This window comes from Carassius carassius, chromosome 34, assembly GCF_963082965.1.
Source record: "Carassius carassius chromosome 34, fCarCar2.1, whole genome shotgun sequence".
Classification (NCBI taxonomy): domain Eukaryota; kingdom Metazoa; phylum Chordata; class Actinopteri; order Cypriniformes; family Cyprinidae; genus Carassius; species Carassius carassius.
In genome coordinates this window covers 15758676-15830764 of record NC_081788.1, presented here as the reverse complement: position 1 = coordinate 15830764, position 72089 = coordinate 15758676, and the positions used below count along the sequence as shown (strand labels likewise).

At 40.1% G+C, this 72089-nt stretch overlaps 3 protein-coding genes and 1 long non-coding RNA gene across 5 annotated transcripts in view; 3 read left to right on the top strand and 1 right to left on the bottom strand.

The window, feature by feature from the left end:
• Positions 1–11142: 11142 nt before the first annotated feature.
• Positions 11143–12220, bottom strand: LOC132115171 (melanocortin receptor 3-like). Its single transcript, XM_059523566.1, has one exon. It carries the CDS (start codon positions 12144–12146, stop codon positions 11163–11165), a length of 984 nt encoding a protein of 327 aa, XP_059379549.1. The 5' UTR covers positions 12147–12220; the 3' UTR covers positions 11143–11162.
• Positions 12221–30771: 18551 nt separating this feature from the next.
• Positions 30772–47921, top strand: LOC132115170 (uncharacterized). Its single transcript, XR_009425429.1, has 4 exons — positions 30772–30806; positions 38839–38931; positions 45919–46016; positions 47778–47921. It is a non-coding gene; the product is annotated as an uncharacterized LOC132115170 (long non-coding RNA).
• Positions 47922–51112: 3191 nt separating this feature from the next.
• Positions 51113–52302, top strand: LOC132115168 (osteoclast stimulatory transmembrane protein-like). Its single transcript, XM_059523565.1, has 2 exons — positions 51113–51417; positions 51904–52302. Exons 1-2 carry the CDS (start codon positions 51304–51306, stop codon positions 52279–52281), a joined length of 492 nt encoding a protein of 163 aa, XP_059379548.1. The 5' UTR covers positions 51113–51303; the 3' UTR covers positions 52282–52302.
• Positions 52303–60035: 7733 nt separating this feature from the next.
• LOC132114490 (serine-rich coiled-coil domain-containing protein 1-like) overlaps positions 60036–72089 on the top strand; it is a 92392-nt gene continuing 80338 nt past the window's right edge. For both annotated transcript variants that reach the window (XM_059522631.1, XM_059522632.1), the window contains exons 1-3: positions 60036–60238; positions 62151–63308; positions 70446–70630. In XM_059522631.1, coding sequence (XP_059378614.1) covers positions 62177–63308; positions 70446–70630 — 1317 coding nt within the window. In that variant the 5' untranslated portion in view covers positions 60036–60238; positions 62151–62176. The remainder of the gene's footprint in view (positions 60239–62150; positions 63309–70445; positions 70631–72089) is intronic.

Genomic DNA, 72089 nt, shown 5'->3' with positions numbered 1-72089 from the left:
CGATCAGCGCCATATTTTTAAATCGGTCTCGGAGGCAGAGGACTTCATTCGGTCATTGCGTACCACAGCTTAAACGCCGTAGACAGGTAGGGACTTGTTAACAGGACTTAATTCCCGTGTTTTATTAAGCAAAGGTAAAGTTTTAAGTGTTCGAATTTATGTGACAACAATCCTTAGTGACTCATTGTCCATTTCATTATATGTATGCGAGTAGCCTAGTTAAGTTTACGAATAACTGGACATGAGTCAAACGTTATGCCTATGTTCTATAAGGGTGGAAGTACGATTTTAAGAATGTTAGTGGTCCAGATTTGTTCAGTATTTGGTAGCGACCCCAGGGGGGGTGAATAATGTTACAGAGCTTGCAAAATGTTGCTCCATGTTATGGATCAAACGTGTTTCATAACCAAAGTTGGTGATTGGGGGGTATTTTCATGCTTTCCGTTTGGGGGAAAGCATGGGGGGTGGGGGTGGAAGTGGGAGGTTGTTGAGGAACCACACTTTTTCTTTTTCTCTCTTTTCTTTCTTTTTTTTCCCTTTTTTTATTTTTTTCCCTTTCATTGTATGCTCGGACACAGCTATGTCAACATGGTAACACGAGAGTAAATGATCAGTAAGTCAGAGATAAAAATCTGTAGCTGGAATGTAAGAGGACTAAATAATTTGGTAAAACTTAAACAAGTATTAGGTCAAATGAAAGAAATGGGATCAAGTATAATTTTTCTACAGGAAACTCATTTAATAAAAGAAGATACTAGCAGGGTCACGAAGAGATGGCCAGGTCAGGTCTTTGAAGCCTCTTTTGCCTCTCGAGCTAGAGGAGTCATGATCCTCATTCACAAATCTGTTCCATTTCAGTTAAAAGAGCAACATATAGATCCGTTAGGGAGGTACATAGTTCTTAATGGTACGATCTTGACAACACAAATTAATCTAATAAGTATATACGCTCCTAATATAGACGACCCTTCTTTTTACCAGAATTTCTTTCTTACAATATCATCATATCCCGGACATTATGTAGTTGGAGGAGATTTTAATTGTGTATTAAACCCAGTGCACGATCGCTCTTCAGGAATAGATAATACCCATCAACAGTCTAAAAAAATTATCATTAAGTATATAACTGATCTGAATTTAGTAGAGATCTGGAGGTATCTTAGCCCTAGCAAAAAAGAATATTCGTGCTTCTCAAACACACACAAAACATACTCTAGAATAGATTATTTTTTAATCTCTAACAGCCTAGTTTCAAAAGTAGGTAAATGCTGGTACGACAGTATATTACTATCTGATCACGCCCCTATTACATTTACACTCCAAATGGACAATCTTGTATTTTCCCCTCCCAGATTTCGATTTCAAGCAAGATGGCTTCTGGACCCTGATTTTGTTAAATTCATGGATAACAAAATAGACCTATATTTTCTATTTAATACAAATCAGACAAGTGCTTCAGTCAAATGGGAGGCCTTCAAAGCCTATATTAGGGGGGAGGTATTAAGTTATACAAGATATAGATCCAAAACATATCAGACACAATTAGAAAATCTGGAAAAACAAATCAAGGTATTAGAGCAACACCTCTTTAGCAACAATGACCCTGTAAAGCGAAAATAACTTCTTGTACTAAAAGCCCAATATAATGAATTAACCAGTAGTAAAATAGCTAAGTATTTAATGTGGCTAAAACAATCATATTATGATCAGGGAGAAAAACCGGGGAAGTTGCTTGCATGGAGAATTAAAAAAAATACAAACAGATAGAGCCATCAATTCAATAATTTTAGAGAATGGGGCGAATATTGTAGATCCGTTGGAAATAAATAATAATTTTAAATTGTATTTTGAAAATCTGTACAAATCTGAATTTACCAACGATTTAAAAAGGCAAGACAGCTTTCTGGATAAACTTAAGTTTCCTAAAGTATCAGAGGGGACAAGAAGTGAACTAGAGAGAAATCTAAGCATAGAAGAGCTCTCAGAGGCATTACAGGGCATGGGTAGTGGAAAAGCCCCTGGACCTGATGGCCTCCCAATGGAAATTTATAAAACGTTTGCAGGGAAACTTTTACCGCACTTGCTTGAAATGTTCAATGAATCATTTGAAAAAGGAATATTACCCCCATCATTGAGATCAGCACTAATTACCCTTATATTAAAGCCAGGTAAACCCGCCAATGAAAAATCATCTTATAGGCCCATATCTTTAATGTCATGCGATACAAAAATTCTCTGTAAGGCCCTAGCTAAGAGAATTGAAACATTTATACCGAACCTTATTATGAATGATCAAAATGGATTTGTGCCTGGAAGACAAGCCTTCCATAACATACGTAGAGTCCTAAATATACTATATAAAAAACAAAATGCCAAGGACCATGCGGTCCTATCATTGGACGCGGAAAAAGCCTTTGACAGGATTGAATGGGGATACCTTTTTGAGGTGCTTAAGAGATTTGGGCTGGGTGATGGGTATATTAAATGGATTAGGCTACTTTATAATGATCCACTGGCAGAAATAATAACAAATAACCAAATTTCAAAACCCTTTCATTTAAGTAGAGGTACACGACAAGGGTGTCCACTGTCCCCTCTGTTATTTTTATTTGCAGTAGAACCCCTTGCATTGGCAATCCGGAGTAGTCCTGAAATAAAAGGCATAACAATAGGTGAGAGGGAACATCGCTTATCTTTGTTTGCAGATGATATTGTGGTGTTTCTTACAAATCTAGACCCTTCTATTCAAGCACTCAATAATATACTAAACTGTATTTGGAGAGTTTTCAGGTTACAAAGTTAATAATAATAAAAGTGCCTTGCTATTATTGAATGGGGATGAAAGGAGAAACTGTCTGACTTCCAGGCAATTCACCAGCTCCCCTGAAGGTTTTACATATTTAGGAATTAAGATAACCCCAAATATAAAATAAATTATTCCAATTAATTATGACCCATTAATAAAGAAAGTTATGGACTCACTTGAGAGATGGAATGCTTTGCCAATTTCTACTATTGGACGTATAAGTATCTTAAAAATGTAAATTCTACCAAAATTTTTATACCTTTTCCAGTCGATTCCACTTCCCCTTCCAGCTACCTTCTTTGCTATACTCAAGAAAACATTCACAAGGTTTATATGGAATAACAAACATCCTCGGTTACGTCTGTCCTTACTCTATCTACCATACGAACGGGGAGGGCTTAAAGTACCAAATATAAAACTCTACTATTGGGCTGCTCAGCTTTGCTCTGCTATGTACTACTTCGTAGATACAGACACTCCAGCGTGGATAGATATAGAAAAAAATGGAATAATAATTCCATTACAGATGTATCGTTACTCATCTTCAATTAAAATGCTCAAAAAAACTATGCATAATCCTTTTCTTAGGAATACAATTTCTGTATGGTATGAAGCTCACAAGTTTTTAGATGAAGCAATTACATTGTCAGGTTTGTCACCAATTTGGGGTAATACAAATTTTGTGCCGGGGAGAAGTGATAAGGGATTTAAAAACTGGATGTATAAAGGAATAAGTCAAGTAAAAGATTTATACGAGGAAGGTATAATGTTGTCATTCCAACAACTGATGAGAAAATACGATATTCCTCAGAAACATTTTTTCAAATATTTACAAATAAGAAGTTTTATACACTCTGAAATAAAAAATTATTTAGAACCCCCTTTGTCAATTATAGAAAATCACACGTTAAAACATTTAAGGGACAAGGGCAATCTGTCATTCTTTTATAATATACTTTTAGAGGGATCAAAAGAGAGTTCGCTGTCTTATTTAACAGCATGGAAGAATGATCTTCAGGAAGACATTTCTAAAGAAGAATGGATGGAATCTTGTTTATTTGCCCAAAATCACAGCATCAATACTAGGTATAAATTACTGCAATATAAATGGCTTATGCGGACCTACATTACCCCAGTAAAACTACATAAATTTAATCCAAATATTCTAGATAGTTGTCTAAAATGCAAACAAGAAATTGGTACCCTTTATCATTGTATATGGGAGTGTAATGAGATTCAAGGATTTTGGAAGGAGATTGTCTTTATGATTGGTAAACTGGTTGAAGAAAATGTTCCTCTTGCACCTAAATTTTGTTTGTTTCATATATACCCAGTAAATTTTGAGGTGAATGCAAGAAAGTGAAAACTAATTGATTTCAGTTTGCTTCAGGCCAAGCGTGCTATTGCTTTAAAATGGAAGGAGACCCAAGGACCCTCCTGTAGTCAGTGGTTTAAAGAAATGACCTGCAACCTTGCATTGGAAAAACTGACTTATGTCGTTAAAGGGAAACTAAAAGACTTTTACAAAATTTGGGCTCCCTTTTTGCACTACTGTAACCAAGTTGATCAGACAACATGGGATGACTGAAATAGCAAAGTAAACTACACAATGTAAAGCTGTGAACTGTGATACCGAAATGTGTATATATATATATATATATATATATATATATATATATATATATATATATATATATATATATATATATATATATATATATATATATATATATATATATATATTTTTATTTTTTATTTTTTATGGTTTAGTTTTGTTCTAGATGTCCTGTAATGTGTTTCTTGTTATTGTCTTTATTTATTATTTATTATTATTATTTTTTTTTTTTGTATTTTTTTTTTTTTTGTAATTTTTTTTTTGTCTTTGTTTATATTGTTTTAATGTACAAACAAAAGCCAATAAACATTTTTTTGAAAAAAAAAAGATTTAACATTTAGATTTAGATTTAGATTTAACATTTAGATTTAACATTTACATTTAGATTTAACATTTAGATTTAAATTTAGATTTAACATTTAGATTTATATTTAACATTTGGATTTTATATTTATATTTAGATTTAGATTTAACATTTAGATTTAACATTTAGATTTAGCATTTAGATTTAACATTTAACATTTAGGTTTAACATTTAGGTTTAACATTTAATATTAATATTTAACTATTTAAACATACAGTATGGGATTTTTGGCCACCAGGGGTCACTCAATCAAAATAACAACAAAAGACGTACTTTGATGATGTTGGGAAAGAGCGTGGGCTCATGGGAGTTGTTGTTCATTGGAACACGCGCTCTGTCATACACGGGTTTCTTGTATACAAACAATACCTGATGCGCACGCATCCAGGAGGCAGAAAACCACTATCTGTTATGCCGAGTTCAGTAAGACAACATTGTAATTAACGTAGATTTCGCATTGGTTGTAATTTCTTGTTGACTCAATAATAAATTGCAATTTCAGAGTTGGATCTGTTTGTTTGTGTTTCATATTAATATAACATTATGTAAAACATCCAACTGTTTACAAATCAAAATCCGGACATACTGTGAACATCTGACACACAGCACTGGCTCGGTTAGTACAATTGACCACGCAACAACTCCTTGGCATTTTGATTAGCGACAACACCACCACTATGCTACTAGCCTAAACCCTTTACTCTGGTACGAAGAGCGCGGGTCTTTTGCCTCCTGGTTGCGTGCGCAAGCAGTGATGACGTCGCCGAGAAGTACATGTATTCCGCACTCATTCTAACTTAGTATTTTGACAATCACGTCTTTTCGAACGGAGAGATATATGAATTATCAGACCCCTATCAAATCAATATTCCATCTAGCTAGTAGTAATATATGTTAAAAAAAACACGATCACCTTTCGTTTATAATTATAATTACGTTTATACTATGATATCGAACAAGATAGTGAACTGCATTTGAAGCTACTTTATCCAGCTAGATATAGAACAAATGTGGTTTTACATTATACTATACATGAGAGCTAGTCCGTCTGCGTTTTACACAAGACATCATCGTTTCACAAAATATACGGATAGATACAGTTAACTGAATGGATGCATACCTGTTTATTAGAATGCAAGCGAGTTCGGCATCTCTCTGTAGTTTCAGCTTGTCACGAAGCTCTCTTCATCTTGGAAGTGCAGCTCCAATATTTACCCGTGTCTTGTTTCTTCTCTTGTCCCAAAACCTTCTCGGGTCATTTATTTCAGCTGTACGTTTGCGCTTCACAGAACGTGCAGGCAAAGCATAATCATGATCCATAACTAAGTTATTGATTGAGGTATAAATACTAATATAAACCATATAAATATAAAATATAATAGTCTCGATCAAGGCTAGCTACTACATTTTCTATAGTGATTTCTGCTATTTTTAAAGCAGAAAAATTACATATTGTGCCTTTAAAATATCTCTAAGTTGACAAATATTGTTGTAAATGTGCTAAAAAGTGACCATAAAAAATTCATACCGTTTTTTTTTTTTAATTTTTTGAAGCTAAATGTGACAAAATGTTGCTGTTATTTTCAGCATGACCCGCTTTACAAACGGCGCCCCATAAATGCCTTTTATGTGTTTAGTTGTTTCATTTATTTTAATGTGGAGGAAATGTTATTTTCTGTATCACTTGCTTCACTGTACTAAAGAGTTCTTTGGACTGTCTCTGAGTGCTTCAGTTTGTTTCAGTGTGCCTGAGTTTTCCATTAGCTGAGTGATGACATCTATTTAATGTGTGAGAGAAGTGTGAGATGAGAAATTCTATTTTATATCTAGCTTCTTAGAAAATAATTTGTATTCAATACTAGAAAGGCATCTAGGGGACATGATACCTGAAATGGACACATATGTTGAATTTGCATTATGATTGGTTGAGATAGAAGCATCCTGATTTGATCAGGATATAAATACTGGTTAAGAGTGTCATTCTGGGTCGTACTCTGCAGCTAGCATGACTGTATGGCTGTTGAAATTTTCTTGCAAGAAAATAAATATTCAAAAGACATTTTTACTCATACCTATATTCGGAAAGGCAAATTTTCCATGGAATTTGACAATGAAGAAGCTGTGATATCAAGTTTGCAATGCTAGAACTGATGTGTGTGTGTGTGTACACCTGTTCTGACGATTTGTGCTACCCGCTCAGATTGATAGCGAAAAATGCTTTATTTTTCTTTATTGAAGCACTTATTTGTGTGGTTTGAGGCTTTTTTTATGTCCATACCTACCCCTACCTTAAACCTACCCATCCACACCTATCCCTACCCTATAAACTTACCCTTAAAACAATGCAAATATATTTTTGGTAGCACAATCCAATAGGTAGCATGTTTCATTGGTACACAAACCACACAAATAGGGTGCATGAACATTTGGATTATCAGCGGTACTAAGAGTTAGACGTCAGTCAAAACATTGTATTTTTATTTGTGTACCTTCATAATAACAGTGAAACATCATACTTTTGTAAAATAAAGAAAACAAACAAAAGTTGCTTGTCATCTTGGTCTCCATGAACTTCTTCCTGAAATGAAGAAAAACTCTAGCAGTAGCCATACTGGCTACTTCTCACACAGACTTGAGAAACATATTTATGGAAATTTTTTGGTGCCTGCTTTTGAGTGTTTATGTTTTGCTTAGGCCTTTTCACTTTAAATGCATATGTCACTTTGGAACATAAACATAGCATGTTTCAGAAGATTGTAGTCCTGAAAAATAGATAGGTAGGATATAGCAAATTATTTAGCAGACCTCCCCGGCTTTGGGTCGTGGCCCCAGTTTGAAGCCCCTGTAGGACTACGTTGTTGGTTTTAATATGAACAATTCGCCATGGATGTGGATCGGAGGGGGAAAATTTACCTTTGTGATCTTTACACAATTTAAAAGAACGTCATCTGAAACAGCTTTCCATTTTCTTTTGACATCATCAAAATAACTAGTAAATATTTTTTTCCAGAACACATCAGGATTTCCTGGTTTTTACTTGGTTTTCCTATTGATGTGCTCTTTACAGTTCTTTACAGTTCTCATACAGATCCCACCTTCTTGTACTGTTCAATTGGTCGATTATGTACAATGCCTGCATGCTATTGGTCAAACTACTTTTCAGTCATTACCTTTAGTAGTATGAAAACAAGAGAAAAACAAAGCCAAAAAGAAGATGTTGTCACATAAAGCTGTCTAGATATAGTTTTTAGCAAAACCACATTCATGCTGGCTTCATTCAGGGCAGACCTGTCTTTTCCTCCCACAAATACTGTTGTTTCTTAAAAATAATTGTAAAAATATTTTGAAAATTTCCACTGACCTCTTGAGTGCTGAATGAACTCACATTCTTGTCTGGATAGCTTACCCAAAAATGAAAATTGTCATAATTTACTCACCTTTAGTTCGTTCTAATATGACTTTATTTTGCAGAGCACAATAAACCAAACAACTCTGAGTGACACATGGTGGGCTGATGGTTTTCCAGGAACTATGTTAAGTGAGTGATCTCATTGAGATATTTTTCCTGAAGTTTTAAACAAACTTTATTTTTTTCGTTAAGCTGCAGGTGGCCCCAAAGCAAACAGTAATGACTCATTCATATGCATTCTCCGATATTTCTTTCCTGGTGAGAAGCTCTCAGATCACTGCCATTGGATTCCTGCCAACTCTAATGTACTCAGTAACATTGCTGATGTGTGTAGGTACCCAATGACCTTCCCCCTGCCATCCAGTGCAGGTGTGTTTTACGTTAACGGCACAGAATATGCAGAACAAATAGTCCGGAGTTTGGTGCCATTATTGACCCCTGTGATAATCAGTCATATATTTGCTTCAGGGTTTGCATCATAGCATAAAGGAGGCAGGTTACACATGCTAAACCCCAAGACATCATGTGAATCCCTGGATTCAGCCCGTTCTCCCTTCAGGAATACAATTAAGGTCCAGAAAGGGTGAAGGCAAGATCATTAACGTCACAAGCTACTGGCCTCATTGATAAGTGATAAACATTCCTGTCCTACACTTTCTTGTTTTCCCCTCCAGCTTTAGCAGCAATAACAAGCAATTGCAGGATCTGATAAAAGTATCTGCCAAATGAAAGTTCAGATCCAGTTCTTTATATTTATTTGGTATTTCTAAATACATATGCTTCAAGGGATCTATAACAGTCTAAATTATGGTATGTGTCATTCATAAATTTCACATGATATTATAGTGTAGTTCTTTCTAAAATATACCTGGCGAGGGAAACAGACCTATAACTGCTTGGACAATTCTTCTCATGTTATAGTTAATTTTTGAGCAGCACAGATGTGTTCATTCAGGACATTATATAGAGTTCTTCTGACATACTAAGACTCACATCAAAGTTATTTAATTATTTATTATATTATTATTATTTTTTTGGAGCGGGTGCAACATAAAAATTTGTAAATGTAAGAATTTTCTATGATAAAAGTACTCTGAAATAATAATATACAAATATTGACATTTACAGTATAGCTTATATAGGAAGATAAACACCTAAATATTGCTTGCAATGACTGAGGATAGCCTTGATTTTCTTTTTCTTTTCTTTGTTCACCTTACAGTTCAAATTAAATGCCGATATGATAACAGAACTTTGCATTAAAAGCATTTGTGGTGAGAATGAGAAGGAAGAGAATTTGAATCTGATCTAAAAAAATCACACCGATCCACACACGCACACTTTTTATGGAGGCACAAACTGGCATTCATATATCCCACATGAAGAAACAGAGATCACGTGCCGTAATTAAGCTAAACCCTTTTATTTGACAAGTTTTTTTGCAGATACAAGTGAAGTGCTAAAGCTGATGTGCTAAAAGTGGTCATGCAAGAGTGCAAGCACAGTCCTGATAACATTGCAGTGCGACTCAATATAGGTCAGCTTTAATAAGCAGAATATCAAACTTAAACCATTATAGAAAAGCTAAACTCTGGTGCTATGTAACTGAATAAGAGGGATAATTAGTCAGAGCCAACATATAGTGCTCTGACACACAGTGAGGTTGTGCTTTGGGCGACCTGAGTTCAAATTCTGGTTTGTGGTCTTTCTGATCTTGACCAAGACACTTCCTTTCCACTTCTGAATAAAAGGCAAAAAAAAAAAAAAAACGGCCATTTTAGGAGGGACATTTGGTGTTTGAAATGACATGTTTAGTTAGGTATTGTTGTCTTAAGTCTGACAAAAAATAAATGGGGAGAATCCAGTTACATTACACTCCTGAAAGGCAAATTTAGAGAAATTTGAGACTTGGACAGCTAAATGTTCAACACATGCTGACTGCAGCAGTTGGGTTGAGTTTGACGGCATTTTGTTGCTAACTGGAGACAGTCCAAGTTGATTCTGATTCTGACAACTGTGAAAAACCACAAAGTTAATGACACCTCAAAAAGAAGGAGAGACGCTTAGCAAGTGCGCTGATGTTTTTGATGTCAGCAAGCGTCTTTCACCACAGACTGTTAGTAAGATTCCACTTCAGCAGCTTTGAACACGGGCATCTAACACACCAAAATGGCGTGAACACTGTCACAGATACCTAAAATATATTATATACACGTTTTGCACAAAATTGAGATAATCCAAAGAGCTTATGCTTAAACAACCCAATTAACTGTTTCATGTTTCATGATAGTTTGATTGGCACAAAAACATACAATTTTTAGAGAAATAGTAAGCATAAACATCCACCCTTGAACTATAACCATCAGTGGGGCATAAGCAGATTGTACGACAAACGCACAAATGAGATCATACAAATTTACCACCAATTCACCTAAATGTAAAGCAGTTACAAAGTACCAAGAGATTGTCTAGACTTCACTGAAAAAATACAGTCAAATTATCAACATCACTTATTTACTCATTTGAGTTTTCACTTAGAAATAATGCAGAATTTAAATTATTTCATATTAATGTTAATCATAGGGTATTTTTTATTTTATTCTGTTGAATCCTAAAACTATCCATTCATTTCAAGATTTAAATAAGAGGTTAAATCCTAGATTTTCAGTATAGCTTCAGACTGTCAGACTTAATTGCACTCGATTAACACATAATTGGTCTGCTCTTTCAGCAAGCGATTCAGTCTATCCTTCATTTCTCTGATTTTCTTGCAGCACCTGAGCTTTCCAAATCATTCTTAGTGCTCGACAAATTTATAGTCCAATTTTTCTGAATTCCACATGTCTGCTTTTGACCGTATCCCCCTCTCTTGATATGTGATATCATTATGAGCACCACACTTTGGCATCTAACATCAAGGTAAACTTCTTGTTTGCACACTCAGTCTTCTTTCAGACCAGACATTCATCTAAAGTGGAGGCTGACAGCCAAAACAGCAGAGTATCTCCTTAAAGGTCTTCCTCATTTCCAGACTGCGGCAGGCGTAGATTAGGGGGTCAATTACAGAGTTGCACATAATGAGGACCAGGTACATGGTAAAATGAGACATGTAGCAGAGGCAGAGCGGATGGTGCGGACAGGACACCAGCAGAATGAGGTGGAGGAAAAACGGCGCCCAGCAACACACAAACACGCCGAGGAGGATGGAGATGGTCACAGCTCCCTTCATGCAGCTGCGCTGACGCGGGGCCGGGTTGCCAGCTGCAGCTGCTGCTGGAGGTAATGCTGCGATCCTCTGGACGTGAAGTCTGGCGAGAAGAAACATGTGTACGTAGAGAGTGGCCATGAGCACCAACATGGCAAAGAACATTGTGATTAGACAAACAATCACCGTCTTGCTCTCTGAGTACACTATGAAGACGATTCCACAAACCACGCACACCAACCAGATCCCAGCAATGGCCACCAATGCTCTGCGTACGGTCACTATGCTGTGGTAGCGTAAGGCGTAGAAGATCGTGACGTAGCGGTCAACAGCAATCGCCAAGAGATTGCAGATTGATGCCACGAGAGAAATGCAGATCATTGAATCAAACACATTGTCCATTAAACGCACAAAATGGTCACTGGCCACCAAAAGTCGACTGTTTAGTACAGCAATGACAATGGTCTCCAAAGAGTTCGATACACTCACCAACATGTCCGCAGCAGCCAGGCTGCACAGAAAAAAATACATCGGAGAGTGAAGGTTCTTGTTTTTGACCACGGCCAAGATGACAAGGATGTTCTCCAGAAGACTCACAATACCCAAAGTGAGAAAAACCTCCGCCTGGATCTGAACCTGCTCGCACAGCGCTCCTGCTGAAGGATCAACTGTGCTGCCATTAGGAGGCAAAGACGTGCTGTTTGCAGGTTTCTGCCCTTTAAGAAACTGCAGGTATGAGTCGTTCATCGGGAATTGTGAAGATAAAGAGATGGGGAAGAACAGACAGCAGACAAGGGATGGAAATTACAGAGGAAACGAAAAAAAATCTAAAGCAGAAAAAAATTATAAAGAGTAAAAAAACTGATTCAGATGATGGACTGAATAACAATAAAGGAATGGAAAGCTACAGGTGTAGTCAATAAATCAGGTATTGCAGTTCTCCCGATGTTGGCTTCAGAAATGCTCTGCTGCTCCTCTGTTTGTTGGATATGCTTCTGTAGAGATGCTCTGTGATTCAGAGGCTCGGAGCAAACAGACTCTCTCGCAGCCACTGGCTGTACGTCAGCAGATGCAGCCTCCGCCTGCTCTGTGTGCTTGCTCAAGATTTTAAATGAAAAATGTGAATATGTACAGACACACACATTCATAGTGCAGGGCAACAGGCGTTTCCTTTCTGTGATCCAAATTAATAAGTCATTTTTTCCTCCCAAAGCTATCTGTTACACTAAGATTTTTATTGTTTAGATTTTATATTAACCTTCTAATGCACATACACTATGGTGCATAGATGTGTCATCTTTGTCATTTTTTTGGTTAAATATGACAACATACATTCAAAAATGGATAACAAAAGCTGTGAAGCACTCTGTCTGAAAAGCATTTAACACTTCTTTTTACTTGACACAGCATATAAAACATGTGGTGTTCATGTGTGAATCACCTTGTAAGGGACGAATACATCCACCTAGAGCATGTTTAAGTAAAACATGCTACAAAGTGATTTAAGGACTGACATTGTTTTAATTTGACATGCAATTTCAAAAACAAGGTGTATGGCCAAGCAACATTAAATACACCAGTTCAGTGCATGTTAACACAGTGCTGTTAATCACAAAAACTTTTTCGGTGTGAACCAAACTTAAATCATGTTTACAATGTGAAATATTATACCCAAAAAATTCAATTTGTTAAAAATTTACTCAGCCTCAGGCCATCCAATTTGTGTTTGTGTGTGTGTGTGTTTGTGTGTTTTATCATCAGAACATCGTCAATGGATCCTCTGCAGTAAATGTCTGCCATTAAAATGAGAGTTCAAATAGCTGATAAAAATGTCACACCCAGGGGCTGGCTATGCTTTAACTAAGCCACACCCCTTCTCAACTTCCACCTCGAGGAGGTCCCCAAACCCGACCCAATGGCCAAGCAACACGAGAACAAGTAAGTGATAAAACAATCTTTATTTAAATATTTAAAAATAGCTTAGGGAATAGGGAAAGGGCAATTAAAACTAAACTCTGACTCGGCCCTCCAGATGGGCTATGGCCGGGAAGAGGTCAGGGAGCAAGGGGGCCACGGGGATCCGGGGCGTGGGGCTCGGGCCCCGGCCTGAGTCTTAGGTATCCGTAGCGCCCTCCTTCTTCCTCCTCTTCGCTGAATACAGCTCACGGTAAGTACTGGTTCACTCAGTTCGTTCTCGAGGTGCCCACTCTCTTTCTCTTCCTCCACAGGCAACAGCTCTTCGCTGATTACAGCTCACAGTAAGTACTGATTCACCCAGTTCGTTCCTTGGGTGCTCACGCTCTTTCTCTTTCTCCACAGGCAACGGCTGGGACACACAGGCACAGTTAGTTCAGCTTGGTTTTGCTCTCACCTCTTCGCTGATTACAGCTCACAGTAAGTACTGGTTCACACAGTTCGTTCCTTGGGTGCTCACTCGCTTTCTCTTTCTCCACAGGCAGCGGCTGGGACACACAGGCACAGTTAGTTCAGCTTGGTTTTGCTCTCACCTCTTCGCTGATTACAGCTCACAGTAAGTACTGGTTCACACAGTTCGTTCCTTGGGTGCTCACTCGCTTTCTCTTTCTCCACAGGCAGCGGCGTAAGTACAGGTTCCCTCAGTCTCTCCTCGTGTTACCCACTCTCTCTCCTTTTCTCTCCACAGGTATCAACTTGGGCACAATAGCACAGTTAGTTTGCTTTGAATGGCTCTCACCTCTGGGCTGGACACAGCGTACTGTAAGTACAGGGTTCGCTCTATTCCTCCTCGTGTTATTCACTCTCTCTCTCCTTTCCTCTCCACAGGTATCAACTTGGGCACAATAGCACAGTTAGTTTGCTTTGAATGGCTCTCACCTCTGGGCTGGACACAGCGTACTGTAAGTACAGGGTTCGCTCTATTCCTCCTCGTGTTATTCACTCTCTCTCCTTTTCTCTCCACAGGTATCAACTTGGGCACAATAGCACAGTTAGTTTGCTTTGAATGGCTCTCACCTCTGGGCTGGACACAGCGTACTGTAAGTACAGGGTTCGCTCTATTCCTCCTCGTGTTATTCCCTCTCTCTCCTTTTCTCTCCACAGATATCAACTTGGGCACAATAGCACCGTTAGTTTGCTTTGAATGGCTCTCACCTCTGGGCTGAACACAGCGCACTGTAAGTACAGGTTTCCTCTGTTTCTCCTTGTGTTACTCACTCTCTTTCCTTTCCTCTCCACAGGTATCAACTTAGACACAAAACACAGTTACTCTGCTTTGGATGGCTTTCACCTCTGGGCTGGACACAGCGTACCGTGCTATCTCCGGAGATCTGAAGCACGCTCACAACATATACTGTACTGAACTAGGCCAGGACCAGCAATCTCCTTGTCCTCCCACGCCGAAGTGCGTGAAGGCGGGGGTTTATCTGACAGGACACACGGCAATACACAGCAGCCCACAGCAATATACAACACCACGTCAAAATTATAGGTTTTCACAGCACGAAGACTCACCCACCACACTCAGTGTACGGAAAGGACACCCGTCTTCCTTCACTTCGCTTGGTTCGGATCTGGCGATGGAATATGCGGCCTAGCTAGTGATGTCGTCGTTGCGACTACTTCAATAAGTATTCCTTCGGCTCTCCCACCACACTATATTAGGGGTAGGGCCACCCTCCTCCTCCTGGAGAGATCTACACAACGCCAGGTCAATATACAGGGCACTTTCGACTGGCTCTTAGTACTCACATCAATGCCACTTCCAATCCCCTTTTTCACGTCGTCTCAGTTCGCCGTATAATCTGTTCACTTCTCAACCTTTAAGGTTCGCGATGTCTTCACAATCATACAATTCCAGCCTGAGGGAGAGAGAGAGTTAGACAGCTACCAGCAGCGTACCCAGACGGGCACAACCCAGTGCTTCACACACACCAAAGAGAGCTTTTTAGACTGTAAAATAACTTGGCCTTAAGTACTGCCTTGTCCAGCGTATCCTCCAATCACCAACCGCTGTCCCTAACTAGGCACAGGTGCATCGAATTCCCTGATTTTCCTTCTTACGGCGCTACCGGAAGTTCCGGTGTTCTGTTTTTCCGGTCCGGGCGGAAACACTTCCGGGCGGAACCAAACTTCCCGAATTTTGGTTCCGCCCCTAAAGATCGTCACCTTGTGACATCCTCCCCCGCCAATCCGTTCTAGTCCCTAGAACGTCCTCGGGCTGTCCACTCCCCATAGCGGGCAGGGGGTCGGCCTCGGTTCTCTCGCTGGGATCGTCTCACTGGTGAATCGGGCTCAGCTTGTTCAGGGGCTGCTTCTGGTTCTCTCGGGGCGATCGGGGGTGGTGCCACCACGGGTCTCCCTGGTACCACAGCCCAACCTTCAATCCAGGGGGCCCCTGGTACAGGTTCCGTGGGGACTTCTTCCACGGCTTCAGGGTAGTTAGGGCATGGGCGAATCATGTTCCGGTGCACCACACGGTCGGGGCCTGACTTCCCTTCTGGCCGGATGGTATAGACCGGCTGCCCCGGCCTCTGCTGCCGGCAGACTACATAAGGGGTGGCCTCCCAACGGTCACTCAGTTTCCCCTTCCCCTGCCGCCGATTATCTCTCACCAACACCCTCTCTCCTGGCAGTAGAGGGGCTTCTCTAGCAGTCCGATCATACAACCGCTTACTTTTCTCTCCTGCCGTCTGTATCCTTTTCGACACCTGCTCGTAGGCGAAATGCAAGCGCTGGTGATGGCGCCCCACCCACTCCGTTACACTTGCTTCCTCTTGGTCGGCTATCACTCCTAGGACCAGGTCAGTAGGCATTCGTATGTGTCTGCCAAACATCAGGTAAGTGGGAGCGTAACCCGTAGTACTATGTATACTGTTGTTATAGGCCTGTAGGAGGTTTGGCAAGGCACTCACCCAATCGTCCTGCCGTTGTTGGTCCAAGGTCCCCAGCAGCCCCAATAGGGTCTGATTGAATCTCTCACAGCCGCCGTTCCCCTGAGGATGATACGAAGTGGTGTGAGTTTTCGTGCAACCGTACAACTGGCATAGTTCTCTAATTACCCTGGACTCAAAGTTGGCTCCTTGATCGGAGTGCAGAAACTCCGGGCATCCGAACGTCTGGAAGACGGCCCGCCATAAAACTGTAGCGGTGGTGGTTGCAGTCTGGTCGAGGGTGGGGATAGCCCAAGCGTACTTTGTGAACAAATCCGTTATTACCAAGATGTTCTGGTAGCGATCTCGTGGTCGGCCCAGTGTCAAGAAGTCCATAGCCATGATATGAAGGGGGGCCTTCGCATGGATGGGTACCATTGGCGCTCGGACCTCCCGTCTGGACTTAAACAATATGCATCTCGGGCAAGCTTGAATTAGGGCGTGCACCGATGCCTCTAGCCCGGGCCAAAAGAAGAATCTCCTAAGCAGGGACACGGTCCTCTCCTGTCCCTGATGCCCCAACTGGTTGTGGTACGCCGAAACTAAAGCCGTTACCTCATCTGCGGGTACCACGATCTGGCGTACTTCTTCGCCCAACTTCGGGTCACTGACCCTTCTGCACAAAACGCCATCTCTCAGCTCCAGCCTGTCCCATTGCCCCAGCAGCCTCCTCCCAGTATCCGTCTGGGCTAACCTCTCCGCTGGCGTCAGCCGTCGGCCCTGTTCCAGCCATTCTCTTACCAGCCGCACATCTTGATCCCTGGCCTGTCTCTCCCTCCACCGACGGGGATCCCATCCCCAGTTCTCAGGCACGGCCTCTTGTCTGCTGCCTGGTGCCTCTACTGCTCCTACCATATAGCCCTCCTCCGGGCTGGCCCCTCCGGGGCTTTCCGCTTCGGGCAGCCTTGAGAGGACGTCCGCGTTCATGTGTTCACGCCCTGGTCGGTACTGTAGTTGATAGTCAAAGTTGGCCAGTTGGGCCACCCACCGCTGCTCCACGGCTCCCAGCTTCGCCGTCTGTAAGTGTACTAATGGGTTATTGTCTGTAATGATCGTCACCTTGGCACCCCAGAGGTAGTCTTTAAATTTCTCACTTAGGGCCCACTTCAACGCCAGCAGCTCCAATTTGAAAGAACTATAGTTCGCATCGTTCCTCTCGGCTGGGTGGAGGCTCCGGCTGGCGTACGCGATGACCCTCTCAACTCCGTCCTGCCGTTGAGCCAACACCGCTCCCAGCCCGAGATTGCTGGCATCTGTATACAAAAGGAATGGTTTTGTGAAATCTGCGTATGCCAAGATAGGGGCCTGTAGCAGCTCCTGCTTCAATGTCTGGAACGCCGACTCACAATTTGCATCCCAGTCTACGTTGGGCGACCCCCGGCCCCGGTTACGACCTGTGCCAACCAGCAACTGATTAAGGGGTTTAGCAATTTTTGAAAAGTCCTTTATGAAACGCCTATAGTATCCCACAAATCCTAAAAAGGATCGCACTTGCCTCACTGTCCTCAGGGCCTTCCAGTCCTTCACGGCCGATACCTTTCCAGGATCTACGGACACTCCAGCCGCACTGACCACGTGGCCCAGAAAGTTGACTTCTCTCCGTAGTAAGTGACACTTATTGGGCTGTAGTTTCAATCCGTACTTCTCCATGGCCCGAAAGACTTCCTCGAGGTGCCTCAGGTGTGAATCAAAATCTGGGGAGTAGACAATCACATCATCCAGGTAAACTAATACTGACTCCATTAACTGACCTCCCAAGCACCGCTGCATCAGCCGCTGGAAGGTGGCCGGAGCGTTACAGAGCCCGAAAGGCATCCGGTCCCATTCAAATAGTCCAAACGGGGTTGTAAAGGCAGTCTTCTCCCGGTCTGCTTCGGCCACCTGCACCTGCCAGTAGCCACTGGCCAAATCTAGGGTAGAGTACCATGCCGACTGCGTGAGGCTGGCAAGCGAATCTTCGATCCGTGGCAAAGGGAAAGCGTCTTTCTTAGTCACGAGGTTCAGCTTACGGTAGTCCACGCAGAATCTCCAAGCCCCCGTCTTCTTTTGCACCAGCACTATGGGGGCCGCCCACGGGCTGCTGCTTTCCCTAACAACTCCTTGCTTCAGCATGCCTTGCAGGAGTGTACGTACCTCGGTATACAAAGTGGGCGGAATTGGGCGATACCTCTCCCGGCTGGGCCCTGCATCCCCGGTAGGTATATGATGTTGTACCACCTGGGTGCATCCGTAGTCTTCATCGTGGGTGGCGAACACATGCTGCCATCTCCGAAGGAGGGCCTGTAACTTCTGTGTCTGTGCCTGCTCTAAATCCTCCCCTTGTAACGACTCACCCGCCAGGTGGCTCGGCACACTCCTCTCCATACCACCCCATGGGGTGTCTACTTGTGTCAGGGCCACCTCGATGACAGTGGGGCACACCTGACGAAAACTAATATCCCTCTCTTCCCTTACTTGGTGGGATGTAACCGTTGTCAGACGGGCTAATCGTTGGTGCCGATGTAGTTGCACCGCGTATGGATGTACATTCCGTATCCTCACGGGGACTCTCCCCCGCCGGACCGTCGATAGTCCTCGTGCCACTTCCACTTGTGGACAATCCACATGGGGCTCCACCAGCACCCACTCTTCTGGGCCCGCTCTTCGGGGCGGTACTCGCGCCCACACAACAGCCTCACTTTTTGCGGGGACAGACAAAGCAAAACGACACATCACTCTTCCTACCTCTTCCTGTTCCCTGCGGACTTGGCTCATTTGCACCCTTCGACAGTCAGCTACCACACACTCCCACTTGGGCCTCTCTGCAGGTGGTATCTTCGATACGGGCCTAGCCCGAAATAGCTCTTCCCAGCAATCAGCGAGGACATTCATGCCCAACAGGGCTCGATGTGCACCCAGACAATGGTCTTGCACGATAATCACACCTTTCTGGGGGACCATCACTCCGTGAACCTCTAGGTCCGTCAATCGGTAGCCAATATATGGGATGTCGAGGCCGTTTGCGCCCTTCAGAGTAAGCCAGGGGGCCTCCGCCCCTGGTGCCCCTTGTTTCCCAAACACTTCTTCGGATAAACTCTCAGCAAACAACGTCACTTGGGAGCCTGTGTCTACCAGGCATTGAATCTCCTTGCCGCACACTCTCACCTTCGCCACGGGGCTACGCCCAATCATCTGGCTCCTAGAGCCATATCCTCTTCCAGGGTCTTCTCGAGGGGTCCCGGCCACACGACCCACAGTGGCCGGCCGACCTAAAAACCCCCTTCTGACGCCCTGCGGGGCCCACACTGGCGGCTATAGTGACCTGGTTTGCCACAGCGGTTGCAGATGGGTCGCCCTTGCTCGTCCCATTCGAAACGGGGCCGGTTAAAGTGGTTCGGGCGCCTGAACGGCTCTCGGCCTCCCTCTGAGTACACTCGGTCTCGGGGCGCCGGCCGTGGTTCCTCCCGCGCCCGTCCTTGGCGCAATTCTCCTACGAGGGCTTTAGACAGTTCAGACATCTGATCGCGGACATCTTTCAAAAGTTCAGCCTTCAGTGCTTGCTTCCAGTCAGGGCCTCCGGGTTGTGCTGGTGCTACTTCACTGACAACCGCACACACTGGGGAACCACTCACCTCAGTCTCATCACCTTCCAGGGCCAGTGCCTCTTTCTTCAGATCTTCGAACGTAAGACCCGGGTCCCTTCGAAACTGGATACGTAGGCTCTGTCTCACCGGACCCTCCTTCAACCCCAGAAGAAACTGGTCCCGCAATAGAGTCTCTCCATCTCCCAACCCGTGGTCCCGACGGGTCTGTAGTCGGGCGAATTGCTCTCGCAACCTCAGGGCGAAAGCTCTAATCGGTTGGCGGGGGCCCTGCTTACAATTGAAGAACTGGGAGCGAAGGACAGCTACGGGGGTGTGGTCACCATACTGTTCAGTGAGGAACTGGAACACGGTTTGGGCGTTGGCTCTAACGGCTTCGGGGGCGGCATGCACCTCTCGCCGCGCTTCTCCATCCAGGGAGTTTAACACAAATTGAAGCCGCTGGGCTGCACTAAGGCCCTGTAGGTCGGCCAAGTACTCTAGTTGAGCCTTCCATTCAGACAATCGTACCTCGGATTCTGTCCCCCCATATTTTTGAATCCAGGGGCTCCCCATAAAAACGGGCATGGCACGGGGTTGGGCTGAAAGCCCCGCGTTGTCGGTCATTGGACGACCTTGGTTACTCAACTCGAGGTGGAAAATCCTGCCGACTACGCCAAATCTGTCACACCCAGGGGCTGGCTATGCTTTAACTAAGCCACACCCCTTCTCAACTTCCACCTCGAGGAGGTCCCCAAACCCGACCCAATGGCCAAGCAACACGAGAACAAGTAAGTGATAAAACAATCTTTATTTAAATATTTAAAAATAGCTTAGGGAATAGGGAAAGGGCAATTAAAACTAAACTCTGACTCGGCCCTCCAGATGGGCTATGGCCGGGAAGAGGTCAGGGAGCAAGGGGGCCACGGGGATCCGGGGCGTGGGGCTCGGGCCCCGGCCTGAGTCTTAGGTATCCGTAGCGCCCTCCTTCTTCCTCCTCTTCGCTGAATACAGCTCACGGTAAGTACTGGTTCACTCAGTTCGTTCTCGAGGTGCCCACTCTCTTTCTCTTCCTCCACAGGCAACAGCTCTTCGCTGATTACAGCTCACAGTAAGTACTGATTCACCCAGTTCGTTCCTTGGGTGCTCACGCTCTTTCTCTTTCTCCACAGGCAACGGCTGGGACACACAGGCACAGTTAGTTCAGCTTGGTTTTGCTCTCACCTCTTCGCTGATTACAGCTCACAGTAAGTACTGGTTCACACAGTTCGTTCCTTGGGTGCTCACTCGCTTTCTCTTTCTCCACAGGCAGCGGCTGGGACACACAGGCACAGTTAGTTCAGCTTGGTTTTGCTCTCACCTCTTCGCTGATTACAGCTCACAGTAAGTACTGGTTCACACAGTTCGTTCCTTGGGTGCTCACTCGCTTTCTCTTTCTCCACAGGCAGCGGCGTAAGTACAGGTTCCCTCAGTCTCTCCTCGTGTTACCCACTCTCTCTCCTTTTCTCTCCACAGGTATCAACTTGGGCACAATAGCACAGTTAGTTTGCTTTGAATGGCTCTCACCTCTGGGCTGGACACAGCGTACTGTAAGTACAGGGTTCGCTCTATTCCTCCTCGTGTTATTCACTCTCTCTCTCCTTTCCTCTCCACAGGTATCAACTTGGGCACAATAGCACAGTTAGTTTGCTTTGAATGGCTCTCACCTCTGGGCTGGACACAGCGTACTGTAAGTACAGGGTTCGCTCTATTCCTCCTCGTGTTATTCACTCTCTCTCCTTTTCTCTCCACAGGTATCAACTTGGGCACAATAGCACAGTTAGTTTGCTTTGAATGGCTCTCACCTCTGGGCTGGACACAGCGTACTGTAAGTACAGGGTTCGCTCTATTCCTCCTCGTGTTATTCCCTCTCTCTCCTTTTCTCTCCACAGATATCAACTTGGGCACAATAGCACCGTTAGTTTGCTTTGAATGGCTCTCACCTCTGGGCTGAACACAGCGCACTGTAAGTACAGGTTTCCTCTGTTTCTCCTTGTGTTACTCACTCTCTTTCCTTTCCTCTCCACAGGTATCAACTTAGACACAAAACACAGTTACTCTGCTTTGGATGGCTTTCACCTCTGGGCTGGACACAGCGTACCGTGCTATCTCCGGAGATCTGAAGCACGCTCACAACATATACTGTACTGAACTAGGCCAGGACCAGCAATCTCCTTGTCCTCCCACGCCGAAGTGCGTGAAGGCGGGGGTTTATCTGACAGGACACACGGCAATACACAGCAGCCCACAGCAATATACAACACCACGTCAAAATTATAGGTTTTCACAGCACGAAGACTCACCCACCACACTCAGTGTACGGAAAGGACACCCGTCTTCCTTCACTTCGCTTGGTTCGGATCTGGCGATGGAATATGCGGCCTAGCTAGTGATGTCGTCGTTGCGACTACTTCAATAAGTATTCCTTCGGCTCTCCCACCACACTATATTAGGGGTAGGGCCACCCTCCTCCTCCTGGAGAGATCTACACAACGCCAGGTCAATATACAGGGCACTTTCGACTGGCTCTTAGTACTCACATCAATGCCACTTCCAATCCCCTTTTTCACGTCGTCTCAGTTCGCCGTATAATCTGTTCACTTCTCAACCTTTAAGGTTCGCGATGTCTTCACAATCATACAATTCCAGCCTGAGGGAGAGAGAGAGTTAGACAGCTACCAGCAGCGTACCCAGACGGGCACAACCCAGTGCTTCACACACACCAAAGAGAGCTTTTTAGACTGTAAAATAACTTGGCCTTAAGTACTGCCTTGTCCAGCGTATCCTCCAATCACCAACCGCTGTCCCTAACTAGGCACAGGTGCATCGAATTCCCTGATTTTCCTTCTTACGGCGCTACCGGAAGTTCCGGTGTTCTGTTTTTCCGGTCCGGGCGGAAACACTTCCGGGCGGAACCAAACTTCCCGAATTTTGGTTCCGCCCCTAAAGATCGTCACCTTGTGACAAAAACATCACAATAATCCACAAGTAATCCACATGTCTAAAAACATCAATAAATGTCTTGTGATCTGAAAAGCTGTATGATTGTAATAAATAAACACATCACTGAAATGTTATTAACTTCAAACTGCTGCTTCAATCTGGCTAAAATATGTGACCATAATATTGCTTTCTCCAGTGAAAAAGTAATGTAGTCTGAATTAGGAGAGAACTCAAGCACCACTTGTTGGTGGATTTTGATATGAGGACAACAGGGGATAGTTTATTTTTTATTTTTATGAAAGTTATTATGGATTTTTATATAATAATTTAGTTTGGGCTCTTGCATGGAAGAATTTAGTAATCACTTGATTTTACAGGCTCGCTGATATAAAGTTATGTCCTTGAAGAACTGAACAGTTGTTTTCTGCAGTTGAGACAGAAAAATATCTGTTCTCTTATTCCATGCACCAGTATCCAGGGTAACTTGTATATATGTGTTTTCTTTGACACCAGCCTTTAATTGTGAAACCTTGAGGAGAGAAACGTGTTACAATGCATGTAATGCCACACACACACACACACACACACACACACACACACACACACACACACACACACACACACACACACAACTAAAGAAAACTATATGAGGTGAATAATTGAGTTTGAGCAAATATTTCTGTGGGTGTGCGTGTGTGTGAGAAGGATTTTAGTGTGGGTCTGTGTTATGAGTCTATTCCCAGAGGGTATTGATTGATTTTTTTCACACCTCATCACCTGCTTCAGTGACTTCATGAAAAGTTCTAGACCAGACTGTTTCACATCGTGCTTGGTTCACACTCCAGCAGATAATCATTTATCAATACATCTCTCCGTTTGGTGTCTTCTCAGGAAACACAGGGAAAAAGAGAGCTAAATGTATAAGAGTACCATATTGCTGATAGTAAAGATGAAGCATGTTAAACTGAAGTGATTCAATTCTATTAAATTCACATTTATTTGTGTGTACCGCTTTTCAGGATACAATTCGTTGCAAAGCAGCTTCACAGGAAATGAAAGTGATCACATATAAGAGTTTGTGTAATTTATAGTTACCTCAGGGTTCTCATCCCGTAGCAGAAATAGAATATATATATATATATAAAATGTGTTCAAACCAAGCAAATGATGATAATGTTTATTTGATCAGATATAACTGGAGTACAAGGTTATGAAATACATCATGTGAAGGCTTGGCTTAAGAGATGTGCTTTTAATCTAGATTTAAACCAGAGGAAGTGTGTCTGAAAATTGAAGATTATCAGGAAAGCTAATCCAGAGTTTGGGAGCCAAATATGAAAAGCACTACCTCCTTTAGTGGACTTTGCTATCCTGGGACCACCAAAAGTCCTGAGTTTTAGACCTTATGGAGCGTGATGGATTGTAAGGCTAGTTAGGTACGGAGGAGCTAAACCAATCAGGGTCTTATAAGTAAGTAGCAATATTTTGTCATTGATACAGAACTTAATATAGTAGGTAGCCAGTGCAGAGACTGTAAAATTGGGGTAATATGATCATATTTTCTTGACTTGGTAAGGACTCCAGCCGCTGCATTTTGGACTACCTGTAGCTTGTTTACTGAAGATGCAGGACAACCACCCAGCAGTGCATTACAAAAGTCCAGTCTAGAGGTCATGCTGTTTTTGTAAATAAATTAACCTGACCATCAAACCAATAATAAGATTAAGTCAGAATGAATGGAGCTTTGGAATGAGAAATTAATTGTTTTTTTGGGCATTTTGATTATCCTTTCCACTGGTTAAATCAAGGACATACTAGCCTAAGCAACATTTGAATATTTAAATGGAATATTTAACGAACACTGTTAAAGAATACCAATGGTTTTTAAACACAATTTGTATTCCACAGGCAATAGTGAACTTAATTTAACATTGGAGTTAGTTTACTACATTGACTGTGAAGTACAAATTCAGATTCAAACTACAGTTAATCTAAGTGAAAAGCAGCGAATATCACAAATAGGTGTCCAGGTCACATTTTACCCCCAAAAAGAGAACAAATACACCCAAATTCTCATTACTGCAATGCAAAATACAGAGTCATTATCATTACTCTTACAAGAAAACATATATATTTATATATAATTTTATTATTTAAACATTGATAGCATATATTGCACGCCCTAATAATTAATTAAACATTTTTATTAAATCATTGCAAATACACTAAATAGGTAATGAAAATAAGTACTTTCTCACAACGCTGTAAACAACATTTTTACATCAAGATTTCCTAGACGTTCTTTGTTTCTTACAATCCCCATCACACAAAGTTTCCATGTGTTTCCTTTATTAATAATGTTATGAAATGTTTTTAAAATTTCAGAAACAGAAAGTTCACAGAGAACCTTGTACCTTTAGTTCCAGTTTATTATAATGTTTTGCTATTGAGTAATTGATGAATGAAAGGGTGTCAAAGATCACCTTGACATTAAAAGCAAAAAAGCCGTTTACTGTAATTCTCAGCCATGTAACTTCCTGTTCATCATTGCATTCCTGTCAGAGCATGAAGCTGTGGGGAGGAATATAACCTTGGACAGGAGTCCATTCGTGTCTTAATCAAATCCCCTTGACTTGCACCTCTCTATCTCATAAATTGCACATTACAGCTTTTGTCTCTTGGGGACATGGATAGCTCATGGACAGGACTTCTTTTGGGGTCTTTTGTGCCATAATGTATAACAACATATTCACTCTCCAAAGATGTGCTTGGTTTTGTAACTGCTATACTTTTGGAATTACTAAGTTTCCAATGTCCTCATCCTCAGGCTATCCAAAATGCAAACGAGTTTGTTTCTTCATCGGAACAGATTTGGGGAAATGTAGCTTTACATCACTTGCTCCCCAATGGATCCTCTGCAGTGAACTGGTGCCATCAGAATGAAATATGCACAGATCAAGCATGGTTTACAAGCAAAAATACGTCAAACGTTTTATCAGCTGTTTGGACTCTCGTTCTAATCTGATGGCACCCATTCACTGCAGGTCTGAGTCTTTTTAAAGCTGAATGGCTTCGTCAAGAGAGACCATTTGTTTCTTTTTTTCATACACTCTTGCACTGTGTAAGCTATTAAGAATTAGAAATAAGATCCCTCTGACATTACCCATGTTACACAATTTCACAATATTAACCTGCTCTGACAGCTTTCGCATCATTTCATAAGAAGATTAGCTGTGGCTGTTTACCTGCAATGTCTGTATCCTTTTAATCACATTTACTCTGTGCAATAAAACAACAATAACATTATTTAATATAACAAGAATTTACCCTATATTAAAAATGCTTCCCTAAATATAAAATATTATGGCTAAATGTACACTTGTATGTTTGTAGGTGTATGAAATGAGCCCAACAATAAATAGAATGATGAAAAGGGTTACAGTGTGTGTTTGCTTAAACAGTTCTCACACCCTGAACCAGACATTACAAAGATTTTTGCATGAAGTCTAAAATATGTGTGGGTGTATTCAACACTCGTCTCTTTGCATTATTAGTTAGTTCCATAACCCTTGGCCTGTGCCCACACACAAACCTGCAAAAATACAGATCCAGAAAGACTATATTAAATGTGCTGTGTGAATTAAAGCCACTTGAGACATTGTTCTCACACAAATCGCCTTTTCTTTAAAAGACATGCTTTCTTTCACTGAGCCTTTAAAGGTATTACTGATGTTTCCAAATTATCATTTTGAACTATACAACAGTAAATTGCACAGTGTTTTACATATACTCATACTAGAAACCTTACAAAGCAGTTTTATTTTAATGAGCACATATCACTGATGGAAAACAGTGTGGATAATTTGTCCACTAGAGGGTGTAAGTGCAGTACATGGGGCAAATGAGAAAGACCAGGGTTATTTTAGTGTCATTGATATACTGTACATGAATACATATTTTTTAGTTGATGTTTTGAATTACATTTTATTTTCATATTTTTATTTTAGTTAAAGTTTTGTTTTGTCATTTTTATTTTTTATAAATATGTCTACAGTTTCTATTACGTTTTTGTTTTTCAATTAAAATTTATTTAGTTTTAGTTATTTTTTCAAAGAGCAATTGCTGAAATAGCTGAAATAAAACAAGTTTATTTTAGTTAATGTTTGTTTTATTTCAAGAATTTTTTTAATGGTTTTTGTTTTATTTAGAAATAATAACAGACCAAAAATGTAAAAAAAAAAAAAAAGATTGCAGACCAGATACGTTTTCCAGATACTATATCAATAACGCTTGAGGAGGCATAACCTGATCTTAAATATGACCTGTTTTCATAACTCATGAGTAGAAGAGTCATTGTCATATGTGCCCTTTAGAGAAAAATAGATGTTGATCTGTGTAAATATGAAGAGAGCCGTGACAGTGACATTTAAAGAAAATGTCATTGTTTTTCTAAGAAAGCAAAGCGAACATGAAATGGAATCATATTTCTCCTCCTCTTCTCATCTGTTTTTCTCCGCAGTAGGTTTCTATTAGTTTTTTCCCCAGCAGATTAAATCAGTGGAAGGTTTTATAATCTTAATTAAACAAAGGATATACTGGCTAGAAGGGTATTTGAAGCCTAATAAGAGAAGAAAATGATTGTAAAATGGGGGTCTATAATTAAGCACATCCTTTCCACAAAGGTCTTTCTCTGAGGACATGTGCTTATTCGCTTATATTCTAAAAAGAATGTTTTTTTTCTTTTGCATTCAACCTCAATTTACTGTCAGATTCAGTCCATTAAGGTCTGAACACAGCACACCACTAGTTGCATAAGCAACGAATGTACACACATGTGCATCTTATATGCTGCTTGTAATGTTTTGCACTGTCTGTCATTTAACTGTGTGTTCGTTGTTGCTTCTGTTTTGCTACCAAAGTATAAGAGATGCAATATTAGATTAAAGCAATAAGTTTTTGCTCTCTGTAAAGTAAACATTTCTCATAACTCCAAACAACATTTATCATTCATTTAGTAATCATATACCAAGATACAATGCAAAAAAAATAAATAAATAAATAAAAAAAAAAAAACAACAAAACAAAAGCCTGACAAAGCCTTGAGGTTCAGCTGATATAAAAGTGCTTTAGAACTCATTCTGCAATTGTTGGTCAATTTGATATTGGATTATGTGTTAAAGCTGATTATTTTTTCCATGTAAAATAATGATTTTAGCTTATTATGCACAGGTAGACTATCTCTAGATTGATCCCCTTTAAAAGTAAAAAGCACTGTTCTATTCTAATATAGTAAAGGGGTCATATGACGTTGCTAAAAATAACATTATGTTGTGTATTTGGTGTAATACAATGTGTTTAAGTGGTTTAAGTTTCAAAAACCACATTATTTTCCAAACACTGTACATTATTGTTTCTCCTCTATGCCCTGCCTTTCTGAAATGCGTTGATTTTTAAGAAGCTCATTGGTCTGAAAAACGAAGTATAAGCCGATTGGCCAGCTATCCAGTGCGCTGTGATTGGCCGAATACCTCAAGCGTTTGACGGAAATGTTACGCCCTTAATATATTGTGATTCCGACCCAGTGATCTATAGTGCAAAGTTAATGTATTTCCTCAGCGACCAGCACGGATCAGCTATAGGCAGGGCGAAGCGGATATCGTCCTCTGCTGGAAGGCCAAACAAAATATTTTTGCTTTCACAACAAAACACAGCATCTCCACCACATGGCGCCAGTGGCAACAGCTAGAATAAAAATTAAGCCGCGTTTCATTGCATGAGCATTTGGGTGGTGTTATGCAAATCTTCCCACATCATGACATAGACGTAGGGGCGTGCTAGAACGAGCCGTTTTAGGAGGGAGTGGACAAGTCTAACTTATAAAGAATACCTCTTTGGATTTGAGACTTTAGTCTTTGCAACTTTACAGACCTTCTTTATGCACCATGAGCTTGTAACACTCCAAAAAGAAAGGAAAACTTGAAATTGCCCCATATGACACCATTAATATATTAATGTGGCGAGGGGGGCGTGGTTCAGTGAGGTCTGCAGAGGGAGTCGGGAGACGAGCAGTGAGTAAATAGGTCAAGTGCAAGATAATAAAAACACCTGTGTGTGCTTGCTGTAATTGGTGATGAGAAAACAGATAAAAAGCCACTGGAGAACGGGAAGGGTAGCAAGAGACTGGATGGAGAGCTTGTGCATGCTTTTAGAGACTGAGTGTCGTAAACTACTAGAAAGTAACTTTGAAGCACTGAAGTGTTTGTTTGAACTGTGTTTTGAAAACTGGCAGCGCAACTTTTTGTTTGTGCTTCATTTTCAATTAATAAGAATGCACAAGTCTCAGTAAGCCGACCCTGTCTTCTACCTTCCATACTTCGAACCTCGTAACAATTCTAATATATTTAGAAATGTAATTATTCCTGTGATGACAATAGGGATACTGAATGTTCAGCACACATTAGTCTTCGAGTTAATCCCTGAGGGTTTAAAAGAAAATATGCTCACTATACCAGACGGTTATTGATATATTTCCAGGGAAGGACAACTTTTTGTAGGCTAATAAATAATTATATAGTCAATAATCTATGTGGCAACAGAGAAAAACAGTAATCAGTTATTTATTTTGTTAATTGTAACCCATCTGAGTTTGAAACATGCTACAGCCATTAAGTGGCATTAAACAGAGAATTGCTGAGCTGTACAAGAACAGATATGACAAAACAAATCTAAATCTTCTTTATGCAAAACTGCTGCAAACAGGAGCTGTGTCAGCCGAAGTAAGCATTTTTGTAAATTACAGGGTCAGACAGTTTATTTGTTCTTGTATTGCTGGTGGCAGGATGTAATGGGTGCATACCTTTTTACCATGTAAAGATTATAAGATTATATTAAAAAAAATTAATATTCTGGTACCTATTATCAGAATGACACGAAAGCCCCAGGAGCAGAGGTTAGGGTCAGTGTGTTTCCAGGGAACGAATATTAAATTAAGATTTATTCATGTTTCATTCAGTGATAAAAAACAAAAACAAAATGAAAGAGGTATGTGAAATTTGTCTAAACGTCTTCCTCTCTACAGGCTATTGGACAGCATCATGGCTTTATCATTAATAAAAACAACTCAAATAATGAAAACCTTAAGCAATCAAAATAATAATAATAATAATAATAATTCCTAGCAAACTGCAAGCAAAAGTTGCAGAAGAACAATAAATTACTAAATTCCAATTGCACTTAATGTGCTTCAAAAAAAATAAAATAAAAAAAAATACTTTTTTTTAAAGCTTTTTTTTTAAAAATCTGAAATTAATTGCATATTAAAGAGGTGTTTGTAATTAAAAAAGTAAACATTCCATTGCAGGTGATTCTCAGGTGAAGATGCATGTGCTTCATTTTGAAAAACAGATGCTGGCCACAGAAGACAGGTAAGTGAGAAGAATTCATGTGACTATCTTTGAACAAGCAAACAAGCAAAGATCAAACAGTGAATTTGAAGATTTAATATAAAGTTACCATTAAAAGTCAAACATCTTCTATAAAGTTCTTGCAGTAATTGCAGCAACAAATGTAATAATGTGTAATAATATTATTGATAATCTAGACCCAATTATTGGATTTTAAGTTTAGCATAGCTGAATTTTCTGATCCAAATGCAATGTGGAAAACCTTAAGAATGTTCTTGTGAATATGAATATGAGAACTTATTAGATCATCCTTTCATAGGCTTAAACAATAAAGTCTGAATTATTATTAAGAGATTCTGTCCCTCTGTAATCTCACAGACCGGACTGGACAGATAGATCAGAGCAAACGAATCTGGAAGAAGCCAGAAGAGAGGCTCACCAGATGAAGGTGTGGAAAGGATTTCTGATTTGTATACCTTATGGTGCAAGCAAAGGAGGAACTGCAACCCTCACTGGCACTGCCCCTAATTTGATCTTGGTGGGTCAGCTAAAGAGGTATACTATTTTTCCATGGTTGCCATGGTAAATTACCACAGTAATACTTTTGCATTCATTCTTTTATTTTTTATTCAACTACATTAATTTACTGGATACTTTTATCCAATGTAACATTCTTCTGAGCGATACAATGAAAGTAACTCATCTTAGGTATGCAATTACATGAAAAATGCTGCAATACAAGGTTCCAAATTGCACTGAAGAGTGCAGGCTAGACATGTTAGTACAGCACAGTGAAAGAAATGTAAACGAATAACAAGAAAAAGTACTTTAAGTGCCTATGGAAGAGATGTGGACATTTTGTGAAGACACAGTCATTAATGTTATGGCTATAATGAATATGCCATTTTCCACTTATGCTCAGCTCTAAAATATTTAATTGGCAAGATTGATAGTGCAATGTGTGTAGTATTAGTAAAAAAAAGTAAGTATTCAGTATTCATGAATGAATGGAAAAGTCATGGAAAATCATGTATTTTAAAAATATTGATCTATACAATACTATTATCAATTATTCATTTCAGTATCAATGCTGGATTCAATTCAATTCAAGTTTATTTGTATAGCGCTTTTGTTACGACTCAGGCCTCTGTGGCTCTCTCCGACAGCCACTGGAGGGCACCTTCACTGGAATACTGACATTCTCATGGACTACATTACCCAGCGGCCCCGTACCTCGACTAATCACCACCACACGTCCTGATTTTGCTGAGTTAGATGTGTTCCTAGGTCAACATATTTTGTTGACCCTGGAACAACATTTTACTCCAAAAATGTATTCTTGACCATATCCCTACACCTAAACCTAACCTTAACCATGAGTAATCCCTAAAATCAGAGGAAATGATAGATGAATGACACTGATGTACAAGCACCAAACAGTGATTTTAAGCATAAACTTCACAAAATCTATAAACTGGTTCTTCAAATCTGATTGGTTAATCACATGTCTCACTTAGTAAAATCAGGTTCTGCAATCATCACCAGGTGTTCCTCATTCCATGCCCTACTTAATCTGCAGCCAAACACTCACACAGTGCAAAGTCTTGTTTTGCGTGTCTGACATTTCTGAGTGTTTATCCCTGCCTGCCTTTGCGTGTATTACCTTGAACTGTTCTGTTCTTGAATCCTATCGATTCTCTGCCGCCTGCCTTACTGACCCTTTGCTCTGCCCACGACTTGTCTACTGTCTGCCGCCTGCCCCGATTCAAGCCTGGTAATCAACCCTGTCTTTGATTGTCTCTGATATCGCTGACGCTGTTGTCTGAACCCTGCCTGTTATCACTATGAGTTCTTAATAAACATTGCACATGGATCTGAATGTCCCTGACTCCTCGTTACAGCTTTTTACAATACAATCGTTGCAAAGCAACTTTACAGAAAATTAAGTTTCTACAATATTTAGTAGCTTATCGGTGGTGACTGTCAGTTTATGTGCATATGGCAGAAATGTACGGAAAAACAGATGATGAACACTATTAATAATAGCAATTATTATATGATGCAATCAAACTTTATAGCACAATTTGGTAGGTAGGTACATTTTGAAACCTTGGTGCTGTCATCTCCATTCTGCAGTCAGCTCCATCATCTGTCTAAAAAAATATCAAAGATGAGAGGCTGTATTCAGATCAGGCTTTAGTTCACACAATTAAATCGGTGCAATTAGTCCATTAGCTTTATTTGAACATTAACATGAATAACATTTCTTTTCTCATTACCACTGGATAGACTTCATTTGTCTTTGTGCTACTGAAAGATGTAGAACAAAGGTATATGCATGACTCATTTACTCTTGTATGTATTCTTGTAGTCTACATTCAAAAGTTCTCCCTCATTGTGTCATAACTTTTTTTTTTTTTTTCAAACTAAATATGTTTATTCAATTTGTTTTGGAGGGGGACTGACTATGCTGCCATCTGGGAAAATATTGAGCACAAATGGGTCTGAAAGTATAGCACCTGCTGTGTGAAAAGACTGTAGAGCATGTTTAGTGGATGTAATTTATTGCAGCTGTTGAGCTTGTTTGTTCACGACTTGCATGTAAATGATGCATTATAAGCCAAAAATGTGAGTCTTGAATCAGATTATACAAACAGCGAGAGATAAACACACAAGCAATTAACCTCATTATATAGTTTTCTTGCTTTAATTCATTAGTTGGATAAGCCAACACAATCTCATGGCAATGTTTACCTGTTTTAAGTTTTAGAGAATTGGTGGCTAATTCATATGAATTTGTATGATCCCATTCATGCCACTTTGTTATGTTTAGGAGTGCCAAGTTAAACATGAACCCTCCTGGAGACCTCAGACTGAACTGATTTTCCTTAAGTTTGGCTTACACAAATAATTCATAAATGTCATGAAGTGAGAGATCAAAGGTATGCTATGCACTGTTTTGCTGAAATCAAAACAGTGCAGTGTTGTGGTTCGACCTTTAACATTTTAGGGGTTGATTCCATGTGAAAAACCCCGAAGGTGAACAATACATCTCAAAAGGAAACTTACTCACTGAGATATTCATGCAGTGTACTGTATATTTGTTTTAGATTCTTGCATACTTTAGATGCAATTAAATTAAGCTTTGTGAATGTAATCTGAATGTTTTTCCACAATCAGGTTCGGAAACATTTCCCTCAGTATCTCTTTTAGAAACAGGATCCAATCATTTACCATAATTCATCACTGATGTTTAATTAGCTTAGAATGTCTTGTCTCATTATGACTAGACAAAAACAGAGGAAAAAAAACTGAGCTGGGGCCCTATCATTGTTGGCATCCGTCTGTCTCTGGAGACAATGGAATATGCGTCAAAGAGTCTCTTTGGTTAGTATGCAGCGCCTGCTGTGAATGTAGAGTCCAATTTTGGAGCGGCAGGCTCTATTGCAGTTGCTGCAGGTGTAATATGTGCCTGGGTCTGGATCTATCGGTGCTATATCTGCGGATACAACCCTCTGTCTGCGCTTTCTCCGCTCTTCCCACTCGTCCTCTTTTTTTCTTCTTCAACACTTTGATGCCTGCTTCGACAACCTGCCTCCATCTGCAGCGATCTGCAGCTGCTGCTTCCCAGACTGCTGGATTGATGTTGCCTGCCTTCAAGTCTCGTTAACAAATGTCTTTGTAGCGAAGAACAGGCCTTCCTGCTGGTCTGGAGCCTGTAGCAAGATTGCTGTAGAATAGATCTTTGGGTATACGACCATCCTGCATGCGACTGACATGGCCTAGCCAGCGCAGGCATTTCTGAGAGAGTAATGCAAACATGCTTGGTATTCCCGCCCTGGCCAGAATGTCCTTGTTTGGGACACGGTCTTGCCAAGTGATGCCCAGGATTTTCCTGAGGCAGCGCAGGTGGAATGAGTTGAGCTTGCATTCTTGCCGGGAGTACAGGGTCCATGCTTCACTACTGTATAATAGAGTACTGAGCACACAAGCTTGATACACCCTCATCTTGGTGTGGGTTGTCAGCATGGAATTATCCCAAGCTCTCTTTGCTAAGCGGGCCATAGCTGCTGTTGCCTTACCAATCCGAGTATTTAGCTCGGCATCCAGGGAGAGATTGCTGGACATGGTAGAGCCAAGGTAGGTAAAGTTATCTACCACTTCGAGGGTGTAGTCACCAATGGAGATATTCGGGATGCTGCTAACATCTTGGCCCATTATGCTGCTCTTTTTGAGACTGATGGTGAGGCCACAATCTCTGCAAGCATCCGCAAAACGGTTGATAAGTTGTTGTAGAGCTTCTTCGGAGTGTGCAGTCAAGGCAGTGTCATCTGCGTAAAGCATCTCCTGTATCAGAACCTTTCACACCTTGGTTTTTGCTCTGAGGTGTGCTGTGTTGAACAGGTTTTCATCGGTTCGAGTGTGCAGGTATATGCCTTCTTCTGATTTACTAAAGGCATGGGTCAGCAACAAGGAAAAGAAGATGCCGAAGAGTGCTGGAGCGAGTACGCAGCCCTGCTTCACTCCACCTCTGATAGGGAATGGGTCTGAGGAAGAGCCATCGTACTGAACAATGCCTTGCATATCATCATGAAAAGAGATGATAATCCTCAAAAGCTTGTGGGGGCATCCTATCCTTTGCAGTAGAGTGAAGAGGCCTTTAAGGCTGACCAGATCGATCGCCTTAGTCAAGTCGATAAAGGCGATGAACAATGGTCGCCCCTGCTAGCGAAATTTCTCTTGTAGCTGCCTCAGTGAGAAGATCATGTCAACTGTTGACCTCCCTGCTCTGAATCCACACTGAGCTTCAGGATATAAGCGCTTTGCTAGTGCCTGTAACCTGACTAGTACTACCCGGGCAAAGGCTTTCCCAACTATACTGATAAGTGACATTCCACGGTAGTTGTTACAGTCACTACGGCCTCCTTTGTTTTTATAGAGAGTGATGATGGTGGCGTCACGCATGTCCTGGGGCACTGTTCCTTCTTCCCAGCACTGCAACAAGAGCTCATGCAAATGGTGAAGAAGAATGGTCTTCTTCCCAGCCTTAATGACCTCTGGAGGAATACATCACTTCCTGGTGCTTTGTTGCAGGCTAGAGAATCGATGGCCTTACCAAGTTCTTCCATAGAAGGGGGAGCATCTAATTCATCCATGGCGGGCAGGGGGTTGGTGTTCTCGACTGCTAAGGTAGTGATGATGTTTTCTCTTGCATAGAGTTCCTGGTAATGTTCCACCCATCTCTCCATTTGTTTACCCCGAGCAATCCTTTTTCCATCATTTCTGGCTTTCCTGAGAGCTGTGAGCGTCCTCTCTGATGGCTCCCTTTTGTGGCTAATCAGAGCTGCTCTCTTAGCTGTGATGACTGGCTCAAGTTCAAGGATTCCTGCTTCAGACCAATCTGGGTTCTGCCTCTCTTTCTTAACGAAGGTGTCCATGGCAGAATTTAAGATAACGTCGCGGATATGATTCCATCTTCTGCGCTGCCCATTGGGCAATTTCTGAGGGCCTCTGTGATGGAGGCAGCGAATCGCTCACACAGAACAGGGATTGTCGTCCTTGCTGTATTGATGCGTGGGTTGCCTTTCTGCTTTGATCGGTGGATCCGCTTCGGTTGAAGGTGCACCTTGCTGCAAACCAGTGAATGATCGGTGTCACAATTAGCACTGTGATAGCAGCGTGTAATGAGAACACAGTTCAGTGAGTCTCTTCTGGTGATAATGAGGTCCAGCTGATGCCAGTGATGGGATCTTGGGTGTTGCCAGGATACTCTATGGTTGGGCTTGGTGGAGAAGAATGTGTTAGTTATGCAGAGATCGTGGTAGGAGCATAGCTCAAGCAGTCTCTGTCCGTTTTCATTCATTCTGCCAATGCCGAAATGACCAATACTGCGAGGCCAGGAGTCACAGTCATTTCCCACCCGGGCGTTGAAGTCCCCAAGCATTTACAGTTGTTCGTTGGGGGAAATTCCTTTAATGATGGTCACAAGTTCCTCGTAGAATTCTTCCTTGGCCTCGGCTGGGGAGCTGAGTGTAGGAGCATAGACACTCAGGATGTTCACTAGGCCTGTGGAGGTTGAGAGGCGAAGGGAGAGGATACGGGCTGTACCCTGTTGCTGGCGGTTCGACTGACGATAGCAGAGAGTTTCTGACTGCAAACCCAACACCATGCAGTCTTGGTTCGTCTGGTTCCTTTCCCTGCCAGAAAAAAGTATACTCCTGTTCCCTGATGCTGCCATTTGAGGGGAGTCTGGTCTCCTGTAGTGCAGCGATGTCAATGTCCAGCCTCAAGAGCTCACAATTGATGATTGCTGTTTTTCTGAAGTCATCAACCTGATCAAGGTCTATGGAAAAGCCAGGGCACATAGTCCTGACATTCCAGCTTGCTAGTCGCAAGATCGGTGGTTTATGCTATTTTATTTCTTTGCCTGGGGCGAGGTTTTCAGTCTGCTTGTCGGTCTGTTCCCTTAGCTCCAAGCACCCAATGAAGCAGGCAGACTGTGGCGGGTCAGCACCTTACTGGCTGGGTAGGATTTCAATAATCCCTCCCACCGTCGGAGACAACCCGTAGCGTCTGAGCATATGCCAATTTACTCTGGACTTATCACTCGTAACTGCTGCCTCCCGTGTTGGTTTTTTATCACTGTGAGCAGCGATACTGGAGTGGCCTCTCCAGGACGAATAGCCTGGGCACGGTGTATGGAGATCCTGGGCTGCCCATTCTTCAGAATCCCCATCTCGGCCTCGCTAGTGGGGTCCAAAGGAGTGAGAAGCACGACATTTGGCACCTGGCTTGGCTGCAGGAGTTGCCGGAAAGGTGACAGATAGTCATTCTTACCGCCTAAGGGGCTCCACTCTGGATTTCTGTCGGGTTTACTCCTTAGCCTTTACTCCTCCCGGAGATATCCACAAGGCAGTGGAGCCATTGTCTGATGGCTGTAAAACTATTTAACCCATAGCTGGGGGTCTGTTGTGAACCGCTCTTAGTCTGACCCATCACCCAGGACCTGTTTGCCATGGGAGACCCTACCAGGGGCATATAGCCCCAGGCATCATATATATATATATATGCCTACATGTCATAATGGATAGTCATCGCATGTATCAGAATTAAGCTATCTATTTGCTCGCACACGAGCGCCAACCGTTTTTCCGCCGTTAAAATAGCGAAAGTGGATTTGGACACGCCCTGAGTGCACCTGCGCCGTGCACTTTACACTTTGCGTTTAGATTGTTAAAATAGGGCCTCTGAAGTTACACAAAGTATGTTTTACAGCTGATATGATCACCAATAAGATTTTTCATTTTGGCCTTTAATTGAAAAAATTTATTTGAATGATATACTGTATATATATTATTGCAATTTAAAATAATAATTAATCTGGTTCTGTAAGAAAAGGTCAATCAAGATAGCATTTAATAGATACAAAGCAGCAGAAACTCAATTATTACTCAGTTTCTGTGAATTTAATTAAAACGCTTATGTTTTCATGTCCTCTGCACAGCCTTATGTCAAAGTAGGGATAATAAGGTTAAAAGTGAAGCTAAATTATTTATATATATATATATATATATATATATATATATATATATAAAGTTCTGCATAAAGTTAACCCTAATGCATTAGTATTTTTTCAGTAACTATTTCTGTAGGTAAAATTGATATGCCAGTAGTTGACAACAAGTTAACACTTTATGAGTGAGTCAATGAATCATTTATTTAAATTATTAGTTGGAATTCAATTTAATTAGTTTTTTATTCAATAACTGAATTCAATGAAATTAGTTTTTTATATTTATTAACGAAACACATGCAGATTTCTCAGGTCCTTGCAATTCTGCTGTGGGGTTTTATAACTTTTTTCACAATTTACATTGAACGATGTTTATACCATTTTTTTTTGAAGCAGCTGCATGCCATATAATGTTATATGAAAATAAACAAGCTGAATACACTCTTGAAAAAGACTCTCGAAAACACTCTTGAAATAGTATTAAGCTTCAAATGTCAACAATACATTGGATTGGTTTCTTCTTAAAAAAAAGAAAAAGAAACAATATGGATGGTATAATCCTATAGCAAAACTAAACAAACAAACAAAAAAACCCTTAAGATAACCTGAAGAAAGAAAAAACACATCATAGGAATGCAGAATAACATAAGTGGACTTTGAACGATTGATTGCCCCTTTGAATGATTACGTAATTGTGGCATCCTTAATTCTAATCGTGAATAGAAATTTGATTAATTGTGCAGCCCTACCATAGCCCACATATATGATCATCCTCATGGATTTCTCATTCTAAATATTTAAAAGGCAGCTATATATCTGTGGATATTAAAACCCAGTTCCAGTATTTAGTTACTATTAGCTTATATTATTCCTTTTTATACTCACTAATGCACTTTTTAAATTATTTAATCATGTTTATTTACTTTATTCAAATTTATTTAGTTAGTTTAATCTTATTTTTATTGTCTATTTATTATAGTTTTTACCCTTTTACAACTTTTTTTTTCTTAAACTCCAGTTTGAAAACCCCTGAACTATATTATATCTCACAAATGTGTGTTTGTTTTTTCTCAGGCTTTGTATTAGCAAACATCATGAACGAGAAGCCACAGAAGCAAAAGAAACAGCTGTTATTGATGGAGACTACAAGAAACTGGGCCCAATAAAGTAAGTCGTGGAGCATTTCAACATTTCAAAAAACCCTCCGTTTCTTTCTTTCCAACAATAATTGAGTTAAAATATAATCAGGAGAAATAGAATAAGGAGTTATTGCTTTCTTCTTCATTCTTTTTGCCGTTCTTCTGTTCACACGAGATCCAAAGTTTGTAACTGGATGATCGATTTTCTTCACCAAGGGGTAAGCCACACAGTGAAAGGCATGCAATGAAAAATGATGGAGATATTTTGAGTGACACATTTTCACATGAAGATTCATTTCAGATGAATGCAAGATCAAAACTGTCATATTCTGACTGCATGTGAGCATCTCGTTATATCTTCAGATTTTTAGAATAGCAGTTTTCAGATTATAGAGTGTTGATTCATGAAAGACCTTTATCAATACAGTTTATCTCTAAAGATAAACTTTAGGGACTAAAAACAAACAACTTCATAAAAAATGTGTGACGAGTGGGGCGGGGCCGAGGGATGTGGGAACACGAGTGAGGCCGGTGGAGTGATTGGGAAATCCGCGACACCTGCGACCCACCACCGGTCTCGAGTCCCACAGAGGAGATGGAAGGATATAAAACTGGAGCGACAACAGTGAAGGACGAGAGAGGACCAGGCCTGGGCGTTATTTTAGGTTTAGGTTTTATTTTGTGCGCATCAGTCGTCCGTGAGGGGCTGGAGCGCTGTTTTGTGTTTATTTTGTTATTAAAGCTTAATTTTGATTGTCCACCGGTTCCCGCCTCCTTCTTCCCGATGATTAGGAATTTTTAACGCATTACAGTGGTGCCGAAGCCCAGGAGAAGGAGGGACGCGCTGCTGAAGATCCCTCGCCGCTGTGGTGAATCCGCGGTGCCATGGAGCAGGCGAGGAGGATGCCGCCATGGACGCTCGAGGCGGTGGGCTGGAGTGAGTTGCCGGGGACGGGCGAGCTCGCTGCCGGCCGCCCACTATATGGAGGGGCGGCTGCCGTCCGTGAGGGAGCGGAGGAGTCGGCGCCGTGCGCCAGAGAGCCTGAGCCTGCTGCCGTCCGCCTGAACGGGGAGGAGCAGGGAACGGGGGACTCCTGCTGGCTGCCCAAAACCGGAGGAGCCGTCGCCGTCCACCGGGCGGCGGAGGAGTGTCGTGCTGTCCGCCGAGGGCCGTCCAGTGCCACCGCCAGGCACCGCGGAGGAGATCACCCAGTTGGTGGAGGGCCGAGCAGCAGTGCGTCGGGGAACTGGAATTTTTTTTTTTCCTCTCTCCCCTCTCTCGTCTCTGTCGCTCCTCCTTCCATCTCCTTTTCTCTCGCCTCGTCTGTCCTACCCCCAGGTTCCCGCAGGTCCCTGTGAGCGGTCTATCCGGAGGGAGGGAGGGGGGGGGGAGCGCAGTCTCGAGGGTACCCCCCGGCCTGCGAGGGGCGATGGGGGTATGTGACGAGTGGGGCGGGGCCGAGGCATGTGGGAACACGAGTGAGGCCGGTGGAGTGATTGGGAAATCAGCGACACCTGCGACCCACCACCGGTCTCGAGTCCCACAGAGGAGATGGAAGGATATAAAACTGGAGCGACAACAGTGAAGGACGAGAGAGGACCAGGCCTGGGCGTTATTTTAGGTTTTGGTTTTATTTTGTGCGCATCAGTCGTCCGTGAGGGGCTGGTGTGCTGTTTTGTGTTTATTTTGTTATTAAAGCTTCATTTTGATTGTCCACCGGTTCCCGCCTCCTTCTTCCCGATGATTAGGAAGTTTTAACGCATTACAAAATGTTTAACAACATTATTCATGTAAATAATAATCGGTATCATTTGTCTTCTCTCACAGCAATGAAGACGATGTTTGAATGCTGGTTTTCATAATTTATTTAAAATCTAATATAATTCAGACCAACACAATGGATATATATTTATACATTCACGTAAAGGTCAAATGCATTTTATATGTGCTACAACAAAACTCTGTCATCAGGATTTGATTTATTCTTCAAGATGAAAAATTTATAGAATTAGTTAGGAGTTACTTTAATATGTTTTTGAAAAATTTTATTCAAAAATACATATTTACTAAGAACAAATTAATGTCAAATTTATATACAGTACAGTACTGTGCAAAAGTCTTAGGCCACTAGTATTTTCACCAACAAAAATGGTTTTAAGCCAGTTATTTCTATATTTTGCTGTAGTGTGTCAGTAGGAAATATCAGTTTACATTTCCAAACATGATTTTTGCCATTATTTGTAATAATCCAGTGATATTTTTGCTTGCACAAGTAATCTGACAGCAGCCAGTGCTCCACACAGAGATCTGATCTCACCATCATCAGTCTTTCTGGAATAAGATGAAGAAGCAGAACAAACTGAGACAGTATAAATCGAGAAGAACTGTGTCAATGTCTCCAAGAGACTTTAGTCTGTACATATGTAAATAAGTGTATCCAGAAATAAGGCTTCCTCCTCTCCCTTTTTTATTTTTATTTTTTTGTGATCCATTACACTAATGCACTTATTCAGAGAGGTTCAAAAATATGGACTATTTGATCTGCATCCTCCACAGAGCTGGCCTTTCTCTATCTGCAAGATGACCTTTCTCTATCTGCAGGATTGCAGTTCAACTCGAGTCACACCAAGACAAACCCACTTGGACACAGAGAACCGAATAATGTGTGCAGTGGGTGGGCTCAAAAGGTGATTCACCACCTCTAGATGAGAGGAATATGATTGAAAGCACGCCGTTTCTGAACATGAGATGATGAATCAGTTAGCAGGGTTATGGCAATTACATTGACTCAGTGGTTCATATTAATGTGCTGAGATCAGGACTACTGAAAATCAGGATTACTTCTTGCATTAATAACTTGTCTGCACAATAGTTTTGACATTTTCATTCACACAGCACATCTTATCTGCAGCTGCATATTATTTAATGGCAAAGTGTGAGTAAGTGAGTTTTCTACAGGGTTTCCCCACCTCCTTAAAAAGTCTTAGTGTGGTGCTACAGTGTTTACTGTCATTATTTCTGCCACTTCAAAAGCGCCTCCTGCTGGCAGAGCTGTTGTTTTTGATTGGACCAATGTGAAAATCAACACGTTTTTACGGTGCTGGACTCTGCTTCGTCCACGGTAAAAGCCGATCCAGTGATTCCACAGTGCAAAGTTGATGTATTTCCTCCGACCAGCACAGATCAGCTCCAGGCATGATGAAGCGGATATTGTCCTCTTTTGGAAGGCCAAACAAAGTAGTTTCTTTTTCACAGTGAGAATGAGAATAAAAGGTACACCTTCTTTCTTTGCGTACACATCTGGGCGGCATTATGCAAATCTTCCCACATAGTAACGTAGAGATGTGGGGCGTGTTAGAACTAGACATTTTTTTGGGGGGTGAACGAGTCTTAACTTTGAAAAAGAATATCTTTTGGATTTGAGACTTTGCAACTTTAAAGATCTTCTTTATGCACCAAGAGCTTGTAACGCTCCAAAGCGAAAGGAAAATTTTAAATCGCAGCATATGACCCCTTTAATTAATAGTTGATTCACAATAGGTTTTTTCATTAATAATTGATAGCTTTTCCATACAAAAAGATGCCTTTTTTTCCTTTTCCTTCTTTTACTATAGAAGTAAACGTGTAGTAACCTTGTTTTTTTTTTTTTTTTTTAGCAAATTGACTACCATTTGTATAACCACACTTTTATTAAAAAAATACCATGGTTAAAATATGGTTAGTGTCAGTGGTGGAAATGGCCAAAATTCCCTGGGGGAACTCTAAATTGGGGTTACTGTCACGGTGTCTGGTCTGTGTTTCCCTGGGTGTCCACTAGTGGTCTCACTTCCCCATAGGCACCTTACTGCAGGCACTACATTTCCCACAAAGCATTGTCCCTTCATCACGGTAATTGCACACCTGTTAATTGCACTCAGGTGTTTTCACTTTCATAGTCATTATCCTGTCTATTTAAACTGGTCTGTTTTCTGTCTGTGTCATGGAGTCCTTATTTTCCGTCACCTGGTTTCCTCGTGTTCCTTCTAAGTTTTGAGTTTCCTGTTTTGTTTGTTTCTGGACTGATTTTTGGTTATGACCCCCTGTTTGTTTTGATCCTGATTTTTGGATTACCCAATAAACACACACTGCTCTTGGATCTCTCGTCTCCTGTGTCCCAATCGTTACAGTTACTTCTAGACGGCTTTTCAGAATTAATTATAAAAACCTTTATAATCTATAACATTATACTTATTTTATGTTTCCTCTAAACCATATGTTTTTTTTTTAGGTATCAAGATCAAGGGAACCTAATGTAATTTTATTTTTAACTTTTCTTTTTTATTATTATAACAAATGTAATTAGTACAATAAGACACAGTCAGGAAGCATAAGTTACCAATCAAATTAAATATCTATCTATCTGCACTACAGAGTTGGCACAGAAGAACACAGATTAACATCTTGGAAGGGAGAGGTGGTTAGTCTTAATGGGTCGTGTTTCAGTCACTATTTCATATTCATCCCGTTATCCGACAACAGAAACCGTCAAATATATAAAGGAAAACAGTTTTTATAATTTAGCTGCATCAAAATACAGTATGTGGCACAGAGAGGCAAACAAATGTAATAATTAATAATGAATGTAAATTTTGGATGTTCAGAAGTGAGCTGCCCTGTCTTGCAAAAATGCAAACAGGTTTGTGTAAGTAAATTGCTCAGTACAAAGACAAAGAAGTAATAGGAACCTAGTATTTCTGTTAATTCTGTTATTTCTGTCTAATAGACATGAACAAGTTCTTTGGAAAAACATCTATGACCTATGAAACATGTCTACTCTTCATGCTCTGTTAACAATGGTTTCACTAATAATAAACATATATTACATAAAGCATCCATATGTGTCCATGTCAAGTCAAGTCTGCTTTATTGTCAATTCTTCCACATGTACAGTACATAATTGAAACTGTGTTACTCTCAGTCCCTTGGTGCATACAGATAACACTAACAGTAGAACATTAAATTGAGATAATAAAATAATTGTCCATGCCCATGTTGATTAGATTAAAATCGTGAAGGCCTGGTTTCACAAATGGGGTTATGCTTAAGCCAGGACTAGGCCTTAGTTAAATTAAGATATTTAAGCAACTTTTACAAAAATGCCTTAGAGGAAAATTTTACAGGTGTGCATCTTGACACAGAACAATGACACTGACATATTTTAAGATGTGTCAGAGCAAGATATTTTCAGCTGAGACCGCTCAAACATGTATTTTAGTCTGGGACTAGCTTAAGCCTTGTCTGTGAAACCATGGGGAAAAGTATTAATTTAAGGTACGTTTAGAACAAATAAAAATGTGTGATTAAATTGCGATTATTCACAAGTTAACTCATTACAATCATGGAATAAATCTTATAATAATATATTTTAATTGATTGACAGCCCTATAAGTGAAAATGACTAAAATAAAATTACGCTGGTAACTCATCAGTGGACTTTCCTCATCAATATAGGCTATATTTTTTCACACTTTTGTCACTCATTCAAGTTTTTATATGAATGAACCTCTGAAGGGAACTGATTGTCTTCAGAAAAGTTTCGATCGCATTTTCATTTTACCTGTAACGTGGAGTCAGAGATGTTCAGATTCATATGCAGTAGTTTATTATTGAGAATGGTCAAACAGGCAAAGATCAGAAAACAGCGTAAGGTATGTCAGGGGATATCCAAAATCAGAACCAGAAACAAGCAGAGGTCAGACAGAAGAGAATCACAGTTGGTGAAATGCCAGGCAGAACTAAAAAAAGACTTTGCAATCATTAAGAGTCCAAACACAGTATATATAGGGGAGTGGTAATGGGGAACACCTGGTGGTGATTAGCCCTAAGCACGGGATTCTGGAAAATGGAGTAGGAAATGAGTCCTGAGTGGAGTGCCCTCTACTGGAGTTCATGGGCACTCCAGCTGACGATGGTGACATTACCTGATAAAGTATCATTTATTAGCTGAGCTGCTTTGTTTACAGCCGTTATATACTATATATCTCTGATTTTCCAAAAGCACCTCCTAGTTGCAGAGAATGAATTTGCATTTTCAATAATCCAGTCTGCAGTTTTTGTTCAGACCAATGCGAAAATTCACCCACATAAATCTGTTTTAAATAATACAATAATTTATACTTCCAAATCATCCCATTCCTTAAAAAAATGGTTTAATTGTGAGGTTTATCATTTTATAATTTATATATATGTATATATATTTTTTTGTTAAAACTTGTATCTCAATGGTAAATCAATTGTTATTTTGTGGTCTACAACATCAAATAATAAAAGTGTCTGCTAAATGAATAAATGTAAATGAAAGAATCCCATTATAACGTACATAAAAAATGTAGAAACATCGAACACAACAATATGGCACCATTGTGCAGCAGCAAGCATCCCAACAAAAAAGGAACCTCAAGGTTGATCTAGTTAAATGTGTGCAAATGTATAGGGCGCCATTCCTATATTTGCCTGTGGCCCCCAATTCACTAAATCCCCACCTGTTTGCTGGTCTTAAAAAGTCTTAGATTTGAGCTTTAAAATCCTCCAGAAACCCTGTTTCTGTTTTAAAGCACTTTTCTATTTTAAAGCAATGTCTTTTTACAGTCGACAAGGAATGTTTGGGGATAATTTCCATTATGTTTGTCCGTTAGTAATTTTCTGTGAAAAAAATTGTTTTGATTGCTGTCTTTCCAAAAATGTTTCACAAATTCATCTTTCTTTCAGACTGCTAATTCTCACACATTCTCTGGCCCCTACAATATTTCGATTGTCCTACCAGTGGAAGACAGTGGAAGTTTTCATTAAACCTTTTTTTAAAACCTTAAGTGACCTCACTTAATTAAAAAATTAAACAAATTCACAAATTAAGTAACAACAGTAAACTCATTAAAAGCATCTGATAACTAGTCAACCAAATAACAACCAGCTTCCATCAATTCATGGCTGTGTCCAAAATTCTCACTACATGTTTCTGTGTTTATCTCCTTTCAGCTACGTCTCTGACGCAGTAACTGGAGTCATCATCATCTCCATCCTCTTTTTCTTTCCAACCCAGCATCCTTCTCTCCACTGGTGGTTCGATTAAAGAGGTCAGTGGGTGGTTTATTGATTTTCTGCTTGTGGTCTTACAACAGCTGAGAGCTATGGAATTATACATTTTAATTTGAACAAACTTCACAATCAATCAATATGATTAATTTTTTTATAAAATAAATTATGGCCCTAAGACATAATACAGTAGGCTTGTATAAGGCTTGAATTTGGTAAAATAGGACACTTTTTTTGTGTTGTGATTTTATTTATTTTTAATTTTTTGGCAGGATAAATCTTGTTACTGCATTCGGTTTACCACAGTAACTTCCAAGCAACAGTTTTTTCATGCAGTCAAAGAGGTTTCAGGAGCATGTCTGAGTGCGGTTAATGTGGAATAAGACGAGGAATGCTAATGATTCAGATTAACGCATCTAAGAGAGATCCAGCAAAGAACTGTGTGCAGAGGGATTATAATAATCTCAAACAAATCACATATCACTATTTCATTTACACTGTGTACATACATACTGTATCTTTGGTCTTTAATTCAGAAAAAAAATCTGTTTTTTATTAATCTACTCTGCAGAGAAGGTCTCTCGGATTAAAAATATTTAGTGATTAGAGGTTTGGTTGAAAAGTGGTTGTAAAATTTCTAGTTGGCTTATTAGAAGTTCTGTAAAATAATAAAGTGATATGTAATAATAAATGTTCTTTATTGGCATCCAAATAGATCCATTAAGAACCTTTAACATCCTGTGCACAAAAGTTTTATGGTGGAAAAAGGTTCTTCAGATTGTTAAAATGTTCTTCACACTAAGAAAAAAAAGTGTTTTTTTTAAGACTTGTTTACTAAAAGGTTATTTGGGGAAGATAATTCTTCTATGGTATAGAGAAAAGCAGAAGATAGTTTTCCTTGGAAATTGAACCCATGACATTGATGTTGTTTAGGCTAGATGAGCAACAGAAAAAAAAAATGTAGCCATATTATTGTCATTAGATTTGCTGAGATGTCTTCTACATGGCTTTGTGTTCATTTGTAATGTTGTATTTTTGGCTCAGTGCATTAATGTTTGGCAAATATAGATTTTTGTGCAGAACTTCAGAGGTTGATTCATCATAGTAATAGTAATGAAGTGAATATTGAACCAATTTTGTGAAACCACGTTGGCTTCAGTGTTAGGCCTGTATTGTGAATTATTTTTTCATATTTATTAGAATTCTTTTAAAGGTGCACATTAAGTTATTAATTCTAGGCCACATGTAAAACCTGTGCTGTCTAACTCACTGGCAGTATTTTAAATTGAGAGCTGTGAAGTAGCAGCATCAAACATTCTGGTGTCCACATTTACCATTTTTAGGAGCAATCAAATGAAGTAAAGATCTACATTTCATATCTTCTCAGTTGAATTTTATTCTCAGCCTGTTCCAAATCAATTTTCTTTTCTTGAGCAGTTCAAAAGATGTAATCAAATTCAGATGTCAAAAACACAGCATTTCCTGTAGCTGTTTTGTGCAACAACATAAACCTTGAGTGAGCTGTAGGATGAAACCGCCTTGAACTCACTGTAATGTTATATATATATTTATTATGTTTGTGTATTTGTACAGGATCATTCAGATTAATTGTCAATCAATATGGGTCTTTTTTTGTTTGTTTTTAATTAGCAACCCTTGACCCTCCAATATATATATTTAAAGGATGTAAACAGAATGTCTGTTTACATCCTTAAATCTTTCTTTCACATAAGATTTGCCCTTGATATGTTCAGTCAGCTTGAGGTCATAATTAATTTTCATTTCTATCTTTATCTCTCCAGACTCAAATACATCATATGTGCCCCTGTTGTCATGGAGAAAAGCTCAGGAGTGTGTGCCGTGGAATATGACTTTACTGCTGGGTGGTGGATTTGCAATGGCCAAAGGCTGTGAGGTACCTCATTATCTGCTTTTTACTTTTTGGACTGAAAATACAAGCTGGAACTTGACATTACATGGCTGAAAGTTCAAATTGTAATTAGTACCTAAAAGGGCCTAATTCAGTCAATCTGTTGATAATGCACTGAAAATCAGTAGGGTTAGCAGTAAGGATAGGAAAGCACCTGCAGCCTCTCGCCCAAGTCCCTCCTGCTGTCGCAGTTATCCCCATCACAGCCTTCATCGCCTGATTCACTGAATTGACCAGTGACACAGCCACCATCATCATCTTCCTCCCTGTCATGGCTGAACTGGTATGGACAAAACATATATACACAGTATAAAAGCATAAGAAGTCTTTTAAGCTTACCACGACTGCATTTATTTGATTAAAAGAAAGAGTAGGTGTGTTTTCATGACTCACTGCTGTGTGTGTTTGTGTATGCATTTAGATGGGTTAAATTCAGAACACAAATTCAGAGTATGGGACACCATACTTGACTAAATGTCTTGTCACTTTCACTAATATAACTATAATTAAAAAGTGTTTTCTATTTTAATATTTATTTTTCGGACTATAAGTAGCACCTAAGTTGTAAGTTGCATCAGTCCGAAAACACTTCATGATGAGGGAAAAACATATATAAGTCGCACTGGACTATAAGTCGCATTTATTTAGAACCAAGAACCAAGAGAAAACATTACAGTCTACAGACACGAGAGGGCGCTCTATGTCTTCAGTGGTAGACTACAGGAGCACTGAACAGCATAGAGCGCCCTCTGGCAGCTGGAGACGGTAATGTTTTCTCTTGGTTCATTTCTCTTGGTTCATGTCAAATTAATTTTGATAAATAAGTCGCACCTGACTATAAGTCGCAGGACCAGCCAAACTATGAAAAAAAGTGCGACTTATAGTCCGGAAAATACGGTAATTCAAAGAAGTGACATGTATTTTTTATATTTTTTAAATTAAGATTGTATATTTAAAATTGTTATAATTCATCTCAAGCAAAATGAAAACAGCTTGATGTGATTGTTTCCATACATTTTTTAGTGTGACATAAATGTCCCAATATTAAGCATATATGATTCTATAATTATGATCATAGTCATATTATCCACCAAACACTTTATTTTCAGGCCATCCGTATGAAAGTCAACCCACTGAACTTCATGATCCCAGCAACAACTGGTTGCTCTTACGCTTTCATGCTTCTTGTGTCCACACCTCCAAACTCAATCGCCTTTGCCTCCGGACACCTGATGGTCAAAGATATGGTGAGAAAACAACTACAAAAACACATTACATCCGAGCACACAGTTGTTTTCGGTTGCTGAATAAGACGTGTATAACGTTCCCGGGTGAAAACAGGGTTTGTGATGAACATCCTGAGAATTCTTTGTGTGTCTCTGGCCATGAACACATGGGGTCTTCATATGTTCAATCTGCACATATACCCTGATTGGGCGAGACCTTTAAATGCTTCCTCAGCAACTGTGGCTTTGTATACTATAGCGACTATGAATATGACAGGACAGAAAACAACCACAGAAACCAATAGGGACTCAAATTCGGTCCAGATTCTGTAAATACTGTAGATATAAGACTAAAAAGAAATGGAAAAATAGCTTAACTGATAAATTCCCAATGTGGATGGATCCTGACTATCATGACCTCACTTTATACTCAGCACTGCCCTCTTGTGCCTAGATGCCACTTCACCCATTCGGGGCAGTAAATTTAAAAATGTTTAAAAAATATGTTTATATATGTAGATTTAAACTGGTAGGAAGCATGTTAATTTCAAGATGTTACATTTTTTATGGAACTCTTAACATTGTTAATAAAGTATCATCTGCATCTGTGTTTTTTTTTTTTTAGATTGTAAATTTGTTGCGTTGACATTTGTATTAATGTTGTAAATTAGTTGGATTTATGCAATGTATGTTATAATTATTAATTATGTAACATTTCTGTTGTTGCTCATTATGTATAAATCCCAATTAAAGCTTTTATTCAGCAAGATTATCTTGAGTTATTGGTGATCCTCTAAACAGACAGTTACAGATTTAATACTCAAATCCATATTAATTAATCCATATAAAGACAATTATGTCCACTGTCATAACAGAACAGGAGAAAATACAGTGTGGGATTGATGGAAATGATAACGTGAAAGCTCAGAAGACTGTACTTGTTTTAAGAAAACCACTTGAAACAACAAGCACAGTATTTACAGACTTACCTCTTAAACATTTTTTTTTATCATTTATCTTCCATGAAAAGAGCAGTGTTGTTTTTTTCTGCCATGCCACATGGTGTTATGTAAGTGAGCATGTTAGAGGCTGTGCAGTGTGACCGGTGTTTGGGATTCATGTGAATTTGAGCAACCGAATGAGTCAGTATGAATGTGTGTTCAGCACCCAGCTCAGTGTCATAGGACTGAATATGTATAAATATGTGTGTCTTCTGTGACAAGCTCAATATGAAGCTGTTCTGCTATGATGATGACCGACCTTTCAACGTTGAGATATGACCTTATTTAAGCCTCCAACAGCCTCTTTTAACCAACAATAATGATGCCTTTAAGAAACTACCATCTCTCTATTTTTTCCTTCAGGTATGTCTGTATTTCTGCAGTTATAAAAGATTTATGGTTCCCAATAGAGACAATTAGCACCATAAATGAGCAAGAAGTAGACCAAGTGGAAGTAGGCTATGTATTAGATTAGTGGTAACACTTTATTTTACAGTGTTTGTGTTCTCATGTACATACTGAGATATATTATTGCACTACATTTAATAATTACGTAGTTGTTGATTTTGCTGTTGCTGATACTATAGCACTTCATTGCAATGCCATGTAACAAAACATGTTTGAAAATTTAATAATCAAATGTTTCATAAAGAAACTTGCTATTTAATTGTTGATACTCTAGATGTACATCTTCAACAGAATTTCCACCCAGAAAAGTGTCACATCCTCATCCTCAAAATCTGTGGGATTTTCTTTAGTGGAAAACTAAATATATTTTCTAGAATGTCAAAGCAATACTGCCATTAAGTGAAATTAGATGGGGACCAGCGGCAAGCTTTAAAAAAATGTGTCCATATGACTTTGTTAGTGGTTATTATATGACTTTGTTTGATTTTGTTTGAGGGTCATACAGTCACCATTCACTTTTAATGGAAAAAGCAGACTAGAAATTTGTATTATAGCAAATACTTTTTTTCGGTCTTATCTGACGTCTGTAAGATTTGATAACACATATATCACAGGTGGGCTCAGGAGGAAAGGAGCTGAGCAAGGGATTGTGGTTGAAGCAAAGGATGTGAAAAATGGAGTAAACTCCACCAGTTTCAGAATAACTCAAAAATAACTTTTCAAATGTTTGGCTCCAGCAGTGGTGATCACTCTGTATCTGCTAATGACAATCTTTTTAATAGTTCTGGACCACTTCTTGTATTACTTGGTGAAATTATGTGGTCCTTGGATTTCAAACATGCCATCCACCAACATCGGCATCAACGTCAACTTCAAGGTAATCCACTTCCCAAGTTTCTCCTTTCAGATATTCTGATGAAATGTAACTCCAAGAAATTAGTCTCTGACCTAATGCTATTGTTCCTCATTTGTAATTCGCTTTATAAATATATATCTGCTAATGTAGAATAAAGCATTGTTTTAAGATGTATACTTATGTACAAATGTGTAAGTAAACAAAAAGTCAAAGTAAACCGGAAGTCAAAGTCAAACAGACTTAATTGACTTCCATATTATAATTTTTCTTTCCATATGGAAGTCAGTGGCCACCGTCAACTGTTTGGTTACCAACATTCTTCAAAATATCATCTTTTGTGTTCAACAGAAGAAAGTAATGCAAACAGGTTTGGAACAAATGTAAATGTTTATTTCAAGTTAAAGCAGACGTTTCCAAAAATGAAAACACATAGTTAATGTTCACATCTGTGAAAAATAATAACAATTCTTATTCTTCTCTTCCGCTTTATCTTTCTAATCATCTCAGGTTGGAGCAGAAGTGGGCATCTGTCAGATCTTTAGCTTAGACTCTCAGGTAGAATTGTTGAACTTCAACAGAACTTACACAGCCCGAATACACTCTGATCCAAACGTGTGTGAGGCCCAATCCAGTAAACTGAACCCAGGTGTAGTGACAGCGCTGCTGTTCCTCTATCTGTTCAGCTACGCCCTGCTGCCGCTGGAGGTCTATGCACGACGCCTTCGAAGGAAAGTAGCAGCTTCTTTCTTCCAGGCTCAGGAGGGGAGAAGGGTTGAGTTCCTTATCGAGAAAATTCAAACTAAACAAAAAGAAAGACAGAATGAAGTTTTCTTCATAACCAAGCATCAAGATAAAGAAGTCTTTGGGATAATAGATCAGCTATAATACACTTAATACAAGGTTGTATGTTATATTTTTAATTGAATTGTAAATATTATTAATTATAATTCAAATTTGTGAATCAAATAGTTTGTTCAACAACATTTACTTCCTAAAAAAACAGACAGTTCTCATGCACAAAAGCGGTAAATTATTTTGGCTTTTGTTTTTTACTCATATTTATACTGCAGTTAAGAGGCATGTGTTCTGACCTATGATGCGGTCAAAGAAAAAAAAATACCTCAGTGTTTAACGGAGTGAGAACAGCTTTCTGCTTTTACCTTACAGTTCACAATCCATTAAAGGACTGTGTTTGTGACATAGTACCTGATCTGGAAGGACTGGATGATGGAAACATGGCACTAATGGACAAGAAATCAAAGGGTCTTACAGCACAGCAAGAAGGAACTGTAAATACTTAGGAGGCTGCCGTGGTTATTATATGTGTATTATACTGTATGTACACAAACTGAAATCAGAAAAAAGAGTCAGATACTATGTGCATCACTGTTAATGGTTTAGATAATGAGTTATATCAGAAAAAAAAACATTACATTTCTTTTTTCTTTTGTGAGAGAGATCTCACATCTTACTAACGTCAAACAGATCTGAACAGGCAGATTTGAATATGTGAACACACTACGGTTTATTATCATTTCAGGCTGATTTATCAGTTTGTGTCGTGCAGATTATAAGAAAATGGTCATGCAAAACTACATTGTGTGTTTTTGGCACATAAATACTGTACTGTTAACATTAAAAGTGGATTTTAAATATGTCAATTTTAAACCATATATCAGTGTTGGCATTAGTTTTTTTCATTCACGGTATTAAATGATGCATATTACAGTACACTTATACATGAATTTTACTTTTAGGGTTCACATATAGTTTAAAGGGACAGTTAAATAACACAAAAGTCCATCAAGAGTGCATATGGGAGGAATAAAGATTCTTAATTTGTCGCTTTTCCAACTACATCAGGGGTAAGTTCAGTGGTCACTTTCTTGAGCGCTACATTATTCTTGTCTCTGTCACAGCACACTTAAACAGCTTTGCTGCAGTGCCACTATCATCTGTCTCATAGCAACTGCTTCTTAAAGCTGTCCGCATCGCCATGACATTTCAAAGATAATACGCTGATAAAACCATTTTCTGGGAAAGAAAGTGCAAGCATTAGTCAAAGAAACAACCAAAAGACATTCAAAGCAATGAAAATGTAATTATTAAATGTTTAGGAGGAAAGCCAGTGAGAGCCCTTTAATAATATCTGATAATGGATGATAATGGAAATATGTAGAGTCTAAGACCCAGAACAAGAAATGAAAGGCAGAAAAGGAAGAGGAAGAGGAGTTGAATGAAGCTGATTCTGAAAATAACACTCTCAGGGCAATATCCCAGAGAATGTAACCCAGTAATGAAAATTCTGTCATTATTTACTCACCCACACCCAAAACCATATTTTCTTTCATCTTTGGAACACAAAGGGAGATGTTTTAAAGTTCCTCTTTTCTATGCAGCTACCATTAATGGGGACTGAATCTTTTAAGCTTCTAAAAAGATATAAAAATACCTTAAAATTACAAGTAAAAAGTCCTGTGTGCTATAAGACGTGTACTATATTCACTATATGTAAGTTACAGAACAGTTTTGAAATGTAAGTTATTAACTTAAAATCTTGTCACATGCTCTAGGCGTGTTAATGAGAACAGTATATTTAAATATTTCAATAGATTTTGTAATAATTTAAGTCTGTTCCTGATGTATTGCTTCTGAAGGCTTGGAGTAAAGCACATATTTTAGACCATTATTATGATTTTTATTCTTATTTTTTTCAATGAAACTGGATGGGTGATAAAAGAACCAGTACATTCTAACACATTTCTCTTCATGTTCAGAGAAAATAAAGTGATGGTTTAACATCATTAGGTTAAGTACATAATGACAGAATTTTCATTTCTGAGTGAACTGTTCCTGTTATTATTGTTTCTGAGAGCATTTACCAATCCACTTTTCCGGGTAATGTAGATATTATATAGAATAATCAGAAACACATTAAATATAAAAACAAGAACATTATTAAATTTCTTTTGTATGATGACAAAATGGATGCAAAGAAGGAAAAGGTCATTATAATACACATATTAGTGTGGAATTGAATGAATCAGCCCTCAGACACACAAGTTGAGATGATTCAGAGTTTATTAGTGCTGCCAGGAGTGACACATGTAGTGACACAGTTTAACGACACTTTCTCGATTGCATTTAAAAATACTCATTGAACATTCAAATCACTTCAATAATCACATAAAATCTGAGCAGATTTTTTAAATGGTTTTTCTAGATGTTTATATAACACATTTATTGGCATGTTGGACACTTCATTTATTAAAGTCTGTTTTTATACATAGCTGCATTGGTTTTGTACACAGCCTAAGCAGTTTATGAAGTAAGCATATGCCTGCAAAATCAGAATCAGAATCAGAATCAGAAAGAGCTTTATTGCCAAGTATGCTTGCGCATACAAGGAATTTGTTTTAGTGACATAAGCTTCCAGTAAACAGACACACAACAACACACAGAAAAAAATAAAATTTACGGGAGAATTACAAATTGGCAAATAAATAAGTGTATAAACAATTGTGCTATAAATGATAATGGAATAGGATTGAGTGAGATGCAGGAATGTTCTAGGATGGAGGGGTAACAAATAAATATAAGGATATTGCACATTTTTGCATAAGCATAAGTTTAAGTGGGAAACATTTAACTGTTCATGAGGTAGATTGCCTGGGGGAAGAAACTATTCTTGTGCCTTGCTGTTCTTGTATTTGCGGCTCTGAGGCGCCGGCCAGATGGCAAAAGTTCAAAGATGGGGTGACTTGGATGTGAGGGATCCAGAGTGATTTTCTGAGTCCTTTTCCTCACTCTGGATGTGTACAGTTCTTGGAGGGTGGGCAGGGGAGCACCAATAATCCTTTCAGCAGTCCGAACAGTTCTCTGTAGTCTTCTGATATCTGATTTTGTAGCTGAACCAAACCAGACAGTAATTGAAGTACACAGGACTGACTCAATGACGGCTGAGTAGAACTGTTTCAGCAGCTCCTGTGGCAGGTTAAACTTCCTCAGCTGGCGAAGGAAGTACAACCTTTGTTGGGCTTTTTTCACAATGGAGCCAATGTGATTGTCCCACTTCAGGTCCTGAGAGATGGTGGTTCCCAGGAATCTGAATGACTCCACTGCAGCCACAGTGCTGTTCATGATGGTGAGTGGGGAAAGTGCAGGGGGGTTCCTCCTAAAGTCCACAGTCATCTCCACTGTTTTGAGCGTGTTCAGCTCCAGGTTGTTAAGACTGCACCAGACAGCCAGCTGCTCAACCTCCTGTCTGTAAGCAGACTCGTCACCGTCCTGGATGAGGCCTATGACTGTAGTGTCGTCTGCAAACTTCAGGAGCTTGACAGAGGGGTCTTTAGAGGTGCAGTCGTTGGTGTACAGGGAGAAGAGCAGAGGGGAGAGAACACATCCCTGAGGGGCACCAGTGTTGGTGGAGCAGCTGTTTGACATGAATTTCCCCAGTCTCACTAACTGTTGCCTATCTGTCAGAAAGCTGGTGATCCACTGACAGATAGAGCTAGGAACAGAGAGCTGGGTCAGTTTGGTCTGGAGGGTTGTTGGGATGATGGTGTTGAAAGCCGAACTAAAGTCCACAAACAGGATCCTCACATAAGTCCCTGTTTTGTCCAGATGTTGCAGGATGAAGTGCAATGCCATGTTGATTGCATCATCCACGGACCTGTTTGCTCGGTACGCAAACTGCAGGGGGTCCAGTAAGGGTCCAGTGATGTCCTTCAGATAAGCCAGAACCAGTTTTTCAAACGACTTCATGACGACAGACGTTAGAGCCACAGGTCTGTAGTCGTTAAATCCTGTTATCTTGGGTTTCTTTGGAATGGGGATTATGGTGGAGCGTTTGAAGCAGGAAGGCACTTCACACAACTCCAGAGATCTGTTGAAGATCTGTGAAAAGATGGGGGCCAGCTGGTCAGCACAGATTTTCAGACAGGCTGGTGTAACGCCATCTGGGCCTGGTGCTTTTCTTCTTTTGTTTTTCTTGAAGACCTGGCGCACATCATCTTCACAGATTTGAAGAGCAGGAGGTATGGAGAGGGGGATTGCAGGAGGTGTTAATGGTTGTGTAGGGAGAGGGTCAGAGTGGGTGTTGGGGGTTTCAAATCTACAATAAAACTCATTCAGGTCGTTAGCAAGTCGTTGATTAGCCTCAGTGCAAGGGGATGGTGTCTTGTAGTTTGTGATGGCTCTCAGTCCTCTCCAAACTGAAGTAGAGTCGTTGGAAGTAAACTGGTCTTCCAACTTTTTAGCATAGGTCTTTTTAGCCGCTCTAATCTCTTTGTTCAGTGTGTTCCTGGCCTGATTGTATAAGACCCTGTCCCCATTTCTGTAGGCATCCTCTTTGGCCTGACGAAGGTGTCTGAGTTTTACTGTAAACCATGGCTTATCATTGTTGAATGTTAAATAAGTCCTGGTAGGAATGCATATATCCTCACAGAAACTAATATAGGATGTTACAGTCTCTGTGAGTTCGTCCAGATCGGTGGTAGCAGCTTCAAAAACGCTCCAGTCTGTGATGTCAAAACAAGATTGTAAATCCTGCTCTGTTTCGCTGGTCCATCTCTTCACAGTCTTTACTACAGGTTTAGCAGATTTAAGTTTCTGCTTGTAGGTCGGTATAAGATGAACCAGACAGTGATCAGAACGTCCCAAAGCTGCTCGTGGAACAGAGTGATATGCATCCTTTATTGTGGTGTAACAGTGATCCAGTATATTACTGTCTCTGGTGGGACAGGTAACATGCTGTCTGTATTTTGGCAGTTCACGGGAGAGATTGGCTTTATTAAAGTCCCCAAGAATGATTAAAACAGAGTCCGGGTGTTGTTGTTCTGTGTCTGTGATCTGATCAGCGAGTTTCTGTAAAGCTGAGCTCACATGTGCTTGAGGTGGAATGTAAACACTAACCAGAATGAGCGAGTGAAACTCCCGCGGCGAATAGAATGGCTTGCAGTTGATAAACTGCGTTTCTAGATCAGGACAGCACATCTTCTTTAACACAGTTACATCTGTACACCACCGTTCAAAAAATGTCTCGGTTATGTATAGTAACCCTCGTTCCCTTATGGAGGGAACGGAGACATTGTTTCAAAGTTTCCAATACTAGGAAATCAATCCCATAGACTCCCCATGTTAAAATGCCCAACTTTACAGCAGAAAAAAAACGTTTACAGCCTGGTACTGTAGCATTCATACGTGTCTACGACAGAGTTCTGTTGTTGAACATAAAACATGGAACAGGACTACATGCAAACACTACAGGTACAAAAATTATTTTGCTCTATATAGCTAATTTTGCCCTTTGTGACAACTGTGAGGGAGGTTAATTTCTTTTGTAACTCATCCATTTAAATTGTATTAAGCCTTAAAGTTCTGCATAATTAAGGGCTCAGCCACTTGAGTGACAGGTGGATTGCCACTGCTGTCACTGCCGTCGAGCTAGGTGGGCGTGGTTTCAGCAACCAGCTCCCGCCTTTTGCTCATTTTCGATTATCTGGGAGAGATGCTCGGTGACGCGCTGCCAAGATGGCGACGGCCACCTCGGCCCAATTTTGGCTTCAAAAATGCTCTTTTCGGAAACCAATGGGTGACGTCACGTACACTACGTCCATGTTTTTATACAGTCTATGGTCTCAACCCACTCAGAGGCAGTTCAGAGTTGTGGTTTAAGGGTAAAAATGTCTCAGTTCCCTCCATCAGGGAACAAGGGTTTCATACGTAACTGAGATGTTCCCTTTCAGTCTGTCACTTCCATCTAGTGTTGAAGTTTCTGACACTAGGGGTCTCTATACTAAACGGTACAGCTGCTGAACTGGATTACAAGACCACAAGGGCGCAGATGTTGACAAGCCTTGTATCACGACCAAATGCGCTTCTCCTCCTCATAACCTTCCAACACCCAAGACTTATGCCAAGAAAGCAGAGGTTACCTCAGACGGAGCCTTTTCTCAATTTGATAGGGAAACAGAATAAGTAATGGATGAAAGTCCTGGTAGTTAATGCTGGGAAAGTTTCTGTTCCCCCAGTGGAGGAAGGACACTACAGAGGTCATATTCATACCCAAAATGGAAGGTAACATGTTAAGATCAACCTATGGACTTACGGGACAAAGTACCACATAGGGAAGTTTTTGTGGTGGGCTCCACATAAGGAGAGAACTACCAAACACAGAACCTTGTGACAGATCGAGTGTCTGTCTAGGGGAGATACTGAATCCTAAGTCAGTGGAGTAATACACATATAGGGCTACACATAACTAATGCATTAAGTGAGTTCACTCACTAGCTCTCAATGGATTCTAATAGTGAGTTCCAGTGAAGGACCACTGAGAGATACCAAGAGGGAATGAGGTGTGGCCTTGGAGGATGCAATCTCTGGGTACCTCTTAGGAATCTTATAACCAGGTTGTGCTTCCCTACCAATCTGCCATCTATAGTGTTGTGATTCACTGCAATCGCAGCCACATACACCTTAAGCACTGAAGCAGACAAGTGCCTGTCCAGGCCCTCTAGGAGGAAGAATATCACAGAACTGATGCCACATCTCAGAGGATCCTTCCTGTGGGAAGAACACCAGTTCACGAAAATGTGCCACTACGTTGTATAGCTGACTTGTAGAGGGGGCCCTGTCCTGCGTAATATTATTCACCAGCTGGTGAAAATTCTCTGAATTCCTCCTGGTTGCGCTACATAGTAAGAGATGGCAGGCGAGTTGTGACATACGAACACTGCCCTGGTGGTTGATTTATGCAGTCATCGCTGTGTTGCCTGATCACACAGAACAGACAAGTTGCTTTTACAGTACATCCTATGAATTGAATTCAGATAATTTTTTTTCATTCAGTGACACTGCATAGTATAATTGAGCATGCGATTCTGCCTAATAATGAATTAATTTCTGTCTGAACTATTGTTTTTTATAAAGCTTCAATGAAGTCTCAAATGTCATGAACATTATCTGCTTCTCAAATGTAACTTGCTTACCTTTCCAGAAACATAAATTGTTAGAAGCTCAATTTTGTAGCAATAGAGACATCACGTGGACATCCAAAGAATTGCAGCAGGCTGTGGAGGAATTTTTGCCCAGCTATGTTATGGGATTCAGGGTAAAGGTATAGAATTTAACTCCATGCACTTTTGTATTTCCTGGTTCGATCAGCTAATGAGTTCTCTTAGAATCATAGTATAGAATCATTCTCTTAGAATTATAGTAGCCTATTGGGTGGACCGTTTTAATTTTATATATATATATATATATATATATATATATATATATAATTAAATTAAATGGTGCCAGAGTATAATAATAAAAAAAACAAAAAAACAAAAAAACAAACAATCAAACAATCAAGAAAAGCTTACCACTTCACTGAAAAATCGATATTATTTTTTTTTATAAAAATTACATGCTCTAATAGAATTTTTGCTTTTACATTTTAATGTGAAAAACTATTTATAAACTGAAACCATTGTGAAATTTCATTAATGATAAAGACAACTGTGTAATTTCACCACTGATCTATTATAGATCAGTGGATTACACTCTTTTATTGTACTTTCTCAGGGCTACTGCACCTGTGTGCCGTTTTTAAATGACGGTCACGCAGGTATCGTGCGTCATTTTCAGAGGCGGAAACGCGGAAGCAAAACGCGAGCACATTCCACGTCACTTGAGGTGGATTTAGCTCGAGCCAGAGCCAGGATCCCGACAGGAGAATTTAGCGCTTTGACGTGAAAGTCGCCGGATGTGATGCCACGAGCATTTTGGCTTCACACTGAAACTGACAGCGAAGGGAATATCAGCGGGTGTTAAACATAAACGGAGGTTTCATCTCAAGGTAATGTTTTGTGTGTGGAGCTGTTCCTGCAGGCAGAGCGCTTGTAGCAGGCGGCTGCTGTAAATGTCGCCGTTTTATTGGTTACTCCGTGTTTCTTGACGCCGTGTGTCCATCAGTGCAGCTGCTGATATGAAGGGTATATTTAATAATAGGCATGTATTCCGCAATTGTTCTATCTCAAAACATAGAGAGATAAGTTACCTAAATAGCATTTTTGGAGCTCTATAGCAGTGCTGCGATTCCCAAATATGATCTACGCGAGTATGATGTCCAAAAAATGCTGTTTTGACAGCCAGAAATCATCAGATTGCTGGTTATGGGCCTTTTTGCTTTGATTCATAGATTTTCACACTTTATTGATATTTACCATTGGCATAGTTTCGCGTTAGATTGTATGCCACTTAAATTACTTCTAATAAATATTAATTACTTCTAACTTCTAATTAGCGTGTAATGTTTCTAAATGTTCGTTATGCCAAATTTAATGTAGGCTACGTTACCTGTTTCCCACAAAACCCTTATTGTTATAGCTTGTGTGCCATCATTTATTTTTTACTTGAATAAAAGTTTAATGAGATGGTTTGTTGTTTATTACGACATTTACATTGTCATGATTATTATGCTACATACCTGAAAATAATTAATTGTGCTGTAGACCACAGTTACCCATTAAAACATGTAAGGTCAAGCAAACTAAGTAAAGCTGTCAAGGGTGTACCTCCAACTGTCACAACAAGGGTACGAAGTGTCTACATGTTTTGTAGATTTGTCAGAGGGAACACCTGATTCACCCTGATTTTAGTAAAGTACAGTATTAGCATAAGGTCAACACAGAATGCTTAATTTGCTGTACTTAAATGTGCTCTGCAAACAGAAATGCAAATGCAAATCCCTCCTGGATTTTTCACTTGTGAATCTAAATAATTTTGGCTATGGTGGGAAATTATTATTTTTTGCCTATTAGACACAGATAAGGCAGAATTTTACCAGCCTTTCAGATTTTTACCAGCCAATTAATTAGTAAGTGGATATATACATTATTTTAATTCACTTCTCCCCCACATTTGAGGACAAATGAGGACACTGGCTGACAAGTGGACTCCGAGCTCTTTAAAATAATAGGTCTGTGTCTGCTATTATTTTAAGGGACCCATTTTAGATTACCGTTAAAAGTTGTTGTACTATTTTCTTTACTTTTTCCACTAAAATACAAAAAAGAATACAATAATATTTATTAATGAGAATATACAAAACATACTTAAATTTATTGTCTTAAACTTTGTTCTTTCTTTCTTTCTTTCTTTCTTTCTTTCTTTCTTTCTTTTTTCTTTCTTTTTGACAAATATTAAATTTTTTTTGAAATTGTGCAAATGTCAAAATCAAGTGAACATGCAGTGATTTACATCCCATGGTAACTAGGATTTACACAAGCTTCATTCTGGATCCTGAGAAGAGATGATACCAACCCCTCAGAGGACCTCAGATGATGCTAACCCTGAATCAGCATACAGACCCTCCCAAATATTGCTATGTGCTATGCTAAGTGTGATTGTATTATATAATAATTGCTGTTAATAGTGTTCATCGTCTGTTTGATTGTCTATAATTGATTTTCCCCATACATTTCTGCCATATGTGCACAACCTGACAGTCACCACTGATAAGCTACTACTAAATATTGTAGAAACATAATTTTCTGTGAAGTTGCTTTTTCTATGATTTGTAAAAAGCACTGTACAAATAAAATTGAATTGAATTCTAATTAGTTTTTTTACTTACTTGGTTGGGATACTACTTGGGATCACATTTATTTATATATATATATATATATATATATATATATATATATATATATTTAACTTTGTTAAGGGTGTCATGCTAATTCTGAATCTGTCTTTTTACCTGTTTGCAGGGTGACTGAACTGGTGCTCGATCTTAATGGGTGAGTCAGGGACACGCCACTCCACCCTGGTCTCCAGGCTGCCCATCTTTAGACGTAGTGTGCGAAAGAGGCAGGACTCACTCCCCTCCTCACCCTCGTCCGGTGGTGTTGGCAATGGCGTCCACACTTCCTCTCCCTCCAGCACGAATTCCAGTTCCAGCAGCACGGGCAAACGACGCAGCCTGTTCCGCACACCGTCCCTCAGCTTCCACAGCAAGAGGAACAGCGACCCGACCCAGCTCAGCCTGGACAATAACAGCCAGGGATCTGAGGTCACCTTTCGAGATAGTTCCATCTCAAAGACACGACATTCATTCGGATTTGGCGGACACAAGAAGAAGATCACCCGATCTCAGACAGAAAACCTTGAGAAAGCATCCACCAACCGCAGCGTGTTTATTAATTGCATCAGTTCAGGGACCAACGAGGGAGATGATTCGGGGTTCCTCGATGATGTGAGCAGCAAGAGGTCTTCCAAGCATAAGAAGCAGCTGCTGCCCAAGTCCTTATCAGCTCACCAAAGGTTTTCCAAAAACTCATCCAATGTCCCAGACATTGGTCAGGATGGTGTGGAAGATCCTCCTAAAACTGGTACCCCAGGTTCCTGGCCTGGAGAACTGGCTGAGAGTTCTCTACAATCGCCCATTATCTCAGAAGACCGCACCACGGCAATAACACCGTCCGATTTTGTTCACGTCACTGAAGACTCTGTCTCAGAGGTGGACGCTTTGCCAGTCCCCAGTCCAGCTGCTCCACCTGAAAACAGCCAAGCTCTTTCTCCCTCGCAGGTGCCCTTCTCCCCAGCCCAGGCCAGCACTGAAAAGCACTTACTGCCAGATACCAGCCACACAGCCAACACACAGTGTGAGAGCACCACTGCCCATACAGAACCAGTAACACTGCAGACAGTAAAAGAGCTGAACTCTAACAATAACCCTAATGCTAACCCTGACCAGTCAGAGGTCAGTGAGACTGATCAAGCTCCAGAACTGAGTGAGGACAGCAGCTCCAACCCAGACGCCCGTGAAAGGCGGTCTAGGAACACTGTGCTCACCCAGCAGGCAGGAAGATCGTTATGCCTGAGCAAACTAGAGACCAGGCCAAGTCACCTGAGAAAGCCGCACACAGGTAATGTCACTGCTTTATTTGTTTATATAGAGCAGTGGTTCTCAACCCGCGGGCCGCATGTGGCCCGTCACGAATTCAAATGCTGCCCGCCATATGCTGAATAAAAATAAATAAATAAATAAAAAAACTTTCAGTTTTACAATTATTTTAATTTTTTACATTAATTAAAAAATTTAGGCTACTAATGAAATATAAGCTATATCCTAATGTTTTTATGTGAAATTTTGTTTTTCATATATTATTTTCAGACATGAGCAGACCTACTCACATAACATTACGCATTTAACGAACACATACAAGTTAAGGTAAAATTGAGCATCAGAATGGACAAATTTGTTTTAAGGGAGAAAAAAAGAAATGTCAAAAATGCCAGCGAATGAACATGTACAAACAAGAATAGTCGCAGTATCGATAGTGAAGGAGAAGGGCTGGATTTTCGGTTTGCCCCGCAACTCACTTGAAGAAGTTCAGGCAAATAACCCCATATACTACATAGCAATCCTTAATTGAAGAAATGTGGCAAAACATCTCTGGAGAGAACCTCATATTATTAAATTCGAAAGTGCTTTCCATATTTGGATCAACATAGGCTACATTTGTGAACGCACATTTTCTGCAATGTCGCGCGTCAGGGTCATGCTCCCGTGCGTGTCTTAAAGACTGCATCTTAAAGCCTCCTTATACTTTCTGCGTCCGTGAGTCCGCTATGGACCGCTAGGTAGGCATGACATAAAAATCATCATCGGAGAGTGTGTGCCGAGGCTCTGAGCAGACGACCGCGCGGACAGGTGCGCGTGGTCAGTAGGCTTCAAAAGCACAATTGCACAGGTGCAGGAAGTGTGAAGAATCCGGTCCGGATTGCTCACCCGGAAAGTATAACACAGGCTTTACAATCGCAACTTCTCTGTGCTGTTACTCCTTTCGAGCTGAATGTCACATAATTGGTTAGCTCCCGACAGCATCAGGTGCTTTATTTATGGGGAGTAGAATTATTTATTTATTTCAGTGAATGTAATAGATTAGATATCACAATATTTAGGCTATAATATTATAAATCAGGTTGGTTTGTATTAGGGCTGGGCGATATATCGATATAAAAAATATATCGATATATTTTTAGACGCGATATGGAATTAGACCATATCGCATAAATCGATATAGTTCAAATTTGCGCTGCTCCCCGCGCCAGCGCCCCTCCTCTTCGAGGGGAGGGGGGGGGGGGGGGGTGGGGGTGCAGGCACAGAGCCACTCTTCAACAAACATGGAGGAAGCAACTACGTCTGCGGAGCGCACGGAGGAATTGGTTAGTAAAAGAAAAAGCAGTGGCTCAGTAATTTGGAGATGGTTCGGATTCAAAGTATCAGATGAGCAACAACATCACGTTATTTGTAGGGAGTGCAATAAACAAGTTACAGCCAGGGGTGGAAGCACTACAAATCTTTTTCACCACCTAAAACAGTGGCACAAACTGCAGTACGAAGAGTCTTTGAAACTGCGCGCTGCAGAAGCCCCAGCCGCAAGCCATCGACAACCCGAAAAAGCTCCAGCCCCGAAACAAAGCTCACTGCAAACTTCATTTTCCCGCAATGTGCCTTATGAAAAGAAAAGTGTCAAGTGGTGTAATATAACTAAAGCGGTGTCCTACCACATTGCTAAAGATATGGTCCCCGTTGCAACTGTGGCACAAATCGGATTCCAAAAGCTACTGAAAACTATGGACCCGAGATATGAGCTTCCCAGTCGCAACTACTTTGCACGAGAAGCACTGCCACAAATGTACACTGAAATCAGACAGAGCCTTGCTGACCGGCTCGCTAACGTGACCCATTTTGCGTTGACCAGCGATATGTGGTCGAGCAGGACGTGTGAGCCTTACATGAGCATGACAGTTCACTTCATTCAAGACTGGGAGATGAAAACAGCGTGTCTGCAAACAAGTTATTTCCCCCAGGACCACACCGGTGAGCACATAGCTGAGGCCCTGCAGGACGCAATTGCAAGCTGGAAACTCCAAGAAAAGTATCTGGTTGCTATAACAACCGACAACGGGAGCAACATCGTCAAAGCGGTTGAGCTGAACGAGTGGCTGAGGATGCAGTGCTTCGGTCACAGACTGCACTTGGCTATTGGTGAGTGCAGTGTTGTAAGGAGTATTCAGATATTTTACTTTAATCAAAAACATTAAAATGTTAGTTTTTCCTTATTTTCCTTTGTGTTTCTGTCTGCAACTTTGTGTTTTATGCTGCTGTCTTGGCCAGGTGTCCGTTGAAATGCAGTATGTATTGTTAAATATAGGTTAAATAGATTAATAAAACACAAAACTTAAAGTGTTAAATGTAAAATCATTTACAATACAGAATGGTAGATTTCAGAACCATTTTTATTAGGTTTCCGTTATTGGATAAGAATTAGTGATGCATCGATGTATTTACCACTTTAATGTTACAGCTGGTAAAGGTGAGGTAATTATGACTTTAAAATGCTGGTTAGCCTGTTGTTATCATCAAGGTAACATATATATTTAGCTATTATGATAGACTATAGTTTTTTCTCTGGATTGAAAATAGCAAACTGCAAAGTAACTAGAAACTAATGTTGACACATATGCCTAGACATTGTGGAGTTTTTAGTGGAGTAGAAATATGAAGTAGCATTAAAAAATAGCATTAATATTAAATACTAAGAACAACAACAAGAACGGAACACGAGTAAATGTACATACAGTAGAGTCATCATTTATAAATTATACAAAAATAATAATACATTAAAATCACTTACATGATTAAAATTCAGAAAAAAATATAATATTTGATATTTATGATTAGTACTGGTGTTGATTAAAAAAATAAACTATGAAACAAGAAAATAATATTAATGTAGAATATTTCTAAAGCTTGATTTTGGATTAGTTGTATGAATGTGTTAAAGTGAAACCAGAGTCAAATTTCTCACATAAGCACATTTGTTTAATAGTTTTTTATGATTCTGACAGGACATGGCATGAATGACAAGCGTGTCACCCGGGCCATTTCTTTGTGCAAAAGAATTGTAAGCTGTTTTTCGTACAGCTGGAAGAAAAGGAGACATCTTGCTGAAGTCCAGATTCAGCTGGGTCTGCCAAGTCACCAACTCATAACCGAGTCTGCCACACGCTGGGGATCCAGGCAGCAGATGATAGAGAGAGTCCTGGAGCAGGAAGGAGCACTGGCCAAAGTCCTGTCTAATGACAAAAAGACCAGGCATCTTGTCCCTACCTGGCAGGACTTAGAGGTCCTAGAAGCAGTCCAAAAGGTCCTGAAACCTCTCCAGGACTTTACTGATGCTTTATCAGGTGAGGAGTACGTCACTCTATCATATGTGAAACCTGTGCTGCACCTTTTTAACGAAAGTCTCCTGGCATGTGAAGAGGGTGATAGCGAGCTTTGTAAAACGATCAAGACCAGCATTGTTGAGTACCTCAACAGCAAATATTCTGACCCAGCCACTACTGACCTTTTGGAGATGGCTTCATTTGTGGATCCTCGGTTCAGGGCCACCTACATCCCAAGTGAAAAAGTCGATGCATTAAAGCACAGAGCTGTCTTGGAGGTGGAGACGCTACTGGCTGATCAGAGCAGCTGTCAACCGCCTTGCCTATGTGTGCCCACTGTGCCTGAGCCTGCAGATGGAGAAGCAGCAGTAGCACCAAAAGCTAAGAGACTGGCAAGCTTCTTCAAGAAGCGCACAGCCACCACCACTGCACCAACCAAGAGGGAGGCTATTGAAAATGAACTGTCAAGTTACTTGCAGTCCGCAAGTGTGGAGAGTGACACTGATCCTCTCAAGTGGTGGAAGGATCATGAAGTTTTCTTTCCATCTCTGAGCCACCTGGCAAAAAAGTATCTCTTGGTACCAGCTACCAGTTCACCCTCCGAAAGGGTTTTCAGCTGTAGTGGCAATATCGTGACCTGCCACAGAGCATCTCTGAAGCCGGATGCTGTTGACAGGCTGGTGTTTCTCGCACAAAATCTTTAAACGAAGGAGGATACGCTTGTCTGTCTTCTAATGTCTACCTCAAGACAGCATTACTGTTTATCAAAGTAAAAAAAGAGGGGGGAAATGTTTATTGAGTTGATAATCTGTTTCTTGTGCAACTGGTTGAGACTGTTCAGATAAGAAATTGAGTTAACAAAAAGGAAAAGGTAACCTCAGGCTGATGTTTAAAAAAAATGTTCTTAAACTGATCACTTTTTGTTCTTTCTTTATATGTAAATGCTGCCCTTAAGTTACTAGGGTTTGTCATATTCTTTTGTGATGTTCGTTATTTGCATCTGTGGATTTGTTAGAAAGGAGAATAAAATCTGTTTTGATTTTAATAAGCCATTATAGTTGTAAAACTAAAAAAATTTTATATTGTACTTTTCTCATTTAAATATATTTATTTAGGAAAAAGATTGGCCTATTTTAATAGCCTATTTTATAGGCTATTTTTAAGATATTTTTTTTATTTAAATGTGCACCTTATGGAGCTTTGATTTCAAAAAAGGTACTCCTGTCCTATTGTTATACAGTATTATTATTTTTTTTTTTTAATTTTATTGTTATTTGAACAGCTGAGCATTTAATTATGAACCAGGTGAAGAAACCTGTTTACTATTTATTCAGTTGATTTTGCAACTGTTCACTGAAATGGCCGGTTTCAATAAAACTACTTGTGACGTCATATTTGGCTTTGACAGAACATTTGCTCTCACTTTGCGGAAAAAATATCGGGATATATATCGTATATCGATATTCAGCCTAAATATATCGGGATATGACTTTTTGTCCATATCGCCCAGCCCTAGTTTGTATTGGTGACGTAATATGTAAATTATATGCGTGTGGCCCGCGAGACTTGCACTGGACCATAGTGCGGCCCGCTGGAAAAAAAAGGTTGAGAACCACTGATATAGAGGCTATTCTGTTTCTGTTTTTTAGAGGAACAAGTTTTGTGGGAAGTTGTTCACATACTTGTTCCATGTCAGAAACATGTTAATCTTTGATCTTTAAACCAGTTTCACTAATCTTTCACTGAGATTTCATCTGTAGCTCTCTTATGACCTCAGAGCGTCCTCGATAACTTTCTGCTATACCAAGATAATTAACTGCTCTTTTCATTGGGAAAAAATTAAAGGGAAAAAGTTAGGTACTAAAAGTATTTGTGAAGTTATTTTTTTCTGGTTAAATTGGTTTTAAACATGATTGACAACCAAATTAATTGTCTTCACAATTCTGTTTTTGTAAGGCAGAATGACGTGAGCAGACTATCTGCACTGATTGGCCAATCAGCATGTAGTATTCCAGAGAACCACATAACATGCTAATTGAGAAGTCAGTCAATGCTGAAGAGATGTCAGACATCACATACTATTAATGCCACATTATTCATTATTTGTTATGAATTAATCGGTCACATAGTTAATTATCATATTTGTGTTTTAAAAATGACATTTAGGCTCTCATGTAATAACCTATAAAAGCTCTGCATAACATGTAACCTTAAACTGAATGTGTAACTGATCTTCACAGATCTGGAACTGCTGAAAGCTTGAACTAGTATTTTTATCCACGCAAACAAAAACTGGGAACTTTAAGTATTTTTAAGAAAAGATTCACCCCTCCCTTTACAAACAATACTTTATGCTCCAGTTTGGCTGTAGTTTTCTTATGACCTGTGATTTTCCTTTCTGTAAATGATACTTTTTCCTTATGAGTGCTTTCACTCCAGAATGCCTGTGGCTTAGAGGTTTATGTGAAACTAACCAGCTCTGCTGTATTGAATTTCCTGTAGTGGAGACCTGATATTGGCTTTACTATAGATCCTCTTGTAGGAGAGAGTGAACTCTACACTCAGTGGTTTCATTTACACTTACAGGCTTGGGGTCATTCATTATTATTCATGTAAATGATTAAGCTCTTTTTAAGGTTATTAAGTTTTTTTTAGTTATACTCGCTTATCTTTAAATAGAAGGAATATGTCTGGATACAGTCAGGTCTGTTGTTTGCCATGTTGACAGCAGATTCTTTTGGCAAAACCAGTATTCCATAAACCCTTTTTGTTTAATTTAGATGTGTTGAAAATTTGAGCCAGTTTATGTTTTGCATGTTTTTTCCTTGTGAATATATTTAATTATCACCGTTATTGTTTCTTTTTATGCAGTTTTTATGTGACTGTGTAGGTTTTGGGCTTTCACTGAGTATTTGTGTCAGTAGGATCCAGGATTAAAGCATTTATGATGATAATAGAGTACTGAAACATAACTAATGACTTTTTGTTAGACTGTTTCACCTATCCATGCTGTTTAGATTTTAATATCTACCCTAGGTTAAGAGAGAAACTAACTAAACTTATAGTTTGTGCCCTAGGCTTAACACTTTTTCATTGTGTATTCAATGTCTTTGCATATATATATATATATATATGTTTTACATATTCTTTAGATTGTGACCTAAAACCTAATCTTATAGTCCATTGAGATCCATCTCTGTACATACAGTGAGATACTGTTGAAATTTTAATAATTCATTTTGAGGGAGGAAACTTGGTAACAAGGTGTGTCCATATTTATTTTTTCCACTACATTCGAATATTGTTTTCCGTAGAAGTGCAAATCACAGTTGCAGTTTAAAGCAATTCATGTGTATATGCCATAACATTTTATTGTAACTTGAGTGTATTTATGATGTCTCGAGTGTGTGTGTGTGTATATATACATGTGTATATGTATGTATGTATATATATATATATATATATATATATATATATATATATATATATATATATATATATATATATATATATATATATATATATATATATATATATATATACATATATATACATACATATATATATATATGTATATATATATATATATATATATATATACATATATATACATACATATATATATATATGTATATATATATATATATATATATATATATATATATGTATATGTGTCTGTGTGTGTGTTTGTGTGTGTGTGTGTGTGTGTGTGTGATCAAATACAGTGCAATTGTTATTGTCCACTGCTTAATAACTCCGAACTGTTGGCCAGCAGCTCTCTGTTTTGAGGGATATGATTCTCTAATCTATGTTTGTATCCTTCACAGTGTCCATGTGCAGCAGTGTGAGCCCGTACCATGAGGTGATGCGCTTGGATCGACGTCTGCGGTCAGCCTCTGAGGGTGCAGGAGGACCCAGTCTTCACCTCAACCTCAGGGATCCTCACTGCATGGAGGGCAATACTTTATCCAAGCACAGAACCACTTCTTCATCTTCCAAACTGGGCAGCATGGTAAGTATAATGCAATTCCTTTGCTCTTGTAAAACCATTGATGTAGATTCTCACAGTGTCTTTCCAAGGGATTAAATTCCCTCCCAGCGATATAATCGCAGTGCTTAATTAGACAAATCCTCTCACACCATTTTACCCAGCAGGTCAGCATGGCCAGTATCCATGGGTCACTTTCCCTCTGTAGAAGATTCCAGTGCCTGAACATGTCGTGTGCCAAAAAAGTTATTAAACCTCAAGTTATGATGTTTTGGGGAACTGAATCATCAAAGGGATTATTGAAATTTTAGTTATAGAGAAAAAACATAAATATAAAAGCTAATTCATAAAAAACGAATTTAATAAAATAAGTGACACAAAGTGTTTCTGAATCATGTACTGCAGGGCTATACAGTTGGTGGCCCACCAATCATCTTTATCCAGCCTGAGAGAAGAGAATGCGCAGGTTGCACATACGCCTCGAGTTGTTTTGCAGTATAAGCACGTGACACGCCATTCCCGCATCTGCGACCTGCTTTCGCTTTCACCTCCTGTTTGTGGCTGAATACAAATTATCAACATAATTAATGGACAACTAGGCTATATCTGGGAAAAGACATCAGCGCAGTCCAGCACAGAGAAAAAAAAACCCCAAGATGAAGCCCATGTATCACTTTCAGGTAGCTACATTCCACTTCCTGTGAAATTGTTTTGAATGTTGACCTTAGTAACGGGTTTTAATGTCTGTAATAATTTCACCAACAACAACAACGCCATCTCCATCTCCATCCATCTTCCGCTTATCCGGGGCCGGGTCGCGGGGGCAGCAGTCTAAGCAGAGAACCCCAGACTTCCCTCTCCCTAGACACTTCCTCCAGCTCTTCTGGGGGGACAGCGAGGCGTTCCCAGGCCAGCCGGGAGACATAGTCTCTCCACCGTGTCCTAGGTCTTCCCCGGGGTCTCCTCCCAGTGGGACGCGCCCGGAACACCTTCCCGGGAAGGCATCCTGGAGGCATCCGGTACAGATGCCCGAGCCACCTCAGCTGACCCCTCTCGATGTGGAGGAGCAGCGGCTCTACTCTGAGCTCCTCCCGGGTGACTGAGCTTCTCACCCTATCTCTAAGGGATCGCCCAGCCACCCTGCGGAGAAAGCTCATTTCGGCCGCCTGTATCCGGGATCTTGTCCTTTCGGTCATGACCCAAAGCTCATGACCATAGGTGAGAGTAGGAACGTAGATTGACCGGTAAATCGAGAGCTTCGCCTTGCGGCTCAGCTCTTTCTTCACCACGACAGACCGGTACATCGACCGCATTACTGCAGAAGCTGCACCGATCCGTCTGTCAATCTCCCGTTCCATCCTTCCCTCACTCGTGAACAAGACCCCAAGATACTTAAACTCCTCCACTTGAGGCAGGAACTCTCCACCAACCTGAAGTGGGCAAGCCACCCTTTTCCGACTGAGGACCATGGCCTCGGATTTGG

Bases quoted from the DNA above. Each gene is read 5' to 3' on its own strand.
- LOC132115171 (XM_059523566.1), bottom strand. From the start codon at position 12,146: ATGAACGACTCATACCTGCAGTTTCTTAAAGGGCAGAAACCTGCAAAC.
- LOC132115168 (XM_059523565.1), top strand. From the start codon at position 51,304: ATGACAATCTTTTTAATAGTTCTGGACCACTTCTTGTATTACTTGGTG. The intron at 51,418-51,903 runs GTAATCCACTTC...TAATCATCTCAG, and splicing joins GCATCAACGTCAACTTCAAG to GTTGGAGCAGAAGTGGGCAT.